General features: G+C 37.5%; 1 long non-coding RNA gene across 2 annotated transcripts; it reads right to left on the reverse strand.

Moving 5' to 3' along the window:
* Positions 1-35,530: 35,530 nt before the first annotated feature.
* LOC107077749 (uncharacterized) lies at positions 35,531-36,982 on the reverse strand. 2 transcript variants are annotated; one of them, XR_011190147.1, is made up of 2 exons: positions 36,847-36,982; positions 35,531-35,873 (listed from the first exon to the last, which is right to left on the reverse strand). It is a non-coding gene; the product is annotated as an uncharacterized lncRNA (long non-coding RNA). The 2 variants fall into 2 exon arrangements; XR_011190148.1 differs by lacking the exon at positions 36,847-36,982 and adding an exon at positions 36,326-36,380.
* Between the last annotated feature and the right edge of the window lie 35,107 nt (positions 36,983-72,089).

Below are 72,089 nucleotides of genomic sequence, written 5' to 3' on the forward strand. Positions count from 1 at the left end.
AGTACAGAAATTAGAATTGTTCTAATATCTGTAATAGACTTGGCTCTTTAATGCTAATACTATTTCATACGGAACACTTGTCCTTCCTTAGCTTGACGTCTGTTCACCCGACTGAAGCAGTCATTTAATACATCTGCCACTTTCATCACCAAAATCTTTCTTATTTTTAACTTGTGACATTTTATTTTTTACTATTTGTTTACTGCTGTAAAACAAAAACAAAAAAATGAGCTTTGTTTTTTCAGTCTCTCTCTTTCAGCTTTCCACATACTAACTTGTGCTTATATTCCATTTGTACCTTGCTTTTTTAACTAGCTCCTTTTAGTTTTAAATAGTTTTAAAACAGTGATTTTGTCCCTTGTGTATTTATTTAGTAATTGAGTTATTAAACTGTATGGGTCACTGCTTTCCTGCCTTTGATTTGCTTACTCTTCAGAAGAGTTTGTAATGGATAGTCTAAAGCAGAATGATGATTTAACTGTTTACTTGTTTACCTCTGAGCGAAAGATAGAGACCTGTGCTAAACCTGAACACAGGCTAATTGATAAAGCCCTACACATGGGGGCACATCATTCTGGACTCTCTGGACTCTTGTCATGTGGCACAGAAATACACAGAGACACACTGTATTGGAGCAGCAAATGCCTTACCGAGATTATAACACAGAGCACACATTTATTCCAAAAAGCAAACACAAGAAAGTTGTATAAACAAAAGTTAGACTACGTCTTTCAACAGTCTTGAAAGTGATAAAAGTACAGGATCAGTCTAAATGTGATTGACAAGGACAAAAATATCAAGAGACGCTAAGACTAAGAAGTCAAGGGAGAGAGACAGGACAGCTGTGGCTATGTTTTGATTGTAGAATGTACAATTAAGAATTACGAAGGACTGTTCTGTGTCTGACAGAGAACTAATGATTTTCTTTTAGAAATGGAAAAGCATAAATGTAAATCATGCTAGGGTAAAAATCAACAAACCTCTTCGCTCACTATTTAAAATGTAAATAACATAATAAATTATTCTGAATGTTCCCAGTGAGCTATTGATGCATTTTCATTGTGGATCCGAATACAATACAAAACAATTTTATTCTTTTTAATGAACCTGCATGCCAAGACGTTCCAGAGTACTGTAGAATAAAAAAAATGAACATAAGCAAATACAAATCCAGTCATGAGCCATTACACACTAACACTTTCTAAAAGTTTCTACTTTAGTTTTAAAAGAATGTAACAATTTAACATTTCTAAGAACTCGGAAGAGAAAAAAGATCTGTCCCTAAACTTTTGGCACACACCCTCTGGTACATAAAATATCTCATTAATTCAGCAAAGTCAGTTTTTTTTCATTCAAAGACTTCAATTTTTAAGCAAAGATCTTTATATTTAAATCTAAAAAATTCAGCAGTGTTGGGTATCAGGTGATGTGTGATGCTCTCGTCTGCTTGCCTCTGCTGAATTTTGTTCCACACGCACAAGATTGACATCGAAGGGCAGCATTTTACTAAAATGGAAAACGTGAACACTTTCAGAATATGTGGAGCACTTGATGACAAGCCCCCCTCCCTCTCCAACCACTTTTTTCCCCAAAGGCTAAAAAGACATCTCTCCCGCTGTGCCTAAGCTAAATCCTTTGAGGTAGTTGTACAATTAAATACGAACAACAGCTAATTAAACAATTATTACTTCACACGGAGAAGCTCCCAAAACCTCCAAAAAGTCAATTAGCATGTATCAAGGTATTCCTACAAAAAGTTTACTTTGAAAGTTGAATGTTTTGTTGTGTTATTTTGTGCTCTGAAATAAAAACAGGGAACAAAAGCAAGCCTAGCTATAATTTATAACAAAATGATTTGCTCATAAGCCTGTGCTGTGTGCTTTTTTTTTTGTAGGTGAAGTCAATTACAGCTTCTTGTGTCAAATGGGCTGTTGTTGATGCTTTGGGGCTTCTTTAAACAAATTTCAGGGTTAAGTAAGTACACTAACAATTTCTAACATAAGATACTGAACTAGCCAGGCAACTGCTTGTGATGAGTTACTTTCAAATTCATAGTTCTGATTGCAAAATCTGATAGGCATAAACATGCAACGTCTTCATGGTGACATCATGCATAGTTTTCAATCAAATGCTCAGTGTCTCCACCTCTGACTTTCCCACCCATTCTCCTGGGCAGAATCACGATTGGTTTAACACCACTTTTTGACACAGAAAAACAGCTCAGCCCAAGAGCTGTGGCTGTAACTGATGTCCTCTATGTTTTGCTGTTCAGTTTGGAGGGAGCACTTGATTCAAGCAGTGTCTGTGCAATACTTAAAACCTTCCACTTCTTAATGATTGACTTCAGTGTGCTCAAAGGGATATTTAGCATATTTCAAATGACTTCTTCACCCCTCCTGATCTATGCCTTTCTACAGCTTTATCCAGGAAACCTTTTGAAAAGTCCACAGTTTTCAAACTTAACTCCTTGCTTGACATAATGTCAGACTGAGAGAATGTTATAGAAACAGGTGTATTTATTCTGAAATCACGTGAACCAGTTTTACTACACATATTCAACTAATTGCATGGCTCATTAAGGTAATTTTGTGCACCTGAACTAATTTAGGTTTGCTGTAGGAATGGGGGTGAATTCTTATGTTTTTAAATCTGAATTTTCTCTGCAGTTATTGCTGATGTTTAACTTCTTTCACCATGGAAAGTGCTCTGTTTGAGCCTTCAATTTTCGATGACAAATATTCACTTTAGAAAATTGTGTATGCATCACTTATAATTAAAAAATGGGACATCAATGGAAGGCACATTTGCAAGACATTGTGTGTGTCCATACAATGTTACATTTAAAATTAATATTTTAACAAGTATAAATAGTATAACTGCTCAGAAAGTAATCATGCAGGTTTAAAGACATTAGGAAAAATAATAGTTCACTTTTTCTATCATTGTCTGTGGGCTGCACCTGTGAAGATGAAGATGTGAGATGTACTGTGGTGATTATGTTTTCAGGAACAATTAGCTATGGCACTATAATGAGTTGCTCTTTTGGCTCTTTTCCCATTAAAAGAATCTATCCTAGTAAATGTCAGGCCTGTAATGTGTGCCTGCTGCCATTCCTGTTGTTGAGATTTAATATGCATTAGTAGAAAAGAAGGATAACAAGAAAGCTGCATTTGTGTAGCTTATATACTAACAATTGCTCTGTTAATGAGTAAACAAATCACAACGATTCCTGCTGTTTCCACCACAAGAATTTGAACTTTAATTGAGTGTGGCGGTTTTAATCACCCGCAGTAAATATAAAATAAACACATAGTTACACACAGGCTGATCACAAGTACAGTTGGGTGTAGAAACAAACATAATTGCTAGCCAATGTACAAGAGAACAGCTGAGAGCAAAAGAGCAAACAGACTTCATAAAACCAGAAGAAAAATGATGTGATTTAGCGGCAGGGCTCAGCATCATTTTTTCCCATGTGAAAATGATCTGCTCAACGGGAGTGTTGTACTGTATATATAAATACTGCTGACATTCAATGCACTTCTATATTTACATGTTTTCCCACAAAACAGAAGAAAATAAAGAATAAAAGTCCAAGGCTCACAGATGCTAACACATGTACAAAGGCAGTATTGTATTACACCGTATCAATGCAATGAGATACAAAAAACTTTGTTTCAAAAGTGCATATGAAAGAATAGTTCTGATGCCTCTTCACTCTTGGCCAGGAGGATTAGTGTTTAATCTGAATTGTGCTAGAGGGAGGGCTCCGACATCAAGGTTAATGTTTTTTAATCGAAAGAAATATAGAGGAAATATGTGACACAAGAGATAACTTGAAATATGAAAATTGAAGAGGTCAGAGTGGCATTAATATTTAAGCTTTGAAGTCTGACCAAGGCAATACCAGCAAGTGACACCTGAACAGGTTTACTGTGAAGATTTGTTAAAGACTGTGTGAAACGAGTGAGCTGAATAACAAGGCAAGATGTCAGTGCTGTCCAATTCCACAAGGAGAAGCAGCTGTTAGTGGCAAATTTGTGTGGGAAAAATGCCAAGCACCAAGCTGTTTGAGGCAGTAGGACAACCTTGGAAATAGATTGAATATGACTGTCAAATTCTGACTCTGGTTCAATTAAGTTTCTTCAAAATCTTTAAGGGGAAGATAAGAAGGTCAACAAACATCCAATATAACATGATTGAGAGTTGGGCAGTTTAATTTATAAGGGAATCTAATCTAATCCTGTTCAATCAAATGTATAGCCTCTGCCTTAATAGCATTTAGATGCAAAAAAATGACTCATTTTAAATGTTCATTCAAACTCTAACAGCAAAAGCAAGGATAAACAACAGTTTCATTACTGGCTTTTAACGTGGAGTTTGCCATCGGCATCCCAGGCATTTTGGAAGCACAAAAACACAACAGTTTTAGTCAATACCAAGTAAAACTCAATGAGCTGTGTTTAGAGCAAAAGTCTCTACACTCTTTTGATGATTTAATAATTAAGAAATGTTCATAGAAGAATTTCTAACCTGGAAAATGAGCTTGGTCTTCCAGCTTTATTGCTTCTGATATATTTATATTGGTATCAGTGACACTGTTACACTGTCAATTGCTGTGAAATACATGCATTGTTTCTATTTTGCATGGGGTCCTACCCTACTCTCACTTCATTACATTACACAAACTGTCAGGTTCACCTGCCATCTGGAGGACTCAAGCATCATCAGACCATGCTTGCATTAACTTGAAAATGTCTACAGTTTTAAATGAGTTTTATTTAAAGTATGAAGGAACAGTAAGTATCAAAAAAATATAAAAGCACCTTTTTTTCAAACGTTTTATCTTTTTGACAGAAAACAGAATTTATACATACTAAACATACATAAAACACACAAGGGATATTAAGAAATTAATACAAGGCTAACACTAAACATTACTTATACATAATATTACTGTCACTCCCTAGACATCTTACTTCAGATTTTAATCTTACAAAAGATTTTGGAATTACTCAGAAATCCTCTGCAGTGTACAGTATGGTTCCTTTGCTCTAAGAGGGTCTCCTTATGTCTCTTCCAGTGCAAGGAAGTGAAATATTGAAATTAAGCTTCATTAACTAGGCTGTCAGAAGACACAATTATAAAGTGACATGCCAGCAGACCTCTAGAGAGAACATTCAGGCTTTCTTTACTGCACATGTCATGTTGAATTTACATGCAACAAGACAAAAAAATTCAGCATGTGAACAAAATCAATTATGTATTCTTTTGCATATTAACAAAATCAATTACAGTCTGCCAAAAAGACTTAATGATGAAGATCTAGGACATTGCTATTTGGGTAAAATGCTAGTTTAAACATCTGTCATCAGTGCTTATTAATCTATAATCTATAAATCATTAAATGTTCTAATAACATTTATTGTAAGTATTCCCTAAATAAATGTAATGAAGCGTTCTTTCAGGACCCTATGCAGACAACACAATCCGGGGGAAGTGAGGAAAACAAGGGGAAAAAGGCAGGCAAGGGGCTGGAAGGAAAACACGCAGTCCATGGTGCGCTGGTGTTCAGGGGAGGTGTGGCCAAGGCAAACAGTCCAAGGGAGTCCGAGGCAAATCCATGAGGGGCATTAGTCCAAGACCAGGTGATCCATCCTGATAGACAGAGTTAAAAGCCGGAGCGGGATCTGGCGGAGGGTCGGGGGAATAAAAGGGGGTAACAGGACCAGGCGCTTCAGTCCGGGACCCAGGAGGTCAGGACGTCGTAGAAGCCGATGCTGCTGAGTCACTCCTGGACTCGCGGGTAGGATGTCTTCCGGGCGTCCATCTTCCAAAGCTGAGCCCAGATTGACAGGAACGCCTGGTTTTTATAAGACAGGGGGCTGGAACAGGAGGCAGGTGCAGGGGATCAGTACAGAACAAGGAAGGGCTGGAGCGTCCTTAAGAGGAGGGGTTTATGAGTGTGACAATAACATGATAGACACATTCTAGAAAAATCTTTTGAAATGATTTAATTGAGCACAAATTTCTCATAAAAAATGTAAATACATTTATACATTTTACTACTTTATTATGATGATGCTTACGATGCTTGCTTTTTTATTTAGATATCATGAATGTCATTTACAGAGAAAAGATAATAATTTACAAATAAATTAATCATATAATTTACAGCATCACTTTGATCAAGCTGGTAGCATAGATCTTATAATGTGTACTGTTTTATCACATTGAGATTGACATAAAACATGTTAAACTGAGTGCTTTAGTTGGGGACTGTCGGGTTAATATTGTGTCGTCTTGGTTGAAAGAACATCTGTAATAGTATGTTATTAACACAGATTTTTCTTTTGCTAACTTTAATATACTTTAGTAATAAATGTTTTATAACATTACACAATTTATAATAGCTTTGCCTTTCGTAATTTTTTGTGGTTCTTGTGAATTAACATAAAAAACTGCAACTAGGCAACTAATAGGAACAAACCTACAGTGAACATTGGAATTACTATGGCACAACTAAAGGATTTTAATTAATTATAACTTGCTAAGTGTGCATAAATATATATTATTGTGTCAATTTCCAAAATAATGCAAAAACATTACATTGGTGTTGCTTTTGATTTTGCATTATGGCTGATCTGCTTAAAATAAAAGATCAGCAGCATGATAAATAAAATATGAAGCCCACATTGTGTCTTGTACAAACCAGCAAGATGCGCAGCATTTAAAAAAACACCCATCAAGTCTGTCAAGTAGGATTTGTAGGTTCTCTGTCTATGACCTGCAAAACAAAATGCTTTGACAACAGGGAGATATGGAAAGCAATAATAATGGAGATGATACATAAGGAATGACAATTGAATGAATGAAGTTAGTCTGCTGGGCACAGGACTGCTAGTTACACAATGGAAAATATGGATATTGACCCCAGGCTAAAAGAGAAGAGACAGAATAAAGGAAACAAAGAAGACATGTTTAGCATGTGTATTCAAATGTATTAGGGTGATGTCTGGAGAGATCTGGACATCAACTGGATCATAGCTGTGGCATTCTACTTTCAGACTTCCAGATTTTCACCTGTGCTTGCGCCCAGTCCGCTGTTCTATGAGTCTATCCTACAGTGCATAGTTAGAACAGTTTTTAGCTGCGGTCAAACCAGCCGACCAGATCTGATTCTGATGAATGTGCAAGGCATTAATCAGAGACCTTAATTATTTAACAGGAATACTAGGTGAGACAGAGGAATGTTCTTGTTTGATACAGTGCTTGTTTGAAACCTCTTTCCAAGAATTAGTAAAATTAATAATGACTACTCACCCCCAATCATGTGCAATAATGTAGCCTGTAGCATGAGCAAGAGCATGCACAAGGAACCAGGGACAAGTTTCAAAAGTTAACATTTATTCAGTTTACATTTATGCGTGGGTATACAGACTGTTTAAAAAAATAAAGTGGATTATTTGATTGTTAGAATCTCTATATGTATCTTTTACTATCCTATGCCAAATACTAACATCTGCTAAAGGTGTTTATAAGTCTTTTTGTATGAAGCCAATCTGTTTGTCTTGCTCCTAAAATCTAGTAGATTATGCGCCATGTGTTTAGGCCACCTCTTCTTTTAAGTGATGACATCGGCAGGCATTGCAGAACAGAGATATACTGTAAGTAAAAAAAGAAAGAAGAGACTGGCAGCTTCTAGTGAGATTGCAAACTATAATTAAGAATGTGAAACTAGTGGAGAGGAAGAATGAAAATTACATGGAGTTTATGACAATGGAAAATAGGAGGAGGGGTATGACTTCTTTCTTTTGTGAATCTTTTTGCTAAATACTATGCTGTAATTAATAACAATTTGTATATATGAGCCGAAATGGAATATATAATGTGTAAGTTGAACAAAAGTGTAAATAAAATGTTGAAGTCTGTATTTAGACACAATGTGTTTTCTCAAGAGAACTCCATGATGCATGAATCATAAATGGATGATGCATGAATATTAATATGAATTGTTGGAGCAATGCATCAGAGTTAGATAATTTAGCCTTTTTCTTGTCTTTTCCTGTCTCCTTAATTCCAAAAGGGATATGGGACCTTCTACAAGAACACGCAAATCCCAAAGCTACAGGACTAAGGTAAGGTATGTGAAGAAATTGGAGAAGCCTTGTACTTTTTTCATAATAGCATTGGGTGTCCAAATTGTATAATCATTAATAAAATGGGATTTCCAGATTAAACATGTAGTTTATCTATGCTATAGATTCCAAAGACATTTCTTCCCTTCAACTTCAGAGGGTTGAGTACATGATTCATGACAGAATTCATACTGGCACTCAGAACAATATTGAACTTGACGAGTTTCAGGAGGGATTTGGCCAGGAGTTTTACAAAATCTAGGTCAAATATCCTAGGGGTGCAAACTGAAACAAAAGGATTTTTTACCTGAATTATTAATTTTCAAATGTTTTACGGTCTTTCTAACTTAGCCCACACAGACCCTAGTATAAAAACTCCAAAATGTAATATTAATAATCCCATGCATTTGGTATAGTGATTTTTGTCCCTGCAGATCCCAAAGAGTTACAAACGTAGAGGGGAAACCCATTTCATCCACGACTGAAGTGCAGCCCCAATGCTGTTGATATTTGGCATCCATTCTGTTCCAGCAGCCCCACTACACACCAGAAATCAGGAGGCGAAGTGTGAACTTTCTTCACCCGCTGAATTAAGGAGAAAATTTAGGAAGGCCAGGTTATAGAACCAACAGACAGAATGTAGCCGGGACCCTGAAGAAAAGACCTTCTACTTACACACAGTCTCATGGCATCTTTTAATAAGTCCATTCCAAGTAGTCTACTGGGACACTGGTCTGAAAAAGAACATCTTTATTTTATCCAATCTCATAAAGAAAGCACTTCAGACTCTGTTTCCTTTCCTACAATGAAGCATACAGATGCCAGCATGGAGAACCCAGAGAACCACAGGGTACAATAAAAATGACTTGAGTTCCAGCCCCTCTCACAGACTTCCTCACTCCTAAAAATGCACATCTCATTGGGGTGGTCACTGGGCTATAATCTGGGTGATACGTCAATGCAACTCTTCAAAGGAGCGAATGGGGCCAAGTCACTTTCTTTCAGGAGTAGTTGTCGGTTACTGTAGCAGAGATGGTTGAAAATATAAATCCGTGGCTTGTTGCAGCCACTGGAAGAGTGGTAGCCATAGATTCTGTGTGTCCTCTCTATCCTCTCAATCGAATGGAAACCATGCAGAAATTCCATTCTTCAAAAATCCAAGGTCAACAATCATTTCCAACAACATCAGAACACAGACGGTTTTGCAGTCTCTGCTTGGCGTGCTAATTAACAGTTTGCTCCCTTATTTCTAATTGAACAGTTCTTGATAGGTGATAAGTTATGGTGAACAGATAGGAACGACACTCTATCAGACAGCTCCCACATTAAGTAATGGTCTTTCCTTCTGCTTAAGTCCAGGTATTTATTTTCAGCTTACACAATTGAATGAGTCCTGGAACTCACTAATTAGCTTGGGGTTCATACCACTTACAAATCTCATTCGATGTTAAGAGCTGAAATCTAATTTAAAAAAGGCCTCAAATAGAAAATGAAATAAAATAAGATATTATTAAGAACACAGCAGGAATAAAAATCAGCAGACAAAGGGGTACTTTGGGAGTAGGACTAAAAACCACTGTTCCAGACAGCTGAGTTAAGATTATTTGCGAAATCGGGTCTATAGAGAACCTTTAATTAAGAGCCAATACATTTTCACATGCTCTACTGCAATGCAGGCTAAGAATATAATATTATATTTTGTCATTTATGGTTATTTTATATTGTTCTTAAGAAGTCCAGGTCCATTCTCAAGGACTCCAGTAATCCCAGTTACAAACTGTTTTCTCTCCTACCGTCCAGTAAATGGTACCGAAGCATTCGGTCAAAGTCCAACAGATTACAGAACAGCTTCTACCTCCAGGCAATAAGACTGCTAAACAGTCAACCTGCAGCTCCTTTAGCAAATCACCCATAATGGCTATATGGACATACAACTCGCATTGTATTCGGCATACTGCACTACTTGGACATAATGTATTGCATACACCCTGGACACATATCAGCTCTATTTATATTGAGCTCTGTCTAAGTTTATTTTAATTAATTTCTAATGCATTATTATTTATTATTATGTAACCTTCTTTTGCTACTTTAATTTTGTGATTTTTATCCCTCCCGGTGAGCTTGTAGAAAAGACATTTCATTGCCAGCAACTACTGCTGCTGCAATCAAATAAACTTTGATTGATTGCTATCACATTTATAGTTAGGTTAACTAGGCATCTTTTGACTAATATTCTAAAGCTCTAAAATATTTATTTGGTGATTTGTTTTATTTTTATGAGAACTACTGTATATTACCTCATGCTACTATAACAATGGTGTTATCAACTTTCTGCAAGGTATTAAAATATACAGGGTTTTTAAAGTTATTTACCAGTGATAAAACTAGCAGCTTCATTAATTTTAAATTCAAGGGCTAAAAGAGGTGTTGTAATCCTTAGGTTTTCCTTGTAAGTACTGTATCTGTGAATAATGGTGATGGCTATTTATTTTTGTTTGAGTGTAGTGCTCAGAATTATTTTGGGAGTTGGTCCACCAGATATAGATTGGCAGGTTTGCACTTTATAAAATGTAGATAATACTAACCTTTTCTTTTATTCTTAAACTCAGAAGTTACATTTCGTTCGAGCTGCTCTGCTACATATCAACTCCCTGCACATCATTTTAACAAGGCAGAATTTATTATAAGCCATTTACTGACAGTTTTGAGGTGAAAACGAGTCTCTCACCCCAGTCAGATGAATAAATGCATGTGATAATGTCATCTTTAAATGCCAGCAAGAAAATGTAATTTTGGGTTGCTTGTTATATTGATTGTTATATTTGCATGTCTTGGCCAGGGGCTAAGGTTGCTTTGGCAGATAAAAAGGCCAGGGGTGTCAATCACATCCTTCTGAGTTGCATGAAAAGTACTGCTGATCCAGTGTCATCATGAAATCTAAATCAAATTCACCCTCAGACATTACCTTTGAAGACCTTCTAGGGAATAACACCATGTTGAAAAATGGGACAAATCTATGTGTTATTGTTCTCCTTGTTTTCAAGCCATAAAGTGCTTAATAAAAATAACAGCATCCAGTTTCTGAAGGAAAAAATCTTTAACCACAAATGACATTGTACGCCATCCCTTAATTAGATGCAGTTCTTGAGAAGGAACAGATTCATGCTGAAGATATCCTATCTGCCTTTTCAGGCTGAAAGACATCCCTGGAATACAGTACCATGTGCTTTGGACTCAGGGAAAGAGCATCTTTACTGTAGATTGTGAATATTACAGGAAGATGCAAAAACTAGCTTGCAGAATACATGACCAGTGCATCATGAAATTCCTTTAATTGCCTGTAAACCTATCTGCCATTACTAGTAACATCAAAGGCCGCCATGTGATTAATCAGTTAAAAGAGCCAAGCACTTCAGGAATGAAATGTCTCAAGCAAACAATAGAAATCTAAATAGATTTATATATAGTATGATGATTGATTACAGACATTTCAAAGTTCTTAATAGGAACATGTAAATGTACATATTATACAAAAGGTGACTGAAGCCTCATTTCATTCTTTACAAAATCCAATCAAGACTAGGCTGAATCCAAATCCACCTCTCCTGTATTTGTTAGGTAAAGCTTCTATGTTCCTATTATGTTTATCTGCTTTTCAGGCAACAGTTACCTCATTTCTAGGCTTCATTTGTGCCACTCACATTTTCACTGTAACCTTTTATCACGGATGACAGATCACTACCTGTTAAACCATTTTCATTTTCAGGCCAGAGACTGTGGTCATTCATGCATGTTCTTGGTAGCACAGTTATTTCTAATGGGAAACAATGTGCCAAGTCTATTACTGCAAAACTGAGCAAGGCAAGAGTTAAAGGGACTCTTGGGATACTCGTAATTTGCTGTGACATCACAAAATCATGCTTGTGACCTCAATACCTGTTTTGGCTTTTGCAAAAATACTGATAATTACCTCTGTGTCTGCACGTCTTAGGTATATAATAATAATTGCTTATACTTATATAGTGCTTTTCTGGACACTCCACTCAAAGCGCTTTACAGGTAATGGGGAGTCCCTTCAACATCACCAATGTGCAGCCCCACCTGGATGATGCGACAGCAGCCATAGTGCGCCAGAACGCTCCCCACACATCAACTCTCAGTAGGAAGGAGAGCAGAGTAATTAGATGGGGATTATTAGGCCATGATTGGTAAGGGCCAATGGGAAATTTGGCCAGGACGCCAGGGTTACACTCCTACTCTTTTCAAGAACCAACCTGGGATTTTTAATGACCACAGAGAGTCAGGACCTCGGTTTTATGTCTCATCTAAAGCACCTGTTTACAGTAGAGTGTCCCCATCACTATACTGGGGCATTAGGACCTACATGGACCACAGGGTGAGCTCCCCCTGCTGGACTCACTAACACCTCTTCCAACAGCAACCTTAGTTTTTCCCAGGAGGTCTCCCATCCAGGTCCTGACCAGGCTCACACCTGCTGAGCTTCAGTGGGCTGCCAGTTGTGAGTTGCAGAATATGTGAGTGGCAGATGTGCTGTAGCTGGAGCAGCTCAGTCTCACAAGCTTTCTCCTCCCATACAGTATATTAAGAGGTAACTATCATTTTTAAATAATTCCTTGGATAGGTTTCGGTCTGTGATTGTGTATCTCACACCCACAGGGATCTGCATCTACAGTAACAGCATCCTGTTGGAAACAAATATGCACACACATACTGTACAAAGTGCTCCTGTCCATGTAACAGAGTTCTCCGGCTGCCTGTATTGTAAAACCTAGGGTTCCATTATTAATAAGCTGGGAGCCTCTTCCCAGGTGGCATTTTAATGCACTATTAAAACCTTGGTGGTTATGTCAGTAAAAACCATTTAAAGACCATTTTGGAGGTAGCTGCATTATCAGTTGGCTGATGGAGTTTTTTTTAAATAACGTTAAGCAGTGCACCCTGCTGCTGTTGCGTGTGTAGGCTAATTGCTATTTCCAATGTCTGTGTTGCACTTACCTTTGAGGTATTTTGGCTCAAGATGTTGTATGGTTATACTTCTTACTTTAGTTGCATCAATAAATGAATAAGTGGCTGACTAGTGCTTTATTGCTAAGCAGCTTCCTGATGGGTCAAACAGTAAGAAATGTCAACTGCCATTGTGCTTTCATTGTGTTAGGATGGCTATTAAGATAGAATAAAAATAAAATCAGATATTAAAACAAATAAAAACAACAACAACCACAAAAAAACAGGTCTCCATACTAAAACACTAAAGTTTTCCAATACCGGATAAATATTCCATGAAAGACCCATGTCCTTTTCCAGTAAAGTACAACAAGTTGCAGACATGTCTCAGCATGTATCATCATAATCATTGTAGTTGTGTAGTTAAATTAAACTTGAACTTGAATCCGCTGTAGAGATGACTATGGTACTGTTTATGGTACCACTCTACAGAAGAAAACATTTCAGCTTTTAATAGGCACTTGAACAATGGTATATTGCTTTTTTATACATTATTGGTTAACGCCTGCAGTGGGCTTGGGCAACCTCAAAACTTCACGTTTTCATTTTGCCCTCAGGAGAAATGCTTTATGGGGTTTTGTTGAATTCTGTTATTTACACAATGGAAATTTCTAGATCAAATCTTTGGCCAGACTCAAAATGATGAAACCATGCCAGTGTTCGAGTGCAGCTTTCACGAACCACAGTGGAGCATAAGAGCATAATTTGGGAAATAAATTACAGCCTGAAATATTTAAAAGTATCAGAATTGTTTAAAAGCAAGCGCAGGGGCTAGGGGTGGATTTTTGTTTCCTCGGAAACCACCGATGCCCTTCTGTGATCTGCCAAAGCTCTTAAAAAACAGTGCTGAGGAGAACGGCAGAGCAAAACACATTACCCTTATGTGAAATGATATCCCATCTCATTTAGTACAAGAGTGTAGATCTACTGCTGTGGAAAGTTTTGCAGTTCATAAAAAAATAAACCCCGAAACACTATAATATTATCAGATAGACACATCCGTAAAGGGAAATCACAATTTAATTGAAGCTGTCTCGGCAATAAGGTCTGCCTGCAGTCAAGACTAATTGTTACATTGTAAGACAGCTTTGTGTTTAAATTTCCAGACACAATTTTCTGTGCGTTAACAGGAAGTGAAGAAGCGTATTATTGCAGGACTGAACACTGAGAAGCACATCCAGGCTTGCATCCATATTTCATTTATATTTCATACCACTTCATTTTATTATATTCTCATAAAAAACTGCTAAAGATTATATAAGCCACAACTACAATTTCACAAATAGTGAGCGACCATTTGTGCACACTGGCTATTGTATTAATTCTTAATTGGGACCTTTGGGGTTAATAGCACATATCGTTGGAACTTTCATAATCACAACTGGTGTTCATTAAGAAGCTGTGGCCTCCAGTTTACCCTGGATTGTGTTTTTTGCCTTTGTATGGAAGAAAGTATTTTAAATACACTATGTTGTAATTAGAAAAAATACAAAAAAATACTAAACGTCACATTTTAATAGATGCAAGGATCTGTTTGAAAAGTGTGATTTTTTTTTTATCTTTCATGCTTCTTAACATTTTAATGAAGAATGAAAAAAGCTTCCTGAATGGGCAAAAAAGAATTTTAATTGGTATTAACAAAACACTGAGTCTGAAATGGACAGTGCTCATAGCTCTTTAACAGGTATAAAAATGTATCTGCTCTAATTGTTACAGCAAACCCTTACTATGAAAGATAATGATTATCTTGATTAATTCAATACAATATCATTTTATTCTGACAGGACAGTGAATGTGGAAATCATTTTGTCTGTTTTATCAACCCAAGCTTAAAGAGCTGCCTGAAGAATGTAAGCTTGTGATTTAAATGCAGACTGTCAAGAGTACTCAAAATGACCTGAGAGATCACTGCAAAGGGGAACTGCATGTCTCTGATATGTCTTGGAGTTTATACATATACCCCAATACACTTTCTTCTTAGATGATAATGATAAGCAGAACTCAGATATGATAATAGCTTTCCAAATCATTAACTTTTAATGTAAGAAAAAACAGAATATCAACAAAGGACTTTAAAAAAGTGAAATGCCCATGCTTCATCTAGAATAACTAACAGCAGTGATGTATGACTCACCTTTAAAAGCTATCATAGTGTAATTCAGCATCCATTACAATGAGCATGGACACTTTGAGTCTGAAGAGATGGAATCATATAAGTATTACTGATAGTTCATTACAAAGCAAAAGTATGGTATAATTGTAAAGTTTTGGGAAACTAGATTACTTATTTTAGATACATGAAATGAAGAGAAATATTTGGGGTAGTCACATGATAAGAATTTTCATAGCCATATTCATTATTCTTGCGTACCAGCAGATTAGCTTATTTTATTTGCCGTGTGAATCACAGTTCAAAGTTAAATTGGGTAAATGTGATTGTTGAAAATCATATAACTGCATGCTTGGTGTTTTAAAGCACAATTGTGATCATTTTAACATGATGTTGTCGGGTCATTACACCAGGATTCTGTACCATTTCCGTACCTGAAGACTGAAGTGTAAACAAAAAATATTAATAAAGTGTAGTTGGCCAATCATTTAATTCTAAGATGGTAAGGCAGTTTTGGATAATAGAACTGATAATAATATATCATTCTATTGTTATCTTTTCCAGGTGACAATAGCAGTTTGTGTGACCAAAAAATATGTATGAAAAATAGAGAAGAAATAACATACAAATCAACCTCCCTACAGCTACCCAGCACTATTATTAAGTGCACTCAATTACCTTACAGTTCCATTATCTTATATGTTTGCATTGACAAAAATGTCTAGTTATAAAGAATTATTTCTGTAGACCAGGGTAATTCTATTATTCACTACAGGGTATTTTGTCTCCACGTTGTTTTGCAGGGGAGAGAAAGACTGTAAACAGCACAAATAATCTATTGAAGTTAAAACATACTGTAATATGGATCAGGAAAGGCAAATCATTGGTTAGGTAATAGTTAAAGTGAAAAATGTGTACATTATTTTGTTTTTGTATTACTGAAAAGGTGAAAACTATTTTATCTTCAGATCCTTTATAAAAATGATCCCACATTGACATATAATATTTCTAGGTAGTACGCTAGATTGAGTTGTCATGAGAGTGAGAAACATGTGTGTTGAGATATTGACATCAGCTTCAGCTCGGATGACAAATCCACCCTCAATGCCCAAAACACATGGAAGGAGTGAAAGACAGACACTGTCTTAATTCACTCCAAAGCAGCAAGGCACCCAAAAAAGGCCGAAAGACTGAAATAGAAGCTGTGTTTGGAAATGAATTCTGTTCAGTCAAACAACGGAATATAATGTGATAATGTAGTGCAATCTAAACTCCCACGAGTTGCTCTGGGAGAAAAGTATTCTGAGAGTATGACTACTCTTGGGAAAAAAAAAAGACAGCTACTGCCTGGGAATGAGTAGCCCTTTATCCTGAGCACAGAAACAGCGGCGGGGCAGCGGGTCTACTGGAGCAGAAAGGGCTCATTAAGATCTGCACCTCACGTTGTACTTTGGCTCAAAACAACAAAGCCGGCTGTCACCCAGTGTTAAACTTCAATCACCGAGAAGGTAAACACTTCCTCCTACAGCTCCACAGGAGACGGTTGGGGATGGCTAGACATGACGTCGAGGAGACATCTGAATAACAAGAAGAATTTTTTTACAATCGCATGAACAAGTACGTTGCAAGCTATGGACGTGAGAGTATGAGGCCCAGACCCCTAAAATGTTATAGAGCACAAGGACACTCAGCAGTGTACTAAAATCTGTTTTGCAACAGATTTTTCACAGCACTCAAAGGCTTGAACGTTTGCTTTAACAGGCGCCTTGAGAGTGGAAAGGCTGTCATCATGGTTAGGGTGGAACTGTGACAGATGCAGTGTCATCAGATACTTCTTCAGTGACCACACCTGCCTCACACTTGTATTATGTCTCAGTTCTGTTGCAATGTGGAATTATTTGTGCATTTTTCAGGTGCCAAAACCTCTTTTAGAACTTGGACATCAGCTTTAGTGCCACAGTGCCATACTGCTGCAGGACCTTTAACAGATTCTGCCAGACAAGATTGTGTTGTATTCCATTGTCAAGACTAGAACAAACAATTGACAAAACCATTCCAGGGAATATCTTCAAAATTAATAACTATACAAGGGCCTGTTGACACATGGTTTGTTAATCTAATAGTAACTAAATGAGATAAGTATGCTGTTGGCCACCTTTCATTGTAACCTTTCTTCTGTCTTTTTTATTCAGGGGTTCTGAAACTGTACAGGCAACGAGTATAAGCTACAGGATGGATAGAAACAGTTATGGATAGAAACCGCACAATTGTTTTTTTACATATTATAATATAATATTTACAATATTTTTTATTTCCAGAAGACTTCTAGATAAATGTCCACAATGTCCAAATGTCATAAAAGATTAATTCTAAAATTGGAGGTGGCTGTCATTGAGCATAATGCAGTTGTAATAAAAATTGTTTAATGGCCAAGAAAGAGAAGGGACAGATAAGGGGTGAACGCTTACATTGGAGCAATTTGAATAGTAGAGAACAACAGTAATCTTTTTAATACCATTGCTCTTCCTGGTTTATATCAATGAGCTACTGTAGATGTGGGTATAGGGAGTAAACTTGAGAAGTTTGTGGATGATACCAAAATAGAAGGATTAGCAAACAGTGAAAACGTTCCATAAACCACTTTATCCAGGACAAGGTCATGGGGGAAGGCAGATCTTACTCTGACAAGCAACTGGCCCAAGGTGGGCGACACCTTGAAAGGGATGCTAGACCATCGCAAGGCCATTGTGGAAGCTGCTGAAGAAATTGAAAAAGATCCAAATTCAGGACTAGCAAAACATCTGACAGATTTAATCTGACATTTAATATTGACATGGGCAGAGTAACGCATGAATAATAAAACAAACTATAAATATAAATGACAAAACCCTGAGCTTGAAGAAGCTACTTATGAATAGTTTTAGCTGACACAACATTTTAATTTTCTAGACACTGTAGGGAAGCAATTAAAAGGAAAAACAGAATTTAAGGATATGTAGTTACAAGTAGATAACTTATATCAAAGAAAGGTATATTCAATTTATATATTTATCACTCAATCACCCAATAAATCAATCATTATTTTTGGTATAGTGGCCTTAGTGACACTTTGCAATAGAGTGCTATTTACTGTACTATAGATAAAGCACTTCATAGGAACTTATATTATTTAAAGTTTTGGTCACCACAATCTGGAATCTGGAATCAGTCTGAGGTGACCAAGCAGGTGCATGCCTGAAATTAATTGATTGTTAATTATAATTAATTACATAAGAAATCCTAAACGTACTGTAAAAGACTTTGAGGGGACATTATTCAAGTGTTCAAAATCCTCTAAAGCACTGAAAAATGAATTTTCAGTGAAACAGCAACGTTATTATAATGAGTGTTAGTATTCAAAGATGCCACCGATATATATAAGTAACGTTTTTAGTTGCATCTTTTCTTTTAATGTCTCAGAAAGATGTTGTAGATATAGAAAATGCTGAGATATTTTGGTTATACCTATTGGTCTATGTAGCACGTTTTTCATGTATTTAATCACACACTGAATTTATCAATGCATCACAAGAGCAATAAAAGTGAGCTATGCTGTAGTCATTACTGTACATGGGAACTGAATATTATTAACCTTACTAAAAATTGTGTTATGCTCCTCTTGAAATGTAGGCAGTTCTTGTCTCTTACAAAATGATGCAGAACATATTTAAAACTTGTGTAGCATTGAGATGGCAGGACATAATTTCATCATGCAGCATTTCTCAGCTCATATCATTTTGGGAGGAACATACTTTAGAGGTAAAGTACAGCATTGCTGTGATTTATTTGAAAAGTTGCTGTTAGTCTTTTGCCCTTTTTGCAGCACTAAAATAGCTCCATTATATTGTTTTAAGGGGTTGCAGTCTGCACTGACATTTACTTCAAACTCCTCTTCTTCATGAAAAAAGCTTCTTTGTCAAATTACTTTTTTCTAGTTGCCTTCTACTATTTCCATCCATTTTGTTCCCATTTAAAAGAGGCAGCATGTACACCATGATGCATACCAGCTTTTAAAGGGGTATGTATACACAAGGATAAAGATCACAGACAGCAGAATCAGATTGCAATGAATACTTTCTTTTCTGAATGAAGCAAACTATATATCACTCACACAGCTTTCAATAAATGTTCTTTATTATCCCATGTACATGGAAATTATGATTATTAGGGCATTCAAACAATATTTGTGCTCATACTATCATGCCCTAATAGAAATATGGTTAAGTGTTGCACAGTATTATGAATTTAAAACTTTCACAAAGTTAGTAATGAAGTGGCTTAATAATGATCTTCTTGGGTGTTTTTTATTAAAAGAGTGGAAGTTTAGGGATTTATTCCTTTTATTCTTTACTCAGTTGGAAAACAGTAAAATGTATTCGTATTAAATGTATGTAAATTGAAAAGAAAAATTAAGTACAGTGTATAGTGTACGTTCTTGAACTATTGTCCTGTACAAATCTTTTTAAAAGAGATGCTTAATTTATTGTATGTGGGTACCCTTGTGAAGTCATCTTTTTAACTTTTAGGTAGCTCTTATAAATTGTTTTTTAATTCTGATGTTTAAAATGCATGGTTACCATTAAAAGAAAATGTGTTTCCTAATAGGTGCTTTTAAAAGCTCATCAGTGAAAATCATCAATAGTGACAACTACACTGATCTTTAGGATAAAATAATGATTTTTTCCCTCGCATCACACTGGATAATTTTCTGGAGATTAACTCCAATCCTGAGTGCAATTACAAGAATGGAAAAGACATAGTCTGCATATTAAAATAGATCAAAATTGCAACTGAAGATCATTAAACAAGACCTCAACACAGAACGTATGAAAGCTAACAAATGGTAAAAGAAAAAAGAAAAACAGACAACATCTAAAAGATCTCCCAATTTTGTTTTGAATGTTTCTGCACTTTATCAGTGTGCTTTTTTTGTTCACTGTCAAAGCTAATGTTTAAACTGTTGTAAGAATAAAAGGAGAAGACTTTGATCAACTGATTGGTCAGCATGAAGATTAGAAAAGGGATTGTTTTGCAACTCTTTACAAGGAAACAATGAATGTGTTCCTGCAGTGTACTGTACAGTATCTGCAATCTGTGGTGAATGTGTGGATTGTGCTTCAGTTTGAGCAATAAGTACTCTGTCCCGACGTCTGCTTTACTTTTCAACTCATGTGCCAAGGCCAATGAAAAATGTCTTTCTTTACGGAGTTAATCATAGAAGAGCAGTTAGCTGATTTCTGCTGTCTTTTCTCATTTGGGCAATTAATCTCGAAGATGAAAACTCGCTAATCTACAGATGGTTCTAAAGCTTGCAAGCTTCCATGGCTTTACTTTTTCTTCTGCCAGTTTCCCAAAAAAATATTTTTTTCCAAACAGAATGACGTGGATAACATCTGAGTATGGCCAACATTTTATCTGCTTCAATAGACAGAGTTATGGCCATTGCTTACAATCGCCAGCAATCAGCTCTTCTATTTTATTTGGTTGCTTGTGTTTTCCTGCATATCTATCAAGTGCATTGGAAGCACAAACACCTTTGTTTGCAAAAATCAATTTTCATGTGGCTTAAAGATCAAGCCCCAGTCATTCCGTTCTTATCACTTTGCCCTTCTCCATAGAGCTAGGTTTTTCTGTCCCTGTGTATATATTAACTAACAGGTGTTCTACGGTGTCATTGTGATGTAAAAAATAATTGCTTTGAGATTAGGATGTAAGGGCATTGTGAGAAAAAAAATGGAATTTCCACATAAAAATAAAATGGTACAGAAAGCCAAAGTAGGAATTAAAGACAAGAGCTGGGTACCATGAGGTGCAAAATAAGGACAGGTAGGTCTTTTTCAGAAACTGTTTATTAAAGAAAATTGTACAAATTCTGCACATGCAATTAAAAGCTTGACATACAAACAGAAAATATGGTCGAAGCTGCGAAACCATGGTGTGGAGCCTATATGCTGGTTTCTTTAAAGAAATCACTAACTTTTCAGAAATCAAAACATGCTGTGTTTTGCATGTTTGTGTTTCTATGTGCACTTTTTCCATGCACAATTGGTGAGTATGGTGGGAGTTCGGAACAAGCCACCAAATGATATCTTCCAGAAAATGGCTGGATGAGATCTCAGTAAGCCACTGACAGGGCTGGAATAGTCTACCAATGAGGAGCCAGCTGTGTGGGGAAGAACACTGCAGCTGATGATGTCACAACCTATCATCATGTGTGATGAGTTGTAAGATACTGCCAATTGCTGGGGATGTGTCCTCTCGAACTTAAAACTTCTGGCCACTTGTCAGCAAAGAGAGTGACGTGACCAGCCAAGACCACTGCTGTCCACCTTGAAACTCTCATTTCTCACATTTCTTGTGTGATTCATTGGATGATGACTCAGCATAACAATGACTTGGAAGTGTTATCCATTCTGTGTATTACAGACTTTCTTTTGCTGAGAGCCAGTAGACAAGGATTGAATATTGTGCCCAGAAATAACTTTCCTCACTCTGTGGGACTTTTTAAACTCTCCTCAGGACACTGGCCAAGTGTTTTACTTTGGATGAATGTACACTTAATGTTCACATTATAACCATTGAGAATGAAGTTATTTTTTCAAACTTGTGTTTGATACAGTTTAATTCAAGAGAGTAGCTGAACTTGTACCTGTCGGTTGAACGTTGGAGTAATTATATGAAACCAATTTAAATTATGCAGATAGCTAGAGTAACACGTATCTTATTCAATGTATTTTAACCCTGTTATAATCCAGTGTAATTGAAATCCTTGAGTGAGTGACCAGACATTTTTAACACGACAGATTGATTGACATGTATTTGTACCCTGGTATTTATCACATTTTATTGCAGTATTGTATTAAAAATTGTATATTGTATCATTGAAATCTGTGTAGGTTGCCATTTAAGATTTATGATTGATTCCTAGTAGCCATACAGTCTGAACTGACAGTTTCCAGTTCTATCTGAAAATGTAAACTGTTTTGCTACAATTTTCACCAAGAATCTATTAATAACAACATTATGAAGAAGAATTTGGAAATGTGAAGAGGCTTATGGTAATGTGAAGAGACTTATGTTATCTATGGGTATGTTAGAAATAGCTGCAACTGACAATGATTACTATAGTTTAACCTTGCTTTTTAATCTTTTGAAATTGTATTCTCAAATATCTCAGTGCGGTAGAGTGGTGGTCCATACTCCAGACTGGAAGGCTGAGAATTCAGTTCCTAAGTGGGACACTGTTGTTGTGCCTGGAGCAAGGTTGGATTTATAATTAGAATATGGAGTAACTTAAACAGCAAGACTTTGCTTCACACAGATTGCACAGGTAAAGGCCTTGTTGTATAAATCACTCCATATTCTAACTATAAATCCAAATTTGTTCTCCATTGAATTATGTGGTTAATTAAAAAGCTGCATGTCGTAGACCCGTAAATCATCTTTCTCTTCATGTTCAAAGGGATGCTTAAAATGGTATTTTGGAAAAACTAGGCATCACCATTCAAATTTTATTTTAATAATTGATACATTCAAATATATTACCGGTTTGCAGAAAAGTTGTTCTGAATGCAAGACAGGTTTACCTCTTTTAAGCATCCCTCACAGTCGAATGTCTTTCCTGATCATCCCAACTTGTGTTTGGAATTGGCTGATGATGCCAATCTTGGATAAACAGGCTCTCTTGTAGTCTTGGGCATGTTTTTCCAAGTACTGTGGACAGTTCTGGAGTGTTTATTTGGTTCAGCCACTCTTTTGTGAGTTGTCTGTGGGGATTCTTGGGTTCCAGTAGCAAACTCTGGGGATTTTCAACTACAGTAAAGATGATCATGTACGTCAGCACCCTCTCTAGCCTCTTGTCTACATGTGGTGAACAAAATGGGCCCTGGAGAGGCCTGTTGCTCCAGGGTGATCAGATTTCTCTGTGTTCACCACGTCACCCGTTATTATGTTCAGAGACATCATGCGTTAATTTAGGATTATGCCTTTGCTGAGGCAAAAATAGGTGGTTAATGGTCTTACACAGTTAGCCTGTAATAATGATCAGCTGTTCATTGATTCTACCAACAATCAAAGCATGTGAACAGATGAACAACATTGCTGCTTTGGTAGAAAGCATCATTTCATGTTAGGTTTGCAAATCACAGCAGCTAAATAGTCATATTTTGTAACCATGAAAATAAACAATAACAACATAAATTATGAACATGAATATCTACAGTAAAAAAGTATGAATAATTTTGTTACTGTTACATCTCTGTAGGATAATTAAGCAACAGTATTCAATTTAGCACAAGTGTAATGTTGCATTTTATGATGAAGTGACTAGCTTTTTGCTAGACCCGAAAAAAGTAACATTGTTCAGCTGTTCATATGGTCTGATTGTTGGCAAGAATGGTGAACAGCTGATCAGTTTTACCACATGCAGGTGTTAATCGCCTTTTCTCTTCTCAGAGAAGGCAAAATGCTGAATTTACAAGTTAGACTTTAACATTGACAGGAAATGATTGACTGTCTAGTTGAAAGGAAAAAAAGTATACTAAGAGAGTGGTTATTTGGTTTCCAAACATGCTTGTATAACGCCAGTTTCAGAAGCTGACAATAACTCAGTAATAAGAAAAGTGGTGAACTCAGCCTTGGCAGAGCTCCAGGCTTCAAGATCCCTAAGCAGGCAGCAGAGTTACCCAGCAAGACAGTCGTTCACATTCAGATTTCTCTGCGGATTCTTTGGTTCCTGCAACTGCTGGAACATAGTGGATTTCGCCATTGAAGAGCAGAACACACACGCATCCTTGATTATTCCCCCCTGACACCTTTTACATGCAGCTGGGAAATCTGGGAAATGTAGTATGTAATCACTCCTGCACGATTCCTGAAAGCAAAGGTGTTTTCAGGGTGTTGGCACAGCTACAATATTTATTACAGATGTTTAAAAAGCTGAATTCTGCACGTGTTTCTGCTACCCAATGGAAGATTATACATGTATTTTTTTTATATTGGTCCTGAACTTCTTTTTCACAGTGCAGTATACACTGGGCAAAATTGTACCTCACATGTTAAATGTTAGAAAAACTCTGGTGAGATTGTGTACTAAATTGCTTTTAACAGTTTATAATCGTTCAGAAAGTCTCTTATTCATGGTATGAGTTGTAGTAATGGATGTCTATCCTGAAAGGTGGGATGCCAATCATGCCAGGGCACAAACAGGGACAATTTAGAGCAGAGGTTTCCAATGCTTGTCCTAGGAGACACACATCTGCTGTTTTTTTCTGTTAAATCACTGAACCCTTAATAGACCCACCTGAGACTGGGACATCGCACACAAATGCTAACCCCATTGCAACTGATAGGGATGTCCTGAGACCCGCCTAGCACTGCCTAGCACTGCCTAGCACCAGGTCGCCCCACGTCCGTGGCCTGAGGGCATAGGTTTCTATACCGACATCGTCTGACCCCCTGAACCTGGGCTTACCTCCATGTTGCCCCTTTCACCGCTACACATACAGTAGGATCTCTACTGCTCTCCTGGTCATTCCACGGCTTGCCCTTCCGACATCCATGACAACCTTTATGAATTACAACACGTTGCAGGATTTTATCAGTGCACCAGTGACAGGACCACTGTCTCTTTCTGAGTCCACTGAACGGAAATGGGAACAACCAGGAGCTGTCTATAAGCGTGGGGGTCATGGAGCAGCCTGCCGGGGAAGGCACACAACGGGTTGTCCAGTACAAAGAAAGAAAAGGACAGACAAGTAAAGAGGAGTAAGAAGTACATTTCCAGTTGCCACAACAGGGATTGTATTGTTGGCACATGTGTTGCATGCTCTGCATTTTTTATTCTAGCGTGAGTATTTCAAGGATTAACATGAGAAATGGGCCCGTGCTCATAACCCTGTAAGAGGCACTTCAGAGGTTTGTGCATGAATAGCTCAGTGGTTTAATTACTGGTCTGAAATACAGCAGGTGGCTCTGTGGGCACATTGTCATATTATTACAGTTAATAGATACCCTGTGAAACACTTCAGGAGAGCAAAGAACACATCATTCTCTGACTAACAAAAACTCAAACTCTCATACCTTTAAGCTGTTTAAGAGTGAGGGATTCATTTGCAGTGGAGCCTTAATAAATTCAGCTTTCACATTGCCATCAGGAACTGTGCATTTCTCAGACAGGCAGTTTTACACTTTACAGTAACTACTGTAACTGCAAACAATCTAACAAAACTATAATCAAATTTGAAGACTGTATTGCTACATATTCTTTATACATTATATACACTTTAAGCAAGATATTATGTATCTCAACATAGAATACTGATAAATTTGTGTTTGAGTTTTCTCCCTGTCAAGTTTAAGTAAAATAGATCACAGTTTTGCACATTCAACAAACGTACCCTTTTCTAATTATTGAATCATGCCATTACATAAAGTTGTAAAGAGATGTTAGTGAGTGACCAGGGGGATTTGCAAATTGTGCAGGACTGGGTTATGGATCTGGGATATGGGATCTGCAGTATCGGTATTTGCAACTAGACACCATGTCCAATAACTGATTTTAAATTAAACACTTAGGCCTTAAGGTATTTCAGGCACACAACATTCGGTGTTATGCTAAAGGATGCTCCCATAGGCTGTAACACAAATCCGTATTGATTTTAGTACAAACTTCATTGTGTGACCCCAATGTTTTCTAATATAGCATGTAAGGAGATAAGAACAGCCCTGAAAACAAGACTAGCTAAAACAATGAACACATGACAATGGCTGATTTAAGAATTGAAAGAATTTCACTTGCTAGGTGACATACAGTAAATTTGGCAAGTTATGCAGGTTTACTGGTAAGAGATGCAGGATTGAACACTGTGTTGAAAAAGAGTGCAGAGCTTGTGTCAAGCAGCCTTTGAAATACTGAAGATGCAGAGAGCCTTGCTCCAGCAGGACCAAGGATTCTCAAACACATCACAAAATGCAGAAAATGCATTGTACCTGTAACTTTAGTCATTTCAGGTGTACCTATACGGTGTTGGAGGTTTTCATTACAGTGTAATGAAATATTAAGAAGCAACAGTTCAATAAAATACTTAGATGTGTGTCTTGAGTTTGAGTGTGTGCTTAGATTTCCTGTGCATTTTGTGTTCTGCAGCTAATCTCATGGAAAACTGGTCCAGCTTGCTCTATGAAAGTGATTCACTAATGATGATGGTACAGTACACAGGCACCGGCGAGGTCAGTAGATTTCTTTCATTCTCTCTGGTTACTGATTATTTTATCAAAGTGGCAATTTTCGGGAGATTTCAACAACATACCGCCCCCCCCTGTCCCCCATTCCATGGCACAGACAGCACTGGGGAGCTAAGCTGACTGCTTGATGAAGAATTAAACAGTGTCTGTTACGAGTGGTGTGGAATCTTTTCAATCAAATCAATTTAAATGGAAATTGTTTGACACCCCGAACAGGCAAATATGTCAGCCCAAGGCAATATACAGTACAGTGGAACCGTTTGGTCCCAAGGGCACAACTGATTGAAATAAAAGAGGTACACAGGAGAAAAAAAGCCCAGTGTCTCAGTTAATATCAGACTCTACTCATTGTACAGACTCAGTCAGGGACCCGAGGCTGATGTTGAATCTGCTTATCTGTGTTAAAAGGCTCCAGCTGCATATCTAGACCTAGCTGCACTCGATTTAGATGTAGACCACCTTTTGTCTTTTTTAAAATCTTAATTCTGATAGAGGGAATGCTTTTCTAAATAGTCACACACACACTTTGTAATGGGACAGAAAACCTTTGTGAGCTTTAGCCGGAAACAGAAGCCAGAATGTCATAAAATTATTCTGTGCATTTTATATCGTACAGTTTGTAGCTGATCCAGTCACGATGGGTCTGATGTCACATTCTGTTATACTTCTCTTCTCTTGCTCAGTAATTACTTGGAATGCTTTTTGTAAGGCGATTTTAAGATCCACATGTTTTGTTATTTTTGGGGAAAATGGAATGTTCCATTATATTTAATACAGGTCCCATATATTTCGCTTACAGCTTTTATGGTTACTAGTTATCACAGCTTTCCTGTTGTTTTTTTTTGTCATGAATAAAACATGTTAACCCTCCTATGAAATATTTATACCTTCAGTTCTCTGTACCAATTTACTCCTCCATGAAACCAAGGGCTGAGGAGCTAGGGCAGGCATTGTTGCAGCCTTACATATTAATTTAAAGCTCCTCATCATGCTTTTTCTCAACTGTAATGCCTTGATCGGTGGGGGAATGCTGCAAGGCATGTTAGAGTGACCCAGACAGCACAAGAATAATAATTATAGTCCTGAGTGTAATCTGGTTTGCATTTGGTACATGTTTTGTCCATGAACGTTTCAGTGTGGTTCATAATATAATAAACAGATAATAAAACAGATAATAAAACATGGCAGGTGTGGACAGCTGTTCGTGTTTATAGCTTCAAATCCCTTTCGCCTCCCCCACATTTCATACAAGGGGAAGGTTAGAGCTGAGGAGTTGTGTCTGAAACAAATGATCAAATATGTGTTGAGCTCTGTTGAATCAATTGCATTGAATTAATTGTTTCCTTATCTGGTTATTCTGTAACTATTAAGAACATATGGATATTTGCAGATGAGAGGAGGACACCCCTCTGTTTTTTGAAAGATACCAGGTTATTGGAGCAATGGTACCATGGCTGGGTAGCTTGTTCCATGATCCCAGATCCCTTTATTGGTCATTATTCAGAGTAATAAATGTCATCCATTTATACTACAGTCTATGTGTCACGATCGTCATCCCTCCTCTTAAGGGTGCTCCCACCCTTTCGGATTTGAGTGTATTACATGCACCTGCCCACTGTTTCGCCTGTTGTAATTTAAGCCTGGCACTATTCCTGGTTCAGCTCTGGGAGATGGATGCCCTGAAGCCCACCTACCAGCGGGTCCAGGACAGACCAGACGGCACAGGCTCGGAGCGCCTGGCTTCGTTATTTCGTTTTTACTCCCTGTTCCTGTTCCGGATCCCATTCCGGATTTTAACCTTGTTTGTCTTGGATGGATCTCCCGTTACCTGGACCCTGGACTGCGCCCCGGATTTGGACTTGTTCGCCTGCGCCACGCCCCCCGAACACCAGATCACCGCTGTCTGTCAGCCCGTCCTGATCCTCTACGTCTCTCCCCTGTCGTCCTTCTCCACTTACTCCCGGATTATATCGTCTGCATAGGGTCCTGAACTACACTTCACTTTGCTGACAGTTGCTTACATTTAGGAACTATTTAGAAATAAACCGGTTGTAGGATATGAAAATGCAGGCAGTCACTTTGCATATTTTATATTGACTGTGAGTGTCATTGCTGTTCGTATAAAATAAACCGACTGTGCCACTAAAAGCGAAAGAAATTTCAAGAAGATTTCATGTCACCCACGTGAATCCAGCATCATTTAAGCTTCGTAACAGACGTTCCAGGAAAACAGTTCCTAGTACATTTACTAAGTGAATAAAGTGATGGAGAAAGCTTTCAAGCCCTTTTCAAATAAATGTCTCACTAACTTACTGTACATCCTTATCACTGAAAATGAGATGTGACTGCAATAAAAAAAAACATTTTATTTATTTTGATGTTTTAATTGAGATTGCTGTATTCATGAAACATTCATGGAAACACATTATAATACATGGTTAATCCAGCATCACTTTACCTGATGTTCCCAATTTGAACCCAAATGGATTTAATATTGAATCTGCATGAAATCAGCTTGTATTCATGGCACTCCACATGTACAGTATTTGTTTCAGTTTCCTTATTGAGTGTGAATTAACCAGTAACTTTATTTTAAAGTGGAACATTTTTCAGGAGAGCAGCAGTTTCTCATGTTTTGCAGTGGGTGTAAAGATGTTGCTCAAAAAAAATTTATTTCGGTTTTGGTGTTGAGTCTCAAGCTTTACTTTACTGAAACAACTAATTGAAACGAGTTTACTTTCTTATTGTCTTTAAAAATCATTCTCTTTATATTCACTTGCGTACAATCTTATGTAGACAAGCTTACATAAAATACGTATTTTAGCACATGGTGCTAAATTTGAAGCTGAAACAAATCAGCTTTTTAGCCACTTATTATATATTTGAAGTGCTTTCCTAAATTAAAAACACCTTTCTATCGCTATTAAAAATGATCATGTTGTTAAAATTGTGTATTGGATAACATACCACTTGTAGTTTTAGTTTGGATCGGATATTAGACACTGCAAAGGACTGACATTCATCCAGGGTGTGTTCTGCCTTGTGCTCATTGCTTGCTGGGATAGGCTCTGGCTCCACCATGACCTTGTGTTGGATTAGAAAATAGGCTGGTGGATGGATTAGAATTACTGTGAACAGATTCCCCTGATGGAAGATACTGGGAAGGGTAACATCTGAGAGTGAAAAAATAGGAATGAATAGTTTTAACATGAAGACTGAGCCATCACTTAAAAATTAATGGACCTCTGTAAACTTCAAAGGGAGAGGAGAAAGAATGAGTCATAGAGGGAGATATTTATATATCTCTATACAGTACGAATACAATTTAAATTGTAGGTAATAAAAGTTAACTTACAGTTACCATTCACACTAAATGGAGAAGGGACCACATCTTTATCCTATCCGCCCTGTGGCAAGACTCAGGATGATAATGAATAAAGTTTTCTGACATGCAAGCGGTCCTGAAGTCTTAGAGAACTTTCACTGGACTGCAGCAGGACTGCAGAAAGTCTCCACCTTGCAGAGTAAGCTGTCATTCTTCTCCTCTGTAGTTCTGTCATGGATAATAATATAGATGACAGTACTCTGTCAGCAGGCGTGTTGCACACCTGTTCTAGGTTTTAATGATCAATAAAGGCCTATCATTCTTATAGTTCTGTGACTTTGCACTTCAATCATCTCTGAGATTAAATATTTTCAGGACTGTGAGCTTTGTTGCCTGAACTTACATCAGAGAAGTAAATACAATCTAAATACTGATTATCCCCCTTCTTAAAGTATGCAAAATATCCTACATTCTATGTGCAGAATATTGTTTAATTAATAAATTTCAATTTTTCTTCCCCTCCTGGGGCATGCCTGAAAGCAGGAGGAGGTTACTGTATTTTCTGCCTAAAAAACACCGCACAGTCTCTACTGAATTCATTAGTACTAAATTAGACAGGCTCCATTTAATGGGCTGTAGCACATTCACACTTTTCCTTAACATTACCCACTAATCTGTAACTGTGACAGAATTGGAGACAGAATGACAGATTTGTGGAACAAACACAGACAGCACAAGAGGACAGCACATCAAGCTCATAAGTGAAGTAGGGGTAATTTATATATCTTTTCGGCATGCCCAGCAAACAACCTCACGAGTGGGGATTGCCATCGCAGTAATTAAACTTTAAAATAAGTTTTACATTTTGTTTCTAAGGAAAGGCTCGGGTGGAATAAAGGTACATATAATTGATGTCAGTAACCAGTAGCACTGGAGGAACATTGCTTGATCATCAGATTTTGGATTCTAAACCACGCACATCCAGTAAATGAATAAGATTGAATATTTCTGATAATGTCACTATATAAAAGATTTGTACAGATTACAAATTTGAATTCAATGTTTTCCATATGTTCACCCCAAAACCCTTACTTAGTTTCAGTCTAAACATATGGAAGAATACATATTTTTATTTTAAATGAGAAAAATGTTTTGGATGCCTGCATACTTTATATGCACGGATGCAACCTAATCTCTTTTAGCATTCTACTTGCATTCTAGTGCTATAATGTTTCATATTCAGCAGAAAAGCCTAACAAGCTTGCTGCAGCTAAAATCTTCCAGTTGCATATGAAATTGATTAAAACTCAACGCTTTTAATGGTTTTCAATCTTTCAGCTCAAACCATTGTAGTACTAAGTGTTAGAATCCGCTTGTGTGACTGTCTTAGACATAGACTTGGAAACATACTGTAGGTCCATCCTAGGTTCTCTAGCTTCAGTTTACTGTGTTGCATAATAAATGTGAATTTGAAATGGCTGAACACAAAACATTGTATATAGAGTAATTTTTTAACTCCTTTATGTATTGCAAGGTTCAGTTCAGTTCAGTTTATTGTCATATGCAAATACAAAAGAATAATAAGCCCCTTCTAATATTTTTAATCAGGAATATTTTTAGCCTGAGACGTTTAGAAATATGCAGCTAAATTCAAAATTATCTGTTTATCCTAACTAATATCCCAGTCTTGTGCTAACTTGTAAAATTTCATTTGCCCTGCTCTTACATCTAATGATCCAGTCATTATGTGGAAGCAGCTTATTCCTTTCTGAAGGCTGTGGGAACCCAGACGTTATTGCAGAATGCAAGGAGAACGTATTGTCACAGGGTGCAAAGCAGGAGAGAATTTAGAGACACCCTAATAATCCAACATGCCTTTAGCACCCAGCGGAAACCCACAAGAACACAAGCAGAACGGGAAAAACTCCACACAGGAATCACCCCAGTGGATCACAGAATGCAACAGCAGCAAGGCAGAACAACCACTAATCACCACGTGTTCAGTTGTTGCCTTCTTTTCTTTTTCTTTTGTAAATTGAGGGATAAGGACATCGGATATACAAAGCCTTTGTAAAATGCACACTACTCTACCCCAACAGATTTGAAGACAAAGGTGAGATCATACAGAAGGGTAGGCCAGTGAAACAGGGGATGTCTTGGATCTGCATCTACTTCATGGACTCCCTTGCCAAGTGAGCATGAAAGCTGTCAAGCCGAACCCTGTACAGACAAGCAAAACATGACTTCATAATCCCAGGCAAAGCACCAGGGAAACGAGCCCAGCCTATTAACATCCACTCAAAAAGGCATGGACAGGTGTTTTCAACACTCAGCCTGTAAACTCTCTGTGAAAAGTTGCTAATAACAAGAAAATGATACCATTTGTGTTTGCCTGTCTGCTGGTAATTTTCACAGCCATGTCAAAGTGATAACATGCCACTCAAAGATGGTCCTGGGATACAGTAACTGTTTTCCCAATGTCAAAATTGCCTTTACACTCGGAACACGCAAGCACAGAAATGTATTTTCATGCTCTTGAAGTGAGGCTGAGTACTGCCTCATTTCTTCTGGATAGTAGAACTGAAATAACATAATGCACGTTGGAGTAAGTGATGCACAAACAGAACGGCCAATTTCAGCCGCGTGCATCTGGAAAATGCAGGAATGCACAGGCTATGCTCATAAATACTTGGGGTGGTATGGTAATTCATGTATCTCAGCTCCAGTTCCAGTGTCCTCGATGTATCTACCTGTCCATGTGTGGAGCCTGTGTCTTCTCGGATTGTTCGTGTGGGGCTTCTGCCAGGTGTTCCAGTTCCATCGAAACTTCCGAAGCCACACTGTTCAGGGCTGGTTTTAAAGTGCTCCTTTCCAGGAAGGCTACAAGGTGGTTTTCATCGTAAGAGGGTTCGCACCTGGGGCAGCCTTTACTCATCAACGCTGTGCCCGCAGGAGAAGAGAGTCAAATGAGCAGGCAGATCAGAAAGGCCTTGTCTCATTGGGCATCTTTCTCATTGGAAATTAAATGAATGCGGACATCAAGTTCTATGTGAATTCCATATACTGGAGTTACATTGGTAGGTTTTCTTAATTTCACAGTGTCATTAAAGAGATGTAAGTTTGTTTTTATTACTGACAAAAAAAGCATTTTTTTCATTGTCCACATGTTTTTGCAAATGTGGCTTTTGTGAACAATTCCTTTTAACAACTGACAATAATGATAAGTCAGAGGGAGAGATAAAATGACGTATTGTATTTAAATTGAAATTACAAAGACATACTGTAGATATTTTCTGCATATTACAATTCCAGGGCTTTTTGTTAGATGGCCAGGATCCTAAGAGCTTAATGGATTTTCATGAGAAATGTACAAGTAATTAATTCTGATCACTTGCCAAGCGAAAGTACATTATGCAAAACACAGCAACTGGCCATATTTCAGGTAAGCAAGACTTTTGCTTGATCATAGCAATTATTCAGCCACATGCTTTTATGACCCCCTACAGATATCGTCATTAATCATACACTGACAACACAAACAAATGCAAGACTGCTACCTGCTGAAGTGGCCCAGTATGGCTATATATTAGTCCTGAAATAGATTCAATTGTACGATTTTATTATTAGTGTTTTTAGACGAGCTCAGCATTACCAATACTGTGAATTTATTTAATGAGTTAGTTATAAAAAATTAATGTTTTAAGATTGAACTTCACAAAGTACAGTATTTGGGATCTTGGTTCTTGTGGGTTAGACCATAGAATACCGTACAATACAACTCAATAGATTTGCCAATTTCCTGCTCAGCAGTCAATATGCTGATTGTTTTAGTGCTGTTGTGTGCAGAAAAGTGATTTTTTAAAGTCGATAGCTGTGGTCATCATACTTTTTTTTTACTGGTTTTCACAAAACGTATTACTAGATCAAGTTTCATCAGGCTTTTCTATCTAAAAATCACTCTTGTGGTGCTTGTGTGCAAAATGGGGGCAAATTGCCCATGCAGATTCATTTACTGTGCACTGGGCAGTTTGCCATGCTTTACACCTTTACTCATAGAAAGAAAAAACAAGGAATTTGATTTCACTTATTTTTGCAGTCAGGAAATTTGCTTTCTGTATATATTTCCCCATGTACAGTATAGGGTTTATCTGCCTTTAAAGATGCATTTTTATTCGTCATTTCATTACATACGTTTTATTTCTGCATTGCTTTCACATGCTTTCTAAATGACATAGGCTTTCAGTTCACGGATGACCTGCAATGAGAATCAATGGAGAATCTTGTGAGAGTGTTGTTTCTGATTCGGATGAGTGTTTTGTCTTCAACATGTGGAGTAAAAACACACAGCTGAACAACACAAGACACTGTACCTTTATATGAATGTGGTATGCGCACTAGTGCTACACTCACTTTAATTTCTGATGATAAATGTCTGTATGTGACTTCTTCATCTTTGACAACACCACAGATAAAAATGTTTTTTTTGTCTTTTTACTATACAGTGTGGAATTATACAGGAACGTAAGGCAAGAAACAATGTGATGTTTCTGCAATAGAGCCCACTTCAGGAGCACAAATGTGACTCATTTCTTCCAGGATGGATATATTGCCTTTGGTACAATTTACAGTAGTTCAGCTGACAGCATCATAATGTTTCCCAGTGGAATAGTACCAGTTATAGTGTTAACAGAACAGTAATACAAGAGGAAGGTAATTTCTGAGCCCGAATAGATGATGGGGCCAGAACTTATCTTGGTTCCCAGAGCACGTGACCCCCCTGATGGGCCTCCAGTCTATTGTAGGTCTTTCCTTCAGCAATGCTGGACTCCATGCATGTAGCTGGGGGACCACAGCTACTGGATTTAGTCCCTCACTCAAGCTCTAACAGCACTGTCTGCAGCAGGGATGTGCACCCACAACCCATCAGCCCTGTCCATTACTTACCCATTATGCCACACTGCCCAGTTAATACAGTAGCACCAATAAATGACATTAGATCTATCAGGACATACATTTTAAGGACCTTAATTATATAAACTACCAGTGCTAATCAAAGTGATCAATGAGGAAGTCTTATTTTTGCTAGACGATATCTAGATCCCAGCATGAAGCCTTTAAGAGTATAAGAACACAGCATTGTGTACTGAGGGAATATGTTTAGCCAGGGATAAGTTTGAGCAGTTTAGCAGGCACATCTCAAAAGGGCCAAAAATGCATTTTTCTTCCAGCTCTTCTCACTGTACATTATCTGTATCTGTAATGCTACTTCAAGGTATTTTCTGTTAAATGAATAACAAATAAGAACTTCATATCATTCATTCTAAAAGTTTACTCACGCTCACAATCACAGAAATAATGATGTCTCAGATGTGAAGAACTGGAAAAGACAGGAACAAAAAATGATGGCAGAGAGGATGCACAGCACATGCAATAAACTACATATAATAATTCAAACACAGAAAAAAGAATATTTAACCCCAAGGTCATAGGTGCAAAAGTGACTTAGATACTGTAGTTGCAATCAGAGACATTGCTGTATTAGAAAGTTACCACCATTCTTGCCCTGAAACCAATTACAAACCAAGAACCTATTTACATTAGATAAAAGCAAGATATCTCTAGAAAACAGAAACAGACATTTTTCCATTTTTGCCTGGTGGGTAAACACGTTGTTTTAATCCAAGGCCAGTTAAGAAGTACTTCGTAATAAACTGTTAGCTGGAAGGTTGTATATTTATATAACAGCAGAGTCTGAGAGACTCATACATCCTCAAGACTGCTGCTCTGTGTTAAGTATCAATAATTAGCCCCAGATTAAGCATGCTTAAGGACGTTGAAATTGGCAAACTGTCTTCAGAGGTTCGAAGCCACTGCTGTTTCTAGTGGTGCTGCCGGTGTTTCTTCTTCTCAGTGTTCCAGGAGTTAGCAGTTGGCTGAGTAAGGATGTGGTGGGAAGTGTGATGTGATTAACTGATGAACGTGTTCAATTCTGTTAGAGATAGAAGCACACGAAAAAACACTTTGACCCACAAAGGCTTTTTTTTCCATTCACTTACAGTATTTGTCTGCAAAAAGATCCATTTTTTAGTACAGGCAAAATTAGATAATATCCCAGACTCTGTCATCCCCTGTCACTATCTTCCTTTCTTCTTTTTATTCTGACAATGGTCTTTGACGGGAAAGGTTACTTATTTGATTAATAATAAAATAATAAAGGAAATAACTCACAGCACACCTGAACTAATCTATTTTCTGCCTGCACTTTCTATGTAGGTCAACATCAGTTACCATGTTGGTTGGTTCACTACACTGACACAAGGACTTTTCCAACTTTGCTCCGGTGCTACATTTGCCTGCACACTTCTAACATAAGACCATAAAGTTCGGATCGTTGTCAAAAACTGCATTTAAGTGAAAGGGAATCGTTTCAGTTTTCCGCACCTTAATTTCATGATTAGGCACAGCGTAACACCACCAGGGAAGAATCTAGTCTCTGGTTTCAAACATGGAAGGAATGAGGAGAGCAGAATTAGTTCTGGAAGAAAGGGCACTGAAAATCACCTTGGCAGTGCCAGGAATGTGTGAGTATTTGGTCCATATCATTTTGTTCTTATGGGAAGAACAGAGCACAGCAATTTAAAATCCTAGACAGGCTGCTGCTGAAATTACGTTTGAGGGAAGAATGAAGGCTCCACGTGAGCATGCCTGGGCATTCTCCAGATGGCAGCCTAATACTATCATACAGCAAGGTTTGTTAGCAGTGACTGACAGCTGGCACCTAAACACACAATCTGAGGGCTTGCCATTAGCTTGCGATATTGGCTTTCTTCAGTGCATAAATTATACTCTGTAGAAATGAGTCATTTCTAAGTTAAGGAATAAGCAGAGGTTAATTCCGTGCTGAAGAGTATAACGGGACAAAAAGAAAAACACAGCATTTCAGACGTGGAGCCTTTACACACCTGAAGAGATTGTTTTTTCCTTCCTTTGTCTTTGTGCTGTTGTGTGGAATTAACCTCTCCTTCTTCCTTTGTGGCTCACTGGCTGATGCAGCTCCTCATTCGAACATGTTGAAGCAAGGAAAGACAGTTAACACTGAAACAGAGGGAGGTAAAGGGAGAATGAGCAGATAAAAGGAACAAGAAGCAGAGAGAACGAGTGGGGGAGGGGATGGGGGTGCAGCTCGCACATGAGGAAGAGTCTCAGTCAGCCGATCTGGAAACAGAGAGATTGCTTTTAGAAAAAAGACAGACTAAGCAAAAGCGAATATATATGAATATATATTCATGACTGAGTATCAAGGGTTAAAATGATCACAAGGTCTTAAAGGCATGCATGCATGGATCACAAACCATATCTTCCAGAGTTAATCAGAATTAATTAGGGAACAAACACATGACATAGCTGAGATGCACCACATACTTGCAAAGTAATTCCTTGCACATAGCTGCATGGAAGGCCAAGGTAGCAGGTATTTTTAGATTCCCTTGAGATACTAATTGATTATTTCTGAACCAGATGGTATGTGTAATTTGCATTTAACAAGATGTGTTAAAAGTACAGTACGTTTTGCTTCAAAAGGGAAAAAAATGCATAACATTCTAATTAGAATGAGACATCAGAGTCTGAGGCAATAAGGACGCAACATAAACTGAGCTTTTGTATTTTTGTTTAAAAGAAGAAGGGTGTATTTTCACATTTTTAATGTTTAATGACAACATGAGAAACCCCTTTGCAGTAGCTTGTTGAAACACCAAAAGAAGGCCTTCTTGTCTTTAATCACAAGTAACAAAACAGTACCCAAGTATCAAATCACCAATGTGCAGAGCACCTGCAGAGACTCGAGCACCACTCCCACATAATACCTACATCACCATTTAGTAAAATGATTGCAGGTGTAATGCAATGCCTTAAGCTGAAGAATTGCTAAATTAATGTATATGGCAAAATGTAGAGATTTTTTTCCTTGAATTTTTTGCATTCCATGTGATGTAATACCTCTGGGATGTAGCCACTGCAGTTAAGAATTATGTATTTGCTGACAAGTGACTGGGATTAATCCCTGCTCTTAGCTGTAATGTGTATTGCCCTCAGTCTGTCAGTTCTCTCCAAAATTACTCAAAAGCAGGTGATGGCATTCACAGAAGCCAAGGGATAAGGTACTAAATTATTCATTGGACAGCTGAAATTTTACTCATGTTACATTGATTGCATGTGTGGTTCTGCAGACGAGCTGATTCATAATAGACAACTTTATTGCATCAACAGGAGATCATGCGTTATTATTTTTATTAAATTATTTAAAACCTTGAGAGGATGAACAAAAAATACTGACATATTGACTTGATTCACTTTGCAAAAGCTGGTAAAGTTTAAAAGCTGCAGGATGAGCTGCAGGATGTTTAAACTGGCATTTCTTAAAATGTACTGTACACACGATGAAGCAAAAGTGCAGATTGTTCATTGAACTCAGGCAGATCAAAAACAGCCAATTAAATCATGTCGCCCTGAAATTATAGCTAACATCAATAACAGGGAATTCATCTGTGCATCTGTAATAGTACAGAATATCCATGAATAAAGATTTTTAAATATCAGCCAATGCAGTAGCACAGAGATAATGAATTTTGAGATCTAGTTTTGTAATAAAAAAATCTCTTTCCTATAGACAGCACATGTGCTGGTTCCTAGGACATGATGCCTTGGATGAGATGTCATAATAATATTGTGTGGGCTCTAGCTTGCCATAGATTCAAGGCGATTAACCTTAATGCTCTGTTTAAATTTCCCTACAGGTCTCACTGCTATGCTGAAAAAACTACTCTGCACCTATTTCTGAAGGCAAGGCCACACTGAAATGAGATGGTGTGTGTGCGCATGTATCTTTGAAAGCCTTTTAAATATCACTGCTGCATTACAGCAAATGTAATTCTATTTTACAGATATGAAACTTCTGGATTTGGCAAATGATCTATTTGTATTACACTTCTTGGGGTGATGGCTCTGTGTGGCAGGTAGATGCCTGGGATGATGCAAAGAAGATGCACACTGCTTCTCCACAAACTCCAGTGTGCAGTTCAGTGTCCCTTTAATAAATTCAGACAAGAAATTCAGACTAATGCTAGTGGAGTCTAGTCTCGACATCATATCTAGTGTCCTACTTTCTCAGGCAAGTATGTGAAAGTAGATTCTGTTCTTTACATTCTTCACCCACAAAACAACGACAGTAAGTACAATGCCTTCCAAATATATTTGGACATCAAATTCAATACTGTTGCTTTTCCTGTTCACTCAAAAATCTTGATTCTTGCTCATGATATTAATATGCATGATAAGGGCAATACAATATACTTTTTATTTTTGGGTAATCCCATGCACCGGTTTGATCACATTAGAAATAAATGTACATTGTGTTGAATTATTACCCAACCTGATCGACAGTTGCCTGTCAGGTAATTGTCACAATAGATTTGCTTGTTCAAGGCAAAAAGGTTCCCTGCTATCAATTTGTATTTGGACTTTGTAAAAGGAGAACTGAACTGACTTTATTAAAAATGAAAAACCCAGGTGATGCACTTATTCTCACGATGCACTGTTATTCATGAGAATTTATTATTAGAGTTCAAAATGAAAATTCCAATTTTTATATTGTCCCAACACTTTAGAATCAATTGATTTAATCATTTTTATCTATTTTGAACAAACAAATAAAGGAACATGGTTAAGTAACTTGATGTTGTTGATATTGATATACTCAGATCTAGGCCAGACAGTAAGAGCGACTATGTCAAGACTGCTCAGAGGCCTTGGAAAGTTGGTAATAAAACCTGGAATGTTTTCCTATTTCAAGGCCTGAGAATATTTCTGTGCATTCCTCTCCTGTCCTTTCTGTTCTCTGTACATGTGAAAGTTAACTGTAGTCTCCAAGGAGAATCCTTTACAGGAAGAAGAAACTGCTGAGCACTGCACTATGTGTATATATAGCTTAAACAGAATGTAAGTCTGTGACCTTGTGCTGCTCCTTAATACCTTAGATGTAAGGCATTTATCAGCTGGGGAAGACACACATTCCCAGAGAAATGGGTGAGCTTGTTCTATGCCATCAATTTTAAATAAGTTATAAATGGTTGAATGTATCTAAACTATTCCTTACTCTGCAATTTGGATTATAAACGTACCTGCTTACAGGCATTGCTCACTACACACCTATTTGCATTGAAAAAGTTCCATTGAGTATGGAAGTAAATATATTCACATTTAGCTACAAATCTTCTTTCATTCCCCTCATTATAAAAACAAAAACTGTGTAATACGCAGACAAACTCACAAACATGAACATATATGAACAAAAGATATAAGGGAGAAATACAAATAAATGTTGTAGGGTTATTTTGGTAAAATTAATTTCTCATACATCACTATCCGTTGTGTACAGGTAAACATTTAATTTTATCAGGAATCTATGAATGAATAGAATGGACACGGCAAAAAAAATGCAAGGATTTTGAATGAACATAGAAGACAATAAGTAGAAAATGTGTTTTCAACTCCAATAGTATCCCGATACTCCATATCTAAAAACTAAAGTGACAGCTTATTCAATTGAAATCAAATTATTCAGTAAAATTGCAAGTAAGACAGAAAATTGAGATCAAATATTTTATGGAAGGTCACTACTGACAACAATTTGGCCAAGACATTAATAGGGAGCATGATGTGCTTGTAATGAAGAAATGAGTGACTGGAGATGACACTGAAAATGAACACTGACATGCTTCTGACCTTGAAAGTGCATCGAGGCTTTCAACTTGAAACATGGCTGTTGGATTACACAGATCCTCCAAGGCATGAAGCTAAAAGCACAAATACTGTATATTGGCTGATTTAATTACAATACCGTGCTTCAATTTAATAAAGTATATTGTGGGTCAGACAAACTATGCATTTGGGACTATATTACTGGAGCTGTCACTTTATTTAACAAATACAACAAAACATTTTTAGTACCACACTCTAACAACTTTAAAATGTAAAATAAAACCATGCACTATTACATTGATGGGAAGTTTAAATCGATTTGGAGAGAAAGAAAGTCTTTCATAAAGTAATTATATTTTAAAGTAACATTATTGGATCTTAAAACATGAAACTAATCCTTAACCATTAATACAAATGTGGTGAAAATGCCCATGTTTTCCTGGGATACAAGAATGTTAGAAAGAACACAACCATGCTACAGGGTCTCAATATGTGGAGCTACACGTGGAAACAGAAACTTGTAAGTTCCACGTGTCCTTCACACAACATGATAAATAAGTCTGAAGAAAATTACAGTTGAATTGAATAAGGCACAGAGACAACCCATCTAAAACTATTCAAATCAGGAAGAAACATTTTCTAATAGGAAATAAATAAATGATCACTTAAGTACTACTTACCATCTTCAATTTTTTATAAAGTATGTGAAAATCTTCATCTATCTGTGTTACAGAAGCAACATGTTTCAGGGTTATGGGTGTTTTAAGAGCAAGCACTCGCTATTAATGCAAGTAATTATGGGAATGAAAATTAATTAGCTCTCACCGTTTCACAGTCCATGGCTGCTAACTTTGACTTTATACACGTGTGAAGCAGAATTAGAAGTTTTTTAGACAGTTCTGCCTCCCAGCGTTCTGAAACAGCGGGAGCTAATTAATATTCATTCCCATATGTATTTGTCTAAGCAATTTAAAGCTTGCATTCTTTACAACTGAACAGCAGACTTTTCCTAGGGTTATAGAACAAAACAGGATCAGGTCGAGTGGATCTTCAGGAATTCTCAGATAGAAACACATTTCAGCAGGCACAGAGCCAATAATATTACAGTTACATTATCACAACCAAGAATGGCACAGAAATGGCCACTTGCCAAGTTGAGTATTGTGTTGTGTGCAATGAAGTGCTCTGAGTATCTTCGACATTACAAGGCGGCTTCTAGGACACTATCTAAGAGAGATCCCAGAGGCAGGTTCAGAAGAACCCAGTCACAAACAACTTGACATCTTTTAAAACTCACATTAAATAGATTCAAGATTGCATATGAGTGCCGTTAGCTTGAAATTCACGTTGCCCTTGCTGACCCACGTATATAGCTGTTGATATTAACGTCAGGAAAGCCTTGAGCTTTCCTTGAGGGAGTATAAGATAATAGAAATGAAATTTAATGGAAAACAATTCCTACAACACCCTGTATACATGATACAGTATGTCTAGAGGATATATCAAAAATACTTTCCAGGATTACTATCCAATAACTTTCCAGTTGTTATATAATTTCAACAGGATTTTTATGAATCTTTAATGTTACTAACACAAACAAAGGCGAAGCTGCTCACTAGTATCTTGCTAAACTCATAATTAATTGTGACAGCACAGTGCAATGTCTCTCCCAATGTCAAAGACTAAAGTAGGTTTTCAGAAAATGTAACAACTACCTATGAAGAAAGATTCAAACCTTTCTTCTAGGTTTTGAATTCCTTTTTTTACATAATGGTATGGAATGCCAAAAACAATAAGTTAAAAAGAACATTAAAAATAGAGCATGAGCATACAGTATATAAAAATTGAGCATACTGAGCATGAGCTGCCTTGCAGGAATTAAAAGACTAGAAATAAACGGCACGCAAATTTAACGCAGTCTGCAAGCAATTTCTCTCACAGCATTGTTCCAGCAGAACTGTGGTCTTACAGATGGCCTTTGTGTGCAACAGTGCTGTTTGTGCTCTGCTAGGCTGGTGCTTGAGGTGCTGTCAGCTTTCTTTTACACTTGGTCATTCGATATGTCACTCCACCAGCTGTGAACAGAATCATTCCAGAAGAGAGAGACCAAGGAACTGAGGTTAAAGTGCCGAACATCTCTCAGTCCTGGGAGAGGCTGACCCTGAAAGGTCACTGCTGCCACTGTGGTTCGATCAACGAAACTTCCTAAACTTCAATTGCTAAGAGTCGGTCAGCAAGATTTCATGTAATGTCTCTGCACAATCTTAGGAATCATGTCTACGATTATTATCAGTAACATATTTTCAACTGCATACTGCAGCTGCAGATTCATGCAACCAGTCTGGACTCCTCTCTAACCTTACTTAGATACATACTGTATCTGTACAAGCTTTTGCTTCTACACACATTAGTAAGGAATAAATGACCCTCAGAAAATACATTCAAATGATCTGATCCCAACACCAATAAACAAAGCAAATGTATTTTATTTGAGGTGCTTGAATTCTCTCTGACCTCAAATGAATATGGTTAAGCTGCAGATTATGTGTAACTTGTAAAGGCTTCAAGAAGGAAAACGCTTCACGTGAGAATAGCCTGAAAAGGGTGTGTCACATCAGTACACAACTGCACAACTGCACAACTGCACAACTGCACATCAGTACACAACTGCAGCCTCTGAAGACCAGCATCCAGCAGGACGTATGGGTCTTTAGATCATCAACAGCTTAAGACTCTTGCTGAATTGGTAAAACTAATGACCATCTCCATGAGGTCATTAAGAGAAGAGGTGGAACAAAACCTGCAGATACTGCGATGCTCCAGAATGGGAGTTGTGAGCCACTGACATAACAGGATTTGCAAGCTTTGCTCTCCCTGCAAAGGTTTGTAATAAATAGAAGAGAGCATTTTATGTATCCTGGCGAGTGGGCTGTCTCCTCAACATTTATAATGTATTTAAAGATTCCACAGATCAGGAGTCTTCTGAGTTTGGAAAGTGTACACTTGATTGACAGCTATCATAAGGTAATGTGCTATTAGTTTTTTAAAGAATACGAAACTGAATTTGCACAGTCAGGTGCCAATTACTGTTCATGGTTACAGGTGAGTAAAGGATGGGGGGAGCTGTAACCAACATGTGATAAATATGTAACACATTTAGATTACACTAATAAAACTTGGTGGAGCAGAATGATGATGAACATCCTGGGGCTACAGTTCAAAGGTTTCACAAAATAAAAGATAAAAAAAAAGAATTATTTTGATTAGAGCTCTTTTTCAGCCCATAAGCATAAAAAAAATATTTAAAATTTTATTATAACTGTCAGAGATTATTGTGCTATTTTTGTTTTACTGCCCTTATGACTCACAAAGCAAGTGAAATAGGATGATGAAGATAGTTCTTGATTTACATGGCAGAAGCATCCCTGAAAGACAGTTTGTAGCTCAAAAATGTATAAATTAAAACTAATTTCCCATAAGAATGCATGTAATTAGTGGGGACGTTGTCTGGGTCCACTCTCAAGCAGAGTTGGACTCCCATATACAGTACAATTAATTACACACATTCATTCATGTACAACTGTAGCTTACACAGTTGTAATAAAGTAATGTTTAGACTAAATGTTTTCAATGTTTATCACTTTCATGTAAATATGAAGGAAAGACTGTAGTTATTGGAGGGTGATGGGTTTCAGAAATCAGGATCAGGAATATTTTGTCCGCTATTTGCAGTTCTTCTCACGTTTCGTGTCCAGCACCTTGAGAGCCTCTTCATTTCATTTGTGTATCGTGCTACTCCGTTTTCACAGGCAGTCATTTGACAATTTTCTCTTCGACTGCATCTCTTTTCATATTAAGATAGTACAACACAGGCCTTTGTTTGTAAACCCTATTCCCATTAAATTCTTCGCTTCAGATCCAAGGTCAACCACAACTTAAATTGTGCAATTCATAATTAATTACAATTACGAATGTAGTCGAAACTTAGGACAGCTGGATGATTGTAATTGCGATACTAATAATGCAACGGAATTCAGATTAGCTACATTTCATTTAAACCTTAATTTGTCATGGTGGTGCCTTTTTTTAAAAAGTCTAAATTGATAAAATTATATGCACATTCACATCAGGATAATTTAACGGAATGCCAATTATGGTGAACTTGATGTGGCCGATAAGGTAATTACTATTTCATATTTTCTCCAAAAGTGTATGTCCTTTAAATGCAGGCCTGGTAGAAAGAAGAATATCTGGGGTACTTTTGCTTTACTTTTATTTCACTGAGGAAAAATCCTAATATTGTCTAGGGATTTGTGGGTGTATCTTACTTAAAATTGAAAAACTAAATTACAAGCCAGTTAAAAATATTTATTGAGTGGGACTATATGGAGGGAAATATAATGAGCATCAAATGATACCACTCTCTCACACGTGAAATATATAGTGTACAGATTTTAGACATTGATTAAATGTTGTTGGCATCATTCATGACTGACAGAGATGCAGTTGAGTGACTCTGTCTGTTGCATATTCCCATGGATCTTGAGGAATAGAAGTTATATTGTGCCTGTGGCAGATGCAGGTGGATCCCACTCTATTACAGGGTATTTTTAATATTTAATATAATATGTAGATACAGTATATGTACCGTATATTAAAAGTCAATAAATACATACACATACACAGCACACAAAATAATGCAAATCCAGGGATTAAAGATTTTTGAAAGGATATTAATGCAGAATCCTTATAAACTGCCTAGCAATATACATTACCGTTACAGAGTGTCCAAAATACAGTACACTGGCAAATGACTTTATTACCCAAGATATCTGTCACTTCACCTGTCGAAAATTAACCAAAGACAGCCATTACACTGCATGTTACATTCAAACTGCAAACAGTACCATCACTGAGTTGTGTATGTTCTAAGCTAATGTCAATAGGCTTAGATGTTTTGTATGAATTTGAAGAGCGCTGTGTCAAGCAATCAGCTCTAAATGGGTTAAATCCTCAAAAGAGACAGAATGACTTTGTCTTAGAGGATGTCTTTGGAAAGTGATGAGGAATCAGTCTTTTAGCCGGATCTGATGACTGAATAGTTTCATTGGTACATCTGATGGGATCACTTTGATTGAAAATAGTTTGGATTGATTAGCTGTCAGTTCACACACCAACAAAGAAAGGAGAAAATCTGACTCAATTTTTTTTCAAGGATCATATTTGACACCTAGTTTGGGACTAAAATGAAAAGAATTTTATTCCAATCATGTGTGTAGCTATTCCGCAAATGGTATTATTATAAGGAATGCCAAGATTACATTGTTTCTATAATAATTAATTTTAGTTTATATCACCAGATAAGATAACATCAGTAGTTTTAGTTATAAATATGTAACTATCATTTTCTCATAATAAAAAACACTATAACTGTGCAGGACCCATGTGGTACTAAGCAAAAAGCTGAACTGTTTCAAGATTCAAGATTCAAGATTCAAGATTCAAGATTCAAGATTTTTTATTTGCCATATGTAATTCCAAGTGTATTGGAATTCTTACTCATTCAGCTGTATCCAGTAACAGTAGAGAAAAAATAGGCACAAATGACAAAAAGACATGGACAATAAATGTAAACAAAAGACGTTATAATACAGCCAAGACAGGACATAGTACAAACAGTGCAGTACTTTAAAGTGCAGGTGCTAATTTAATCTGTTTATAATGCAGTCTGCTTGGGGGAAGAAACTGTTTCAGTTTCTCTGATGTTTATTTTATTTGTTCCAGTAAATATCCTATACTGTATGCTTTGGATAGCAGAAACCAGGAAGAATGTAGCAGCTGAAAACCAAGACTGTTCCTCTACCAGCGTTGCATTCCTCAGCAGAATGATGTTGCATCTATGTGTGCAAATCCTTCAGGGTGATGCAAAACTGATCTGGCACAAGTGGCCTATAAGTGCAAAATCACCGATCAGGATCTAATCTCCTGGAACATTTTAATTTGATCAGAAATGTCAAAAGACCCGGGGATAAACATGGAATCTTACTCATGTGCTCACTGATCAACAGTTGTATTTAGATTATGGGTATGAATATGAATATTAATTAACTGTTAGCTCTTGTTGCATCTCAATGTAACAGGAGATGAACTTGTCTTATGATTTCTTAATCTGCCTTCTGGCACACATAAACTCAGAGTTAGCAGCTGTGTGGCATGGAGATGAGCCCTAACCAGGGTGAGATAATAATAATCCATCTGCATTCTGAGTTTCAAACAGTGCCTGGTGATTTTGTGGCCTGCTTCTATTCTGTGTTCCAGGATACTTTTGTTCTTTGCCTTTGTTTTTCCAGTATCATTCCTGTATCATCTTTTTGAATGCTTCTTTGGTTAATCCAGCTCCTTTTTTGAGAATTTGAACCATGTATTTGTATTTGATGGAATGTTGCAAACAATCAAGGTGTTGATACTTTCATTGTTTTCTCATACAAATAACAATGAAGAGGAAAAAAACACAGCATTTTTCTAAAAATAAATTTTGCTTTAAGACTTTTGATTCAGTTAAGAGTGGATTGCATTTACTTTAGTTTTAACTCCTTAGTTGAGAGAATCTTTATAACTTGTGGGGAACATTCTGTGTTTCCTCTTCTCATATTTCTAACTGTTTACTATTCTAGGAAGGGCTAGAAATAACATTATGTTGACCTTTTCTATAAAAATACCTTTCCTTATAGAAACTTGTTTAACACTCTTAAAATTCTCTTTAAAATCCTTCTTAGTATTGTCATGATATAAAGATTAATTTTATATGAGTTGAAACAGTTTTAAAAACTAGTAATTAAAGGGTTCAACATTGATCTTTAAAATTCACCGTAAGTTGCCATGGGTTTTTCAAACACATTTTTATCCTATGTACAGTAAGTATAGAGTCTCAGTGTACTGTTCTCCATCTGCTTTCTTGGACTGTTTTGATGGTACGAATGTACTCGGATTACATTGTCTAGTGCACCTGTGTCAAGCTTACAGCTCAGATTTTCAAATGAGCCGAACTTTCATCTTGGTGTTTGCTGTCACAGTTCCAATGAAAAGTCTGTTTTCTCAGCCAGTTTAATCCTTTTCAATCACATGCACTCTTTTTGAGTCATCCATCTCAGTAAAGTGTAGATTTTATCCCAGTTTTTACATTGATTTCCACTGGTTGGATAACTTTGTGGTAAATGCTCTCATTAAAATCTTTTGCCTTCAAAACTTCTGTGATATCAAGGAGTTTTTTTTTTACTGTGCTTGTATTTTCTTGTTTACAGTTGATCATCTTTGGATTTTTCCTTTCATAGATAATATTTTTCTTTGGGTTACTGTAGCTTCCCAGCATACTCACTGATTTGTTAAATGATGATCATATTTCCTATAAAACGTACATGTATGATATACTTCTAGTGCTTTATACAAACATGACCAGATGATGTGCGTGTGTAGAGAGATACCAGTGAACATCGTTAAACAGCCAGCAGCCATGTCACCCTGCAACTCACAGCTGGCAGTCCACTGAAGCTCAGCAGGTGTGAGCCTGGTCAGTACCTGGACAGGAGACTTCCTGGGAAAAACTAAGGTTATTGCTAGAAGAAGTGTTAGTGAGGCCAGCAGGTGGCGCTCACCCTGTGGTCTATGTGGGTCCTAATGCCCCACTGTATTGACAGGGACATTATACTGTAAAAAGGCCCTGTCCTTTGGATGAGATGTAAAACAAAAGTCCTGACTCTTTGAACTGGCTTCATCACTCTGCTCTCCTCCTCACTGAGAACTGGTGTGTGGGGAATGGTGGTGCTGCACATTGGTGCTGGTGGAGGTGTTATGATCCGGAAGAAGGACCCTATGCAGAATATTCAGAACTCGAAATAACAAGTAAAGGTTTTTCCAGAAACGTGGGTCAGGCAGTCAGGCCAGGGTCAAAAACCAATAAATCCACAAAAAAAGTTCAGGGGAGAGAGAGACGAATAACCATACATCGACAAAGGAAGCAGAGTCCAAACCAAAGAGATCCATAGTAACCAAGCTGAGAGCCAGAAGACAAACTCAGAAACAAGCCAGGGGTCAGAACCGAAAACCTAGAAATCCTGTGGAGAGGGAACAAGAAACAATGCAGCTCTAGCTGGGTAAAGCCCAATACTGAGCAAGAAATGGTGTGTCAGGCTGGTTTAAGTAGGCAGGTGGAAGAAGGTGTGTCTGATGAGTTAATTGGAAACTGCACTGGAATGCGAAGGAGCTGATTTCGGGCGGGGAGTTCTCCAGCGGTTTGACGTAACAGGAGGGGAATCGCCATTACCTGTAAAGCACATTGAGTGGAGTGTTAATTAAAGCAAAATCCTGGAAAGGACAAATGAAAAGGACCTGCAGCTCAAGAACAGGAAATGCAGAATGGGACTTAGTGGGCCATTCAATCCTGGACCTGTACCCACAAGTTATGGACTGAAACCAGGTCCAAGTAAGGTTGAGGCAGTAGTCTGAATTGCCAGCATTAGAAAGTAAAATGTAACTTTAGGAAATCCCTAGAGATGGTTACATCAGGTTACATCTAGAGATGGTTACTGTATATACTTAGGGAAGTTCATTCTGAAGTTGTCAGCAGTCATTCTGCCCACTAGGAGAACATTCAGAATTAAGTGGAGTGGCACTGGGACCAAGATCACCCAGCCTGAAGGGCATATTGGCCTAAGCACCAGTGTTGCAGTCCTGTGATGTCAGCCTTCCAGTGAAACTATTGTTAGATATTGTTATGTTAGAGGAGCAGACTGTGAGCAGTTCTTCTGGAGAATGAGGCACTGGTGGCATATGCTTCAAACGCAACACTAGAAGCACTACAGCGAGATGCTAAAATTTCAAATTAGAATTTTGCTCCCGTGTTTCTAAAGGGGCAAATGGAATCTCCCCATGGGCAACAAAGTAGTGGCAGAGAAGGAACTCAGGATTAAAGAAAGTATGAACAATGTGCTGTACTGCCAATAACCCATAGGTTACATTTATGCTTACAGGAGTAGGAGATAAGAGTTACATGGTAACCACTTAGCGAAATAGTAGAAACAGACTTGTTAAAATCTGTGTCAGGTGACATAATTTTTTGGAGCTTTTTCATAAGGATTTTTTTTTCATTCAGGGATCAAATACATCAATGACAATAAACAAGATTATGAAAACATGCATGAGGGGTTCTGAGCATCACTCATAGAGCAGACTCAATCACAGAGCTGAACTCTATACCGGAACCCTGAATTCTGTCCGGACAGACTTTAAATATTCTGCACCACCTGATGTGGGTGTGATTGTAAATTGTCTGCAGGTGTTACAGGTTTCCTGTCAGAATGCATCTCATTGCATAACTGGCACTGAGTGACAGGTGAGAGGCGGCACGGTCAGCTACCGTGGGAAACACTACCTCGCTCTGTCGTGTTCAAGCAGGAGTGAGCGTGACATAATGTGTATACATGTCATTATATGTGCAATTACTGATCAAGCATTCCATAGAATGTGGCAGTAAAGTGCCATGCACATGAAGGAAATGAGTTTTACTTTCTATGTGGTCTGATCACCACACTGATGTGATAAAATGTGAAGTGGTGTATTCAGCCTCTTAACAACCACAGCCACATGTACTACAAGAGCCATTATGTGGAAATCCTGTTGAGGCAATTGCACTGCTTTTACTGCCAATATGAACAAGATTTCATTCTGGACATGGTATACTTGTGATTCTCGGGGTTCTCTCTCTTATGTTTCCTAGATAAGAGTAATGGCCTTCAAGAATAATGGCCTGTCTGTCTTGAGACATACAGTAACAGTCTAGCCTAGTCTGTCTGCACCCTTACATCGCACTGTGTTCTTAGAACTGAAGTTACATATACTGTAGTTACCAAACCATTTTTTGTCATAGCTTGATAGTGTTCTCAATAAACAAAGTCATGTTAATTGCAATTATCATATAATTAACCTGGAAAGGTTAAATGAGAAATGAGAATACATAAGTGAAAATAATTCTTATCAGAAACATTACAAAAGTCTAAGCAGTTGTTTCAACCAAACAGGAGCCAGTTAATGATACCTTATTGAACTTTTAATTGGTTTTAAAAAGGTTATGAGCTAATCACAAAGCTGTTGTCATATGGGATATTCAAACCATTTTCTTTCCTAAGAAAAGTAATTTATGGGGCTTTTCCCTTTAGACTTTTTAAATACGATACGAAGGTCTTTAATACAAGTGTTACATATTACATCAGTGGGTTCAACTGCTTGTTTTATGTAGTCAAACACTTTGTTTTCCTAAAAGAGCATATTTTCTTAAAATGAATCCTACAATAAACAATATCAGTAAAAAAATGGATTTAGATTTTAAATTTATGTAATGCATCAAATGTATTTGGTGTATTTTTTCTATTTAGCAGGGCTTCTACTCATTAATGTGAAAAGACAAAAGCACAAGGAAATCAAAGAAAAGGAGGATTGTAAAATCTTATACTGGCACTTAAAAAACAAAAAGGACCTTTTTTGGCCCATATCTTATGAATGTGTGAAGGCGATAATTAAGAAACTATAAGTCCCCAAATCAAATTTAAAAAGTAAGAAAAAAAACAACAATAAAATGTATGAAACTTTAGTACACTTCAGTAACGTAACAAAAATATAATGTAGGAATAATAAATCAAAATGCAGCTGCTGTAAATGTCTGCAAGGTGCTTCACAAGTTACAGTTTGCCCTCTGTCGGTTTTTTTAAAAAAAGCTGTCGGTGCAAAAAAAGCTTTACCTTTTAACAATTATCACTTTACCTGCTGACTTTTATATTATGCAATGCGTGAATTGAACATGCTAATTCACCTCAATTATTCAGGACTGTGTAGAGCGCATATGCAAATATTATTATTATCTGTGTTATTATCGGAAACAGGAATGTGCACAGGAATTCCCTTACGACAATAGCAAAGTGAATTTAAGATAAGGTGGTCTGACAACAGTAAATAAATGTTATCCTGGATGTTAAATATTCTAAGAAGAACATTCTACATAACATGTAGAGGTAGCTTGTCAGAGTAACTTATATGTATATCTCACAATCTTTATTAAATATGCAGCATTTAGTTTGTTTTGCACAGCTGTGCAACAAGCAGCACAAAACATCAAACAGACATACTGTAGGGATGCCAACATGATGTCTTGCATGCTCCTTGAACTATGGCTAGTGCTTGGATAATGCTTGGATAGCAAGTGCTTGGATAGAAAGCAATGTTTCATATATTTATATGTCTTATCACACTTTCCAGATCTTTTCTCATAGAGGACTCTAAATGACCTATAATACTTTGGGGCCTAAGTACTGCTTTTGGTTTAAAACTACACGATAAATGTAAAGATGACAAAGCATGTGAGTAGAATGAAAAACTCTATTGCTAAACCTTTTACTGTAGATTTTAATTGGTTTGTACTACAATATGCCGCACGGAGTAAGACCCTGATAAGCAGTATTCTGTTTTCTATTTTTCTAGCCCAAATTACCGCCGTTCAGTACACGTGGAGCTCTTACTCTTGCTGTCTGTCCTACTGATATGTCGGATATACAGTATATATATAAAAGTGTTGATTGGTTTAATCAGAGTGAGACGGAGTTCAAATTACTTGTCTCTCACACTAATTACAAATTAAATCCTGGAAACAGCAGGAGACCGAACATAATCTGAATCATTAATGTGCTTCCTCCTTCAACACACTCAAGAAACAAATGGCCATGTTACTCATGTCTTCAGTTGTCACAGTGTATATCAAGATAAAAATAAAAATGGCACAACCTACAGTAGCAACCATTTAACATTTCACAAAACAACAATTAGCAGATATGATGCTCTCTTCGGGACACAAACCAGAAAACATTATTACTTAAAACACTTTAAAGTTCTGTGAAATAATAATTTATCATCCAGATTACAGCAGTAGTATATTGTGAGAGGTTTGCACAAACAGTGCAGCAGTGTGATGTTGCCAGGGACATTTCTGAATGACTTCAGTTCTTTCTGTGAGTGTGGTATGGTTATTTTACGTATAACAGAAAATGTCATGTTGATTTAATAGTGCTACTGACTCACGGTACATGTGAGAGACTATTAAGGTGTGCTGTTATCAACTTTGAAAGTTTTTTATTCAATTCGGGATGACACATCAGGTTTGCCTAAGACCATTGGAAGTCGATGGAATTAGCTGCAAAGTCTGCATTGTTTCATGGAGATTATAATAGAAGTTGGAAGAAGGCTTGATATGCAAGCGAGACATACAGTATATGTATAAAAGACTCACTCCTAGGACTTATCTTTGTGTAACTCCTCCCACCACCCCTGCACCCCTGCAGCAGCTCCGTGGCTCATTCCTTGCAATAGTGAGGGGGGTCTGAGCAGCCTCATCCTCACAGCTTGGCTGCCATTCCCTCAGGACAGGGGGGTCATGCCAAATATACTTAACACACTTCGTTAAGAAGTATGCTCTATCAGACAGAATCTGCTCTATCAGATTCATTATCATCTAACCAAAACACTGCATAATTTTTTTCTTACTTTTGCTACTGCAAATATCCCAAAAGAAGCTCTTTTGCAAATCCAATGCATAAATACAGACATAAAATCCTAAGGAGTCGGAGTAAATGCGTTTAGGAAGCACATTACAGTGTAACAGTAACAGTGTGACTCCAAGCCCCTTCTCTGAGCATATCTGTTTCTTGTGAGAAGCTCAAGCCCATTCATGCTTTTGTCCTTTTTGTCCAGTGGTCCAGTCCTGCCTTGTTGGGCTTCACTGGGGCAGCTCATCTACACTTCAGAGAGTTGAAACTAAATAAATTATCCTGAGCTCTGTATTCATGGTTTTGTTTTCATTGCGGAGAACACTTCTTAAACGAGGGCAGAAACCACCAGAGCCATTTTTTCCTTCTTCCATACTGATACTTTTTTTTAACAAAGATCAATAAATAATTTGTCACTATATAAGCTTAGCTCAACCCTCCTTTCTGGAGTGGTGAGTTTTTTGTGGGTGGGCTCTGTTTGAACCAGCACTGGGGTGGCCAGTGGGGTAAAATGGTGTGAGCGTCCACAGTGGGCAACAATCCCACATTCTGCTTTGTCTCCACAGTTGATTTTTCCTTCTTCGTGTCTCTCATCATGCAGGTTATTTGTATCCTATTTGTTGTACTGCCTGTTGAGGGCATGTTGAGGAAATTTAATTATCTTGTGTAAAATAGCCAGTCACTCTGTCATTATCAGTTCTCTTTAATATATCAGCTGTTTGACTGATCTCATCTCACACTGGAAATCTTGAGAGGAAAGGAGTTACAATAAAGCCACAACACAAATATTACACAGACTGTAAATTGTTTAAAGATCAGCAGGGCATCAACATTTTGGGACAGGTCACTGTTGTCATCATTAGGGGTTGGCAGGAAGGTATTGATTCTTTGTGTGTCTGAAGTAACCTTTACATTTAATTGGGTGAAAAAAAACCAAAACTGCCGCTTCAAAACAACTCAAACTAGTTTATCTCAAATCTCAAAACGGAGAAATATAAATCCCTTACAGCCACACAGTAAATGTCACTCTGTAAAATAAAGGTTGCAGGAGTGTTTTTGATATTTTTCTCTTTCAACAAATCAATTTCTTTAGGTACTTACTCTGTGGTAATCAAGTTTTAAAGTTTTTAAAATTTAGCTTATTACCTTTTGGGTATACGGTACAACAACATCAACAATTAAACCCCGTTTTTATCTAACCAGGGAGAAAACATGCCTATGCAAACTTATTTCTCTCTGGATTGATGCTTCTTTACAACAAAAGGGAGCAGAGTGCAAACATTTTATGAACTATAGGCTCTGAGAATCATTTCTCTTGTTGCTAAACATATTATACAAGGTTCCCTGTAGAGAATCAGCATGGAGCATCACCTCTGAGACCTTGAGCACTGCTCTGCTGCAACTGTTGAGCTACATTCTTGGCCTGATTTATCATCTTGCAAAGGAAAGTGCAACATTAATCAAAAAAGCAGCCTTTTTTCTGAGCACTGAAATGTGCAAAGGAATATTTTAAGACCAATTACTGGAGGACAAAAATTCTATTTTTGGCCATTATATTCTTCTTTCTTCCTTAACTGCACTATGAGTGCTTATAACCTAATTGTAAAACAGAGCAGGAAACATTTGGCATACATTAACATTGTTTTAGTTTATTGTAGCCTTTTTTTCAGAAGTGAGAACAATCACAAAATAGAATTATTAAAAAAGTACAAATACATTGCAATAAACATTTATTAAGAGAAGTAAAGTGCTGGTAATGGATGTTTAGGTAACATCCTGGTATTTGCCATCAATTCTTAGTCGCAGTTTTTCGAATGCAAGTACAAATATTATGGAAATGATAAAAAAGCATCCTATTTATGAGACGAGAAACACATTTGCAAAGAAGCTGATTGTATTGGGGGCTGTTGTCGACCAGTGCCTCTGAAATTGACAGCCCCTAGCTTCCTCGACTCTACAATATGAAAAATGAGATGGAATTCACTGGATCTGCTGACAAGATTCATTTTTCAGCTGTGCAAGCTTCACAGCTCTGAGAGCACAGGCTGCTCAGCCAGAACAGACTTTCATCTGCAAGGTTTCATCAGCCAGAATATGCCACAGCTTTTAATGTGAGACGGCGTGGCGTTTACTGCTACCGAGGGCCGACTTTCAGACCATGTGTAACGAACAGTTCTTTCCGGACCCTATGCAGACGACACAATCCAAAGTAGTGAGGAAACACTGGGGAAAAAGGTCATGCAGGAATACGGGGATGAAAACAGGGGGGCGTGTCCAAATTGCGCGGGTGCATGGGGGAGGTGTGGCCGAGGCGAACAATCCAAAAGTAATCCAGATGGGGAATCCAAAAACACAATCGTAAATCCATGGCCAGGAGATCCATCCAGGGGATTAAAACCAGGAACCGGGTCGGAACCGGCATGGGGAACAGGAACAGAGACTTAAAATACATGAAGGAGCCAGACTCATCCGGACCCGGGCTCGCACGATATAGGAATCAGATGCAGAGCCAGGAACTGAGTGGGTGTCTGGCTTTTAAGGGGAACAGGAAGGAGGCTGGAACAAGGGGCAGGTGCACAGAATTAAGTCCAAATTGAAAAGAGCCGGAGCACCCAAAGAGCCGGAGCATCCAAGGAGGAGGGACTACAACTGTGACACCACGACAGTGGAGTGGCACACAAACAGCTCCCTTGCAGACTCGTGTGAATGCGATGGTTTACCTGGGCTAATCTTTCATTCCAGAGGCGTTCTTAAGCACGGGTTCCGAGCTCCAAGCAGGCGCATGAATAAGGCCTGAGTCAGCCATGGGCTGCTGCTTAAATGGGAATGAACGAGAGAGGTGCCATAGCGAACCAAAGACTTTCAATCCTGATCTAGCGTATCGTTAAAGCATTTTGTTTGGTGGGAACACAATCGGGCTGATTGTGATTGAAGATTTTTTTTTTGTTTTGTTTTGTTCGTTGAGCCGACAGTATTTTACCAGTGAGTTTGGGAACTATAAATAGGCAAGTGTATCTGCAGAAAAAAAAAACAAATACAATAAAATGTGAAAGAAATGGGAAATGCTGTTGTTGCAGTAAATCTTTTCTTCTAAAAATAAGAATGATGTTGGTACTGTAGTCGGATACAGTATATTGTATTTTCCCATTATTAATTTCTGAAGACTATTATATCTGGTTACTGTAAATATACGGTAACATCTCTTTCTGCTTAAAATATCTAGTGTGGTTCCTCAATGCTCCATAAAAAAAGAACATCAGAAAGAATAAATATCAGCTTTTTTAGGAGGAAATGGATGGGAAAAAGTGAACTAGTTGCTATTTTTCTTTCAATTGGCAATGTGAAATATGCACAGGAGCTGTTTCTAGACGATCATAGACAGTAACAGGTCAGAATCCTCAGAGGTTGATGTGAACAGCACATGGAGACATTAATGTAATGTCACTGTACAGTAAGATTATAAACCAGAGGTAACCACATTTAAAGAAACAATTTCCTACAATACATTCGAAAATCATTTTCATTCTCAAGGCTTCTGTTCTAGTTGCTGAAGCCCCATCATTATATTTTTACATATACAAGGCACATTTAATAATTTTTTTCCCAGATGCTTCATTGTCTACAGAAAGCCTCTTTGCAATGATATTGATCGCATTTATTTCTCGTATCATGCATATTTCTTGCAAATTCATAAAAGTCCAGTATTAGTGAACTGACAACAAATCTCAAATTAAATAACTAGTGTTATTTATAGAATTCAGATTATCCCTAAGCATATATGATCTTATATAAATGATGAGAAACATCATGTTATTAATACAATTGCAACACAATTGCATGTGTTCCGTGTGTCGTTGATGATGGGACTGTGTGATAGACCTTGGAATCCTAAAATCAGTCTGTCCCGTGCTTGTATTCATCATACTTTGTACTGGATTACTGCAGGACATCCCTGTACATGCAAATGTCTTGGACAAAATGCAGTTTTTCTTGAACAGAGCTTTTGAGCTTTTGAGTCTTTGAACGCATGCTGTGTTTTCAAATCAGAGTGTGAGTCCTGTTTTTAATTTAACATATTGATTTTCTGATTTCACAATTGTGTAATAAAATTTAAATTGAAACATTCTGCACTGAAACTGATTTTTTTAAAATTGTCTTCGTGAAATTGAGACTCTTATTTGTGTTTTATTATATGAGTTTTTAATTTTGCATTATCTATAGCTGTTAATTAATGTTTTTACAGTATCAGTGTAGCAATACCTCCAATACAAAATATACTGCTATTGCTGTGCAGGTTTAAAAAGTGTAATTAGCTTTGCATAGCTCATTTATTTGAAGTACCATATGTACGTGGTTTGATTAAAGATGAATGCTTTCCTTCGTATTATAATTTCTTTCCTATCATGTAATATTTAAAGCCTTTAGAAATTTGGCTAAAAAACATATAAATAAGCATTTTTGCTGTTAACATTTAAAATATAACAACACTTTTCTCATTAAATCTTTCAATGGATGCAAAGCAACATTTTCGAATCCATTAATCTAAAATACCATGCAATCAATAAAGATAATTATAGTACCAATTATGGCTGTTGGAAGCAGAACATCTGCTTTCCAGTGACATCTAAATACTGGGACATATTCATCATTAATGATTGAGTTCCAGGTGATCACAAACAGGTAATGAAGTCTTTTTTCCCTTGGTGCACGAACGAAAATCAAATGGGTTCAACAGCTACAAAATGGGGACGTTAAGTAGGACAAGGACATTAGAATAGAAAGAAGTGTGAGGATGAGACCATTCTGTGATAAAACATGCAGTGGAGAGCCAACAGGGATGATCCTGGTAAACTTATTTGAGGTTTCTCCCACAGAAAGAATATTTTATTATGCATTTTGTAGCATCTTGACTAGGATACTGAAATGTAATCATCATTGCTGTGCAGATTCTGAATTTTACAGTCATGAGGGAGAGGGTAATAACTATAACAATAAAAAAGAGATGTGACTGATGTAGGATCTAGATGGTTTATTGTTATAAATATATTCAAATAATTTTACAATGGCATTTGCTTACTGAACGGTAGACAACATAATAGTTACTCTGTACAAAATCTGATTGAGATCAGTAGGGAGTGTATTAGGAAACATGTTCTAGAAATTATTGCTTTATTGTCGAAAGTATTGTCTTGAATTATAAATTTCTCAGTCCCACATGGCCTATTTGTCAGAAAATGTTTAATTCATGTATTTAAAATGTCCTTCAATTGTGTAATATATTACACAGTAAATACAACACATTGAAAAGAACATGTGTATGACTGGATCCTCACGTCTCCCCGAGAGCTGACAGACTTTCGTCAGCATTTATCTCCATATTTTGGACATAGAAAGTGGAAAAAATAGATCTTTCTTACTATGAGGCACAGTACACTACTTAAAGGCATGAAAAGGCATTCATTCAGAAAAGCAAACATAAAATATTAGCATGTTTCATGATAAAAAGTTCTGATGATCAAAAGCAAGTAGTATGCAAGTTCACCCTGGTGTCTGACAGTGTTTGGGTTCTGTGGTGGATTCCAGTCTGGGGTGCCTTCTGTGTGTAATTGGCATATTACCACTGTGTCTGCATGTATTTTTGATGATTGCTCTGCTTTCCTCATACAGCCTTCATTTCCTCATTAGCTGGTACACTGTCCAGCTAATGGTCTGTATGCATTAATGGACTTTACACGCATGGTCATTGCAATAAATTACCTGCACAAAAGAGTTAAATCTCAAACAATCAGAAGTTATGAAAAAGATGCTCTATCTTTAAAACTGATAACAGCAGTGTCGATTCAGTAGACAAGAGTTTTAACCTTTTTCTACTGTCGGATATACTTCCGACACAGCTTTCTCAGCTGAAGCTCCTATTAAACAACCTGATGGCATTTTGATCATTTTTCCTTACTTTTGTTCATGATTTGGCAGATTCACTGTCTCATCTGTAAGCGGACTGAAGTACAAGCAGCCAAGTTAAACTTTCCTGAAGTGAACGTACAGTACAGTACCTTTCTCTTTATTGTGACTTCTGGTGCGTTGAGCCGAAACTGCTCTGTGTACCGAATTTATCACAACGTCCATGACAGTGACAATCTCAAGGCACCAGGAGGAGGATTTTGACAGACCTGCAATCAATTTACTGTCCATAATCTTGTTGAACAGTGTCTGGTTGTCTGGTTAAACCCCAGGCTTAATTGTTTATAGTTCACCTCTTGTCATTCATATGGGTCAAGACAGCAAATGCGCAGGAGTGTTGGGAATGCTTGTCAGACATTGTCTTATCAATCATGGATATTACGCAGCCTGTGGAGCAGAAATGACGAACTGTATGGTGAGATTTAAAAACTCCAGCATAGTAATGACCAAATTAATTCAAATAGATGGAGAAAGGAACAGTACAACCTCTCTGAAATCATCCTCACAATAAAGAAGGGGAATCTTTATAAAAAACACACGTGAGGCAGTGTACACCTGTGTGATTACTGGGAGACGTGACTTACTCATGTCTTTATGGGCAGGCTAAATTAAATTCTTCTAGATATTATTTGTTTTTTTGCAAGACTCAGAATGTTGCTGCCAGTTTTTATCTCAAACGACAGAGCTTATCTGGCAAGCTGTTCATTTATTTTTTTTACTTTCCGTTATAAGAATTGAGTATACAGTATAAGCTGTATTTTCAAGATTAATATGAAAGACAACTTAAAATGAAATAATTCTGCATTAGCTCTGGCTTGGCCAGCACTTTATTGGTTGTCTTTCGAAATTTTGAACTTTTTTGATATTGTATTTAAGTATACATATAGAATATGGTGAATATAGAATATGAAACCCCAGAATATTGAAGGGAAAAGGATTCTGTGTTGTAAAGTGCTGACAGAGACATGCACCTGTGAGATGTGGCAATGAAGCAGACGACAGCCGAGAATATATTGAGAACAAAAGGTCAAAAACATGACAAACTAAAAAAGAACAGTTTATGGAGAGAAGAAGACACCTCCATTCTTAGGGATGTATCGAAAGGTTTATGAATTCTACAACTGTAATATTGTGCTCACAAAAACATAATTGTCAGTTTAGGGAAAACACAGCTAATTCATTTGGTAAACATTTTCAAAAGTTCTTAGAATTTTTCTGTAGACTGTCATTGTAAGATTATAGTCATTCACTTTTAGTCTCACAAGAAACACACCTTTGTTAAATTAGGAACAGGTGCTAAACCAAACCTGATCGAATTTTTAATGCATGGCGCTCTTTGAAATTCAACCTCCTTTTATATGATTACTTCATCTGCTGATGGGAAAAGAAAGCAGCCACAACTTAAATGAAATGCACCAGAAATGTAACTGCAAATGAAAAATAAATGAAGTACATCCATTCCACCCCCTGTTGGGTTGAGCACATTGATGTATTTACACACATGAATAAAACAGGCTTGCAAACTTGCATCACTTGCCCCCAAGTGCCATGACCTGCTTTAGCCAGCACATCTGCAAAGGACCTCCCAGATTTAAAGATGTACATATACTGTATCAGAGGAATGTTTTCATTATTTATAGGCAGGGAAAAAACACAAATCTTCCATATTTTTATACTTTTCCATATTTTTAAAATGTTTGTTTTTGGAATATGGAGAAGGAAGCATGGAGTTTGAAACTTGAGCTTGAGCACAGCTGATGGAGATGCACAGCTATAATACTGCGGATATACAGTAGATACAGCTGCGGTCATGTTTTGCACATTTTAAATAAAAAAATATCGATCACCAGTTTTGTAAAATACTTTGAAATTCCTGAATGGCAAGTATTATAAAGTAATACACAGTAATCTTACACTAGTTATTGGGGGAGGAGGTGCAACTGAGGGTTTCTTGGTGTGCTGAGTGCGTAAGAGCTTAGACCCATGACTGGTGGGTTGTGGGTGCAAGTCCCTGCTGCAGATCTGCTTGTTCTTTCACACTGCAGGCACCAGTTGCTCCAGTTCAGCTGTACAGGTGGGGACCAGCATTGCTGGAGAAATGGTGGAGAAATGCCTGCATTCTAGCTGGGTGTGGAGTTACGGGCTCCCCAGCATGAGGAGATACTATATGTGCACCTCCATTCAACAGAAACATGGAGCTCATAGATAAAGACGGAAACTACTCAGCTGGAGTATTTTACTGGCAATGCAATACGAATGAAAGTCATGAAGAAACAATTCCTATAGATATTAAAACCATTCTTAAAGTTTATTGTTTTATTCTACTGTTCTGAAATAAATACTACGGCTCGTTGATAGCAGACCTGAACATGACCATAGAGTTAATTAGACCATTTGTTCTGCTCATTTTTCACACTGCATTCCCATCTCCAAATCAATTTCAAATACAGCGTGTGCAAAACCTGCTGTGGCTAAACCTCTCCATACTGCAGGTGTTTTTTTTTCCCAAGTGATTGATTCTTCACTTATTCTTTATACAAATGCACATACAGGTACATGTACTTTCAGAGAAACATTCAGAAACATTCTGCAAGGGTAACTGGTGCACATATATTTTCTTTGGCAGAATCTGCCATATTAATTAAACCAATAGTGGAAATAGGTGTTGGGAAAGAATTTCACGAGCAGAGATTTGTTTGTGGGCGGTGGAATGTGATTAGAATGTGTTGATCCCTGCTGAGAAACGTGAAGGTTTGCACAATTGTATTGCTGCTTTCTATGAACCAGAGAAGTTTTTCCTTTTAAGAACGGGGAATTTTCGTTTATTTATTTTTTCTCTGCACACGTCCTTGTCCTTGACCATGTATGCACTTACTTCAAATTTCTACAAACTACAGTATCACCACGCAACGTAAGTCCAAAATGGAGCTTTTCACACTAAGAGACCTTCATAATACATGCACCAAAACACTGCTTCATGACCACAGTATATTTTTAGGAGTTTTAAGTCACCATACTAAGTAGAAAACACAGTATTTTACTACACAGTATGGTTTAATTATTAAAATGCATATAAACTCCATACACTGACCTGTATGCTAATTAGCTCTTGAGATGTGAGCTTAATTACAACAAAGTGTATTTTAAGACACATTCTCATGAGATCCACATGCAGGGAAAAAGCCCACTAATTTACTTTCAAAATGTGGGCAAACTTAGTAGGAATGAAAAGGATGTTCAACATAAACAGTGACTGCAAAGAATCTTGCGGATACATGCAAATTATATTCATACAATTTAGGACGTGAGTGAGGAATGATACGATTTAATCAATCAAAGTAATAGATTAAGATGTAGATAACATACATGTAGATTAAATAAGATGATATAGATTTATCAGTTATTTTTGATGAAAACTTCTGCATTTTTAGTTCTGTTTTTTTCACTAAAACTCAATTTAAACTATACATACAGTATGATTATATTTGTGTTAAATAATAATAATAATAATAATAATAATAATAATAATAATAATAATAATTTTGCATACACTCTATAAAAATGAGTCCTTGATGAGCCAGTGTTCCGTTCAAGGGCAAATTTCAGTGCTTTTAGGTTGATCATCTATAATAGTACAGTGCCTAAGGGTTACAGCTGTACATTCAGAAGAGCAAGATTGTTAGTTCAAATCCCAGGTGAGACACTGCTGTTGTACCCTTGAGCAAGGTACTTCACTCACATTGAACCAGTACAGTGCCCAGCTTTACAAATGGGTACAAAAGAGAGTTGATCTGTATAAGAACCAAGTAAATTGTTTATTATTTTATCAGCTTTTTAATTTAAGCAGCAATCAAGCAGTGGTTTTGATTGGTGCACTTGTTAGGCTTTAAATCTTAGAAAAAGTGCAACGTATCTCCCATAATTTCTCAGAGAAAAAAAAATCTTAAGAGGCCTTCACATTCTATGGAAGCAGACCAGTAATGCAAAGAAATCCAACTGCTATTGACAGGACACTGAGCGTCGATGAAAGTGCAGTTTAATGATGCCAATGGGAATGGGCCATTTAATCCATTTGTGGTTATGATCCTGACTTTTGAACTACATGACATCTTCTTTCTCACATTATTTCAACCGCATCAGAAAGCAGACTCACAAAATACAAAAATGAGCTCAGAACTTCATGGCTTCAGTGATCATATTTGCCTGTGTGATCTGATCTGTGTGTGCTTTTTTTCTTTTCACACTTTTTAGCTGAAACAATTATTCACTGCAAAAGGGAAAGTATTAAATCACTCAAAATGTCTATATAAATTTCATTTTACACGTGGCCTGTTCTGTGGAGTAAACATACAATAAATTACGTGGGACGTTGAACTCCATTCTGAATACTGCAGAAGTACTGTACATACAAATCACATTCTGGGCTTACACAAAGTGAGTTACATGCCAGTATAAAATAATTAACATAGGTCTGGAAGGAATAAGCTGCAAGTTCTTTGGGCAACTCATTTGGAATGCTGGTGATGAAACCACACGGGGTTTCAGGAAGGGCCTTACTGGCCAATTAAAATGGCATGATTGTGAATAACATGATAAATGGACTGGACTGCAGAATACGCCACTAGGAATGACGGTGGATTTGAGAGGACTTCATTTTACGTCCTCGGAACATGTACCTCTGTTGCATGGATTGAAATCGTTCCCTGGTGAGAAATATACAACTACAGTAAGGCACAGGCCTTTTCTGTGCCATTTAAATGTAGCATGATTAATAATTGTTAATCGTTTCTCTGCAGATTCATTTAAAATCACATTTGCCCCAGATTTAAGTCTTTAGCTCTGTTCACTTTAAAACAGTTACGTTTTCCTCTAGATCTGTGGCAGAATCTATTAAGAAGAAAACTGTGGGCCAAATATTTTAGTTGGGTACAAATACAGAGAATTCGGATATACCAACTGATTGAAACAGCTACCCTGGCAGGTTTGGCACATGTTAGCAAAAAAAAGCCTTAACTTGTGGAGCTGATAAAAAGTCTGCAGTGTGTTGCTCTCCACAATCCTGAAGCACAAGTCCCTCCTGTGATTAATAATACAAGGCAGCAGAAGAGGACTATGGCTTCAGGGAACAAACATTTAAACAATTAAGGCAATTGATGGAAGAGGAATCAAGGCACTCAGTCAGGGTTTTATGTTTTTAAATGCAGCATATTTTTCTGCAGTGCGAGCCTGGGGCTTGTCAGACACCCCTTTTGTAATCATTTGCGCTTGATGTCCAGGAGCTTCAGGGCTCCGGAGAGAAACACCGCTGACAGTCGACTGCCCTAACTGTGGCGGACAGAGTGAGAATTCAAACCACTCTGATGGTGCTCCGCCTCCCACTGACAGGAACAGAACTACACGTACGGCACAGTACACTACGAACTAGGTCCCAGTAGAAAATCGAAACACCCCACCCTTCTAAAACAGTTTTTCAAGCTTTTATGTTTCCATTGATTCTGTATAATTTTAAGAAAGCAATGAATTAGGACTGTTCTACCTGCATGATTTTTATGTTCCTAAACCATTCAAATCCGAACCATAAAATACAGCACAGATTTACTATAGTTCTGCTGAAATATGTCCACATAAAGTATTCTACTCAGTCCTTTGATGAATAAATTCATATGATCCACTGTATACGGTATTGGTATGTTTAGAATCAGAAGAATGCATATCTTACAGTCAGATGAATTTCACAGCTCGTAAATCATACAATATAATCAAGAACTCTAATGCAGTAAAGGGGGGATTCAGATGGTTTGATATCTTGATTAAAACTGAATATAATGAAACAGCAAAGAAAAGCATGCTATTTTTCAGCAGATTAATTACTTGAAAAATAATGTATGTAAAACAGATGGCATGTTTTATTATCCTTGCAATGTTGTTGACATATCTTATTAATGTCCCTACACAACAAGCTGGAAATGAAAGGTAGTTACTGCCACACTGATCGTCACTAGCATGGACATGATAGTCTGACTGGCTTTCTAACAGCCCAGGTTGTATCTGAGCTGTTGTAATCCAGTTCTTTGCCAGTTCACTCTCCGTATTTAAAAGAATATTGGTTCCCGTGTCAGTAGGAGCTGTTTAGGCACAATAAAGGCATTGACAAATGCTATTCAGGAACAGATGCATTGCAATGGCTTTGCACATTAAAAAGAGCCCTATAAGTAATTTTAAATCTTTTGAGTTAACGAGAGAGCAGCATGGTGGCACAGTTGTCAGTATTTCTGTCTTGTGGTGCTGGGGCTCTGGGTTCAATTCTGGACATGGTGTGCTATGTAGTGGAGTTTTTATGTTCTCCCTGTGTTTGCATGGGTTTACTCCAGGTGCTCCAATTTCCTCCCGCAGCCCAAAAACATACTGGTAGGTTAATTGGCCGTGGTATGAATGTGTGCGTTTGTGATCCAGGCTGCAAGCACCTTTATACCTGTTGTTCATTGGGATAGGCTCCTGCTACCCCACGAGCCTGTATTGGATTAACTGCAATAAAAAATAAAGGAACATTGGAGCTCACGAACAGCATTTGATTTAATTAGTACTGTATTTGAATTTTGTGACAAAAAGATACAATTTAGCAGTGATACACTTCAGATTATAGGCACTATTGCAAACACACAAATGTCTGTGAAAATAATTAATGCTATGCTAGTGGTACTTATTAAGGTAGGACAGGATCACTTTATTGGCCATATACAATTTCTTGCATTAGGAATTTGTCTTTTCACATACCCCAACTTGCTCTCCATGAGACAGATGGAGAGAGAAGCTTGGGCTCAGAGTGCAGGGTCAGTCATTTATAAGGCACCCCTGGAGCAGCTGGGGTTGAGGGCCTTGCTCAGGGGCCCAACAGAGAAGGGTTCCTCTGCTGGCCACAGGATACGAACCAGCAACCTTCTACCCACAGGCGCAGATCCTGAGCCACAGAGCCACCGCTCCACCCAATTTTTTAAATAGATAAAAACTATATCACCCTGCAACTCACAAATGGCAACCCACTGAAGCTAAGCTAAATATTAATTAGTTATTAAAAACAATGATGGGAAAGCTTAGAAATTCTTAGTAGTAGTCAGAGGTACCAATGATGGATTGTAACCAATAATTCTAGGATCATCACTTCTCTCAGGTGTGATAGCGTCTATCCAAACTTCAAGGAGACCTGATGATTTGCAGCTTCTTGTTTATCCTGACTATTGTCAACAACTGAAAAAAAAAACCTCCAGAAATACATACAGTATGTTAAGCATAATGATCTTTTTGCAGATTCTGTAGTTAGTTATTCTTTTCTGTGGCAGCATTTAACTTTTCAGTTGACACATGTTCTAAGCCGGCACATTTAAGGTAACAAACAGACTCCTTTGAAATTCAGATGGCATTGCCTTTTTGATGCTGGTGGAACCCCCTGCTGGGAAATATCTGTCAATCTGATTCATTCAGGCTCTTCGAAAGCTAAACAGGTGGAAAAGCACTTCACATCAACCAATATGAAGCAGAAAGTGATCATTAGATATATTCGACACTAATGTTTGAGAAAAACATCCAATTGGAAGCAAATCTGTGTGCAATTTGTATGAAATAATGTAAATAATGAAATATACTGTATAGTATATGCTGCATATACAGAAAATTTACAATTCTTTTGCTGGCTTTTGCCCTTAAATCTATGCTTTGGTGTGATATTTAAACTTTTTTCTTAAAACACAAAACATGTTTGCTGTTTCCAGCAGAAACTTGTGTTTTATATGACAGAAAAAAAAACAGTTTATTACTGTTATAATACTGTTATTTCTTTATGTCCATTGATAAGCTCCTAGGCTCAAAAAGGCTGATCATGGTTGTGAAAACACTTAACTGGGACTTGTACGATAGTTGCTTCATCCCAGCGTCATTCGCTTTTTTAATTACACAGAAATCCATGGACACATGATCACATGCCAAGTACTCTGGCGATGATTCATGCAAACAAATGGTTGTTTCTTAAACAGGAGGGGTGGTCAATTAGACCCAACATGAAGAGATTGATCGCTGGTATTAAATAACCTCAGGTAGGGTGGGCGTGGAAAATATAAGAGCATGATTTTCAAAATATGATTCCAGTGCATTGTTCTGGATTGGGATTCAGACAGCGGAAACATTCCCCTGTTCCTGCCTTTTTAATGTCATCTGGACTATTATCAGCATACATGTTTAGCTTGACAAAAAAACAGGCCCACAGATTCTGAAAGGAAACATTACGGTACTCTGCGTCATGGGTACTAGAAAAATGGAGAAAATGAATAAAAGAAAAGCTGAACACTGAATTGTCTGAATTTCCCCCTTTTTATATGTGAAAAAATATAAATCCTCCTCATAGTTTTTCAAATCTTCACATATGGTATCGATTTGTCTCCCATGTGGTTGGATACAATGTGATGTCTGCATCCTTCTGTTCCTGCCTCTGCTTTTCACTTGAGTCTGCTAGCTGACACTACTACAACCATCTGGGCTCCTCCAACAATTTTTTTTTTGTGTGATAAAAGCAAAAATCAAGTGGTTTTGTATTATTAGAATACTTTGCCAGGATTGTCAAAGAAACATTGAGATATTTAAATTTTCCAAAAGCAAAACAAAGTATCAGAGCAAAGCAATGTCTAGTACTTATTCTTTCGAGGAATGCCAACAGAATAAACTTGACAGTCAGCTCCCTGACTTAATTAATTCCCACCAAATCTGGGAACTTAGCTTCACCGCATACCCAAGAATATCCAATAAGATATTAAACACTTCACCTGAAATGTGCATGTAGTCAAGGAGCAATTCGGAAGTCTGCTTTAGTGGAATGGGACTGCTCATATTACAGTATGCCAACCAAGTGAAAAAGGTGACACCGTATAAAACTAATCGAATGCTGTACCTGTACAATAAAGCCCACTGTTTCTGTTGCCACAGTTTCTGTGCACTCAATAGAAGGTTTAAAATGTGGTCATTCTTTTTCTGGTTTTGTAATGTAACTTTTGAAGTTTGACCAAGTAGAAAGAGGTAGTGTTAGACAGTAGCATTGTTTTCTTTGACAATAACCGTGCTGATCTTCTTGATATTGATTAGTGGAACAATTCTGGGGGGGGCTGTGAGGTTACACACTTGTAGCTAGCAATGGCACTGAATTGGCCTTGATTGCTTTTCTTTGCCTCATCGCCCAACAGTCTATGATGTAATTTTAAATAGGTTATTTTACACACTGGCAGCTTCCAATCCCGGCAATTACTCTAATGGGACTGTGATTATATTACTCTTAATCTATAACACCCGTACATCATAGGAGTCTCTATCTGAATTTATATACCATATATCTGCAGATCTGCAATTATTTCTTAGCCTGGTTAATCTCATTTCAAAAAGAAGCCCAGCTTCAAAACAAAACCTCTACAGCAGCACCATTAAAGGCAGTCATGTTTGGTTGCTATATACTTCTTCAAATGTAAACTGAAAAAGAAATACCAGTTTTTTTCTTTAATTTAGATACACTCTATGTGACTGCAAATTACACTAGACTTAATTAGCTATGTACTCTGACATCTCCATTAATGCTTTGAACAGGAACCAATAAAATGTTACACATTTCTTCAAGCTCTATCTTTCTCGTGCATTCTTGTACAAGTCAGGTTGACTAACTGGTTTTAAAATGCTCATGTGCAGCCTGCCAGCATTTTTAAATTTCAGTTTTGTGGACAGCCACTTTAAAGCACAGGAGCCCTCAGTATAGATACCTGCAGATCAGAAAGACAATATTTTTCCCAAGGGTCTTCAGTCAAAGATCAATTTTAATCAGATCTCGTTGACCAGCTTCCTTGAATCCCCAAATATTTCAGCACCCACCACTACAGTCCCGAGTCACCCACAATCTCAAGTGTCATCATTGTTCTTTCTGCTTTTATTCATTTTCCAGTATTTTATTTCAAAGAGGAAGGAGAAAGATCTAATTAGAGTCATGCAAGTCATCTCTTAAGAATTTGTATCAACATGGCCTGAAATTTCAGGGGCTTAAAGGTGACAAACTTTCTAATCCCTTTCTGTCAATATTAATGGGCCTGCAGTTTTCACTGCAATTCAAACCATAATTCATTTGAAATTGTAGTTGCCCTTAGTCTCTTTTTATAGTTATAGTTAATTACATTTAAAACACCCTTTTGAAGACACATTTTCCAGATACATTTGGGTAATTCACTAGACAGTTTGACAAATGTAGCTTTGAAGCACATTCCCATTTTCTTGTTAATTTTCTTTACATTGACAGAGAGACTTTCTGCAGAAGAACAGGTTTCTCAAAGCCATTACAAATCCCTACACTCTGATTCTCTCCTCATCCCAATTCATCAATACCAATTTCTTTGTGACTTCAATCTAAATCAGCTTGGTCCTTATTAGGAGCCAAAGACACTCAACCATAGTGTCTTCAAAACAAAAGTATTTCATTACACCATATCACTGCAAGAGAAGTCCATTTATACGAATCAGACTGTCATTTCCTAAATCATTGAGAAACCATACAATAGTGGACGGAAATATGATTAGAACATAAGGTAAGTGCAATAATGTTATCTGTGTGCTTTTATCTGTGTGATTCTGTGTGCTTTCTTTCTTCAGATGTACCTTTCTAGATACATTTTACTTTCTAGATTTAAATAAAAAGTACAAATTTCGCAAAAACATTTTTTGGGGATTGAGGCAATTTAAATGAGTGATTTGGAATGCAACTACCAAAACAACGTTTTAAAATATTAAAGCACTCCTCAGGTGAGCAATAATGGTTATCTTTTATTTAACTGGCAACTGACAAAGATACAGACTTCACTTGCAATGAAAACATTCTAGCTAATCTCAGAGTGTCAGGGGACAAACGAGTTGATTTGTACTAGGAAACACTGAAATGGAGGTTCTCTGCTTATTTACAGCTTATACATCTAGAGCCATAAATTCAGCTGTGACTAAAGAGCGATATTCAGCTGGTTTTCAGAGGAATGAAACCTTTTCTTAGCCCTGCAAACATGTAAAGAAAATTCTGCCAGCTTGTAACAGGAGTGATAAAGATAAAATAATAAATCTCTTTTATGTCACAGCATAGAATGTAAGACCTAACCCTAGAAGAGTATCTACAGCAGAAAAGATACAATACACTGAAATGTTTGAGAGAACAGCAGGGTAACAAATTCATCAGTGTTCACTGCAACAAACCCATACAATTGATTCACCAGCAAGGAAGCATTAGAGATAAACAAATTCTAAACTTGTTCAGGTGGGTAGTTGCATCAGCATGTGTAGGCTGCAAAGGAACAAGTAGTAGATTTATTCCATGCTGAAAAGAGAAGAAAGAAAACACAATGTTTCGGCTGTGGAGCCTTCTTCGGGTGTGAGAAAGACAGGGCAGACAGCAAAGATTAAATAGCAAAGGAGAATAAAAGCTGGGAGAGTGGAGGAGACAGGAGCAGGAGAGAGGCGGAGAGGCCACTCAGGTGGTGCGAAGGTGGTGAGAGGTGTGAGGTCGAAACCTGCATGTGAAAGAGAAGATCACACGAAAAAAAGTTGGTCGTTGAGAGACGGGGGAAACTGTGAACCAAGTTTCAGGATAATTATTGTTTCTGATGTCTTTCTGCTATGGGAGTTAAGAAACCATTCTTTAAAAATGCAGGCGGAGTAATCAGTGTGATCATGGCCATCTGTGGTGAAATGAGAAACTATAGGTTGGAGAAATCTTTTATCTTTACAGACATAAGATGTTCTCTGAAGTGGTCTCCTAGTCTCCTTCCGGTTTCCCCAATATCGATAGCTGGGCATTTCCTGCAAGAGATACAGTAAATGAGGTTGCTAGAGGCACAAGAGGGCGCCTGGGTGATCCAGAATTGTCCTGAGGGGCCTTGAATGAGTGTGGTGTTAGATATGTACTGTACTTGCAGGTGATACAGCGAGCGCTGTTGCAGGGGAAAGTACCTGGTGTGGATGATTGCTGTGGGCAGTCAAGGGAGCTGTGAACAAGAAGGTTACACAGATTAGGTGGCCGGTGATATGAGATGATGGGGTGGCCAGATAAGAGGGCCCCAATGGAGGGATCATCCTGTAGGATGGAAAAGTTGTCGTTAGTGGTTCTGGGGATAGGAAGTGTGTTAGGGTGGAAGGGAAGCACCAAAGGAATGCGGTTGTTAGGGTGGTTGGCTCGGATGAGGACCCTGTCAATAACGTGGGTGGGGTATATTCTGTTGATAAAAAAGGAGCGAATTTTGAGTGCTTGGTCCATGTCATCACTGCAGATGCAGTCATCGATGGATCGCTTGTAGAGGTCAGGGAGAAAGCCACTATAGGAAGTGAAGAAGCGTTCTTCTATTCTTTGTTTTGTAGTTTTCTTTTTTAAAGTTTTACGGAAAAGCCTTAATTGAAATCATTCTTCTATTTTGGTGCCCATGCCTACTCCAATAACCTGCTGGTAAAAAAGGTTATTGAATGAGAAGGCACTGAGTGTGAGTACCAATTCTGCAAGATGTACAAAGGTGTGCGTGGGTGGATCGAGCACTGTGCATTTGTCCAGCGTGTGCTTGAGGGCTGTAAGACTGTCATTGTGGGGAATGACTCTGTAGAGAGATGTGATATCCTTAGTAAAAATGTAGCATTCTGGACCCTGAAATTGGAAATTGTTAAAAAGTTGGAGGGCATGGTTAGTGTCCTTGATATATGAAGGGAGCCTTTCAACCAGCAGTCTCATCAGGCTGTGGAGAAAGGCCGAGATGTGAGTAGTCAGACAGTTGCATGCTGAGACGATGGGGCGTCCAGGGGTGTCGGGTTTGTGGATTTTGGGGAGGAGGTAAAATTGGGATACCTGGGAATGTTCGAAC

The sequence above is a fragment of the Lepisosteus oculatus genome, chromosome 8, assembly GCF_040954835.1.
Source record: "Lepisosteus oculatus isolate fLepOcu1 chromosome 8, fLepOcu1.hap2, whole genome shotgun sequence".
In the NCBI taxonomy this organism is placed as follows: Eukaryota; Metazoa; Chordata; class Actinopteri; order Semionotiformes; family Lepisosteidae; genus Lepisosteus; species Lepisosteus oculatus.